At 45.7% G+C, this 72089-nt stretch overlaps 1 protein-coding gene and 1 long non-coding RNA gene across 2 annotated transcripts; one reads left to right on the forward strand and one right to left on the reverse strand.

Annotated features, from left to right (window-relative positions):
* Nucleotides 1-4794: 4794 nt before the first annotated feature.
* Nucleotides 4795-30422, reverse strand: LOC119967161. Its single transcript, XR_005460930.1, has 3 exons — nucleotides 30132-30422; nucleotides 8872-9634; nucleotides 4795-6220 (listed from the first exon to the last, which is right to left on the reverse strand). It is a non-coding gene; the product is annotated as an uncharacterized LOC119967161 (long non-coding RNA).
* A 36052-nt stretch (nucleotides 30423-66474) lies between these two features.
* Nucleotides 66475-70504, forward strand: tpbgb (trophoblast glycoprotein b). The gene has a single exon (XM_038799324.1). It carries the CDS (start codon nucleotides 66822-66824, stop codon nucleotides 67974-67976), a length of 1155 nt encoding a protein of 384 aa, XP_038655252.1. The 5' UTR covers nucleotides 66475-66821; the 3' UTR covers nucleotides 67977-70504.
* Nucleotides 70505-72089: the final 1585 nt, after the last annotated feature.

Genomic DNA, 72089 nt, shown 5'->3' on the forward strand with positions numbered 1-72089 from the left:
AAATCCCATCTGGCCCAGGGGACGTATCTATTTTGACATTTTCCAAAATTGCTAACACCTCCTCCTTTTGAACCTCAATTCCATCTAGCCTGGTCGACTGAACCTGAGTGTTCTCCTCGACAACATTGTCTTTCTCCAGTGTAAACACTGACGAAAAATATCCATTTAACGCTTCCCCTATCTCCTCTGATTCCACACACAACTTTCCACTACTATCCTTGATTGGCCCTAATCTTACTCGAGTCATTCTTTTGTTCCTGATATACCTATAGAAAGCCTTAGGGTTTTCCTTGATCCTATCCGCCAACGACTTTTCGTGTCCTCTCCTCGCTCTTCTTAATTCTCCCTTTAGGTCCTTCCTGGCTAACTTGTAACTCTCAAGTGCCCTAACTGAGCCTTCATGTCTCATCCTAACATAAGCCTTCTTCTTCCTCTTGACAAGTGCTTCAACTTCCTTAGTAAACCATGGTTCCCTTGCTCGACAACTTCCTCCCTGCCTGACAGGTACATACTTATCAAGGACACGCAGTAGCTGTTCCTTGAAAAAGCTCCACATTTCGATTGTACCCATCCCCTGCAGTTTCCTTCCCCATCCTATACATCCTAAATCTTGCCGAATAGCATCATAATTGCCTTTCCCCCAGCTATAATTCTTGCTTTGCCCATTGCTAAAGTAAACATAACCGAGTTGTGATCACTATCACCAAAGTGCTCACCTACATCTAAATCCAACACCTGGCCGGGTTCATTACCCAGTACCAAATCCAATGTGGCCTCGCCCCTTGTTGGCCTGTCTACATACTGTGTCAGAAAACCCTCCTGCGCACACTGCACAAAAACTGACCCATCTATAGTACTCGAACTATAGTATTTCCAGTCAATATTTGGAAAGTTAAAGTCCTCCATAACAACTACCCTGTTCCTCTCGCTCCTGTCGAGAATCATCTTTGCAATCCTTTCCTCTACATCTCTGGAACTATTCGGAGGTCTATAGACAACTCCCAACAGGGTGACCTCTCCTCTACTGTTCCTAACCTCGGCCCATACTACCTCAGTAGACGAGTCCTCAAGCGTCCTTTCTACCGCCGTAATACTTTCCTTGATTAACAATGCCACACCCCCTCCTCTTTTACCATCTTCTCTGTTCTTACAGAAACATCTAAATCCTGGAACCTGCAACAACCATTCCTGTCCCTGCTCTACCCATGTCTCCGAAATCGCCACAACATCGAGATCCCAGGTACCAACCCATGCTGCAAGCTCACCCACCTTATTCCGGATGCTCCTGGCGTTGAAGTAGACACACTTCAAACCAGCGTCCTGCTTGCCGGTGCCCTCTTTCGAACTTTTAACCCTATCCCTGACCTCACTACTCTCAACATCCTGTACACTGGGACTACAATTTAGGTTCCCATCCCCCTGCTGAATTAGTTTAAACCCCCAGGAGTGCAGGAGGCCATTCAGCCCATCGAATCTGGACTGACCCTTGGAAAGAGCACCCCACCCAGATCCAGAGCCCCACCCTATCTCCGTAACCCAGTAAACCCACCTAATACTTTGGACACTTATGGGGCAATTTAGGGTGGCCAATTCTTCTAACTTGCAGGGTTGGACAATAAATGGAGTCTTGGCAACATCAATCAAATGCCAAATTTAAAAAGCTGAAAACTGACCAAGGACCACATAGATACTTGAGATTTAGCAGAACAAGTTAGATTTGAGGACCTCGATATTAATTAAGGGCTAATGGATACTTTGCATTTGTTTTCATTCGTTGTAAACAAGGGAAATAAATCTGTGCTGAAGATAACCTTCAATGTGAGTAAGTTACGTATGTTTGAAGTACCTTTGAATGGTTATGGAGAGAGATGGAGTGAGATCTAGAAGTTAATGGAAATAAATCACTGAAGGTCCCAAAACCATGGGGAAAAGCTCAGGTTTCAGCTGGCATTTTTGGAACACTATAATAACCAAAAACAATATATTTCGGTCAAGCAAGCCACATCTGGAATAATGCAGCTAGTTTTGATGTTAACATTTTTAAAAAATTAAGTTTTAACAATAATGAATGGAATTCATTCTGTCCCGTTTGATAACTTACTTGCTGGATCAAGATGGGGAACACTCTCTATCAAATGAGTCAGATTAGATGCCAGGAAGTTATTTAGTTTTAATCATCTTCTTTAAACATATTATCAAAGTGTTGCAGTGAATATGTATTCTCTGCAGACTTCCAGAAGAGATCTGGGCACATTTATGAAAGGGATTTTCAAGTCCTAAAATGTAGCGCGCAGTGCTGAAGGCAAGATGAGAGATTTATAAACTGGCAATGGAGTTTATCCTTTGGCTTATCTTGGCCAATTTCAAAGCTCGTCTTTCACTGTCTATTGAACGCTGCATGTCTGTGGGCAGGATCAAAAAGAAGTATTTGTTTTCTTTGAAGGCTGCTCATAGGGACTCAGTCCAGTCAAGGACTTTTACTTAAATGTTGCAAGGCCATCACACAATAAAGCCTTTCAAGTTCCTCTCGAGTATCGTTTGATGCTTTCAAGATGTACTCATGTTTAGTTAGACACTAAAATATAAACGAAACATTTCAATGCACTTTGAATGTTATAAAACAGTAAGAAGTCTTACAACACCAGGTTACTGTGCTCACCCCAGTCCAACGCCGGCATCTCCACATAATGTTGTAAAACAAAAAAGGCTGAATTAGTATTGCTGCTAATCATTTTGATCAAGAAATGGAATTGAAAGACAGAAAAGTTTGCTAAACTTGTACGGAACCTTGGTTACACCACACTAGGAGTACAGTGAACAGTTTTCATCTCTAGATTATTAAGAGCATGAGAAACAGGAGAAGACGTAGGCAGATTTGCCAGAGTGATACCAGGACTACCATGGCTGTGCCTGGTGTGGTGGTCACCTGATGAGATCTTTCAGATGACATAGGTATTTAATAGTGTAGATGTAAAGAAGCCGTTTCCAGCGTAGATCAGAACTATGGGCCATAAAATAAGATAGTCGCTGATGAATCAATGAGCAATACAGGAGAAACATCTTTATCAACTGTGATGAGAATATGGAACGAGTTACCATGGAAAATTATATAAAATAGCATAGATGCATTTCAGAGGAAATTAGATAAACATGAGGGAGAAAGGAATGGAAGGAAATGCTGTTGGGTTAAATGAAGAAGGGTCGTGGAGCCTCATGTGAAGTATAAACACATGTACAGTATCACTGGGTTGAATGGTCTGTTTCTATACTATAAATTACTGTACATTTACCAGCGATTCCCTTTTAAAACAATAATCAGAGGTTCTGAGATGAGGCACCTCCTGATGCCACAGGCATAATTAGGGCTCTGAAGGTCTATTCAATTTTTGAATCATTTATGGTATGTCATAGTACTGGAGATTTAAAATAAATGAGACTTCAGCTGGTTTTATTTGGATCACAGAATCTTATATTCAGTTCAATACATCTGCTTACTCCAAAAGCTTGCATCATCCAGTTCTACGTCCCTATTTCAGCCCGTCAGACAATGGAAAGCAAAATTAAGTTATTTTAGGAACTGTCCAGAATTGTAGTCCTTCTTACAAGAGTTCTTTTTTGCTTGTTTTTCTACCTAAAATGATGAAAATGATAGCAATTATGAATGACCTCCTAACTATCTAAAAGATTTCTTAAAATAGCAAAACCAAAATTTGATATGGCAGTCAAGAGCAAAACATCAGTCTCAAATATTATAACTATATTTTCACTCAAGTTTTTTCCTCTTCCCCTCCAAAATGCAATGAACCATGCCCAAGTTCCCCAACACTTAAGGGCCTTTTATCAAGTGTAGTCCAAGGCACCTGAGCATTGGCAAGCTACTCCAGCATAGAACCAATCTTAGCCAAGCCTAATTTGTATCTACTCCAGAGTAGAACAATCTCAACCTGAAGCAGCCTCCACCACCAGCAGCTCTTTGACTGAGATAGCCAAATACCCTGGAACAGGGATTCAGCAAGATCATGAGATGCCATTATTTCAGACCTCTGATTATTGTTTTATTAAAGGAAGCACTGGTAAATGTAATAAAGTAATTTACAGAATATACAGTACAGAAAACTTGATGCGAGTTGTGACTGGAGAAATGACAAGATTCACAATCCAAATCTCTCAAATATTAAAAGGTATGGATAACGATATAAGCAGTCTACTTGAACTCCAATGTCTGAACTAGCAAAACAAGTACAAATATAATAAACCTTAGAGATCCCACATATTCTTCCTGATTTCTAACAGATATTTAAAATAGCTGGTCAATACTGGAAGCAAATGCTGCATATTTTTTTTAAGTTAGGTAAATAACAACCAGCAAAATTGATGGTTACAGAGATGTAAATTTATCCATTGAGCAGAACAATACTAAGGAAGCTCCCCGGTTTGATATTCAGTGTACTGAGTTATCAACAAGGGTGCTAGAATCAGCTTTGGTATCCAAGGGATTGTCATACATTAGAAAGCCAAGTGGGAAGGATAAAACTGGAGCCAATCCTTACCACTTTCATAAGCATTTATTTAGTGTTAGGCAATTTAAACATGCATCTCCTAGTCAAGAGCCATGGTTTCAGTCTATCTATTTATAGGAGCCCAAGACAGTCTTCAGTTATGCCCATCACATTTATATATAATAAATATATTTATTAAACAATCAAAATATAATTAACAGGGATAAGCGTACAAAATCAGCAATAAATATAAATTATAAAATTTGCACCGTTTGTATGAAATTTGTTCCTCTTGTATGGAAAAATAATCACCTTTGTAGATTATGTAAACTTTTGTAAATTTTAATATATTTTGTTATTCATCCCCACTTACATGGGTTGTATTATCACATTAGTTGTGGGAGATTGTTCTTGCTCCTTTGTAATTTATCTATATTGATGAAACAAATTATATTTGCATAACGCCTTTAAAGTAATGAAATATCCCAAGGTGCTTCACAGGGGCATTACAAAAGCAAGTGTGGCACTGAGCCATATAGGGAATACTTGGCCAGATGGCCAAAAGCTTTGTCAAACACAGATTTTAAGAAGACTGTTTAAAGGAGGAAAGCAAGTCTGTTAAGAGAGGAAAGCAAAGTAGTGAGGAGCAAAAGTGTTGGACACACTCCAAAGCTTCAAGCATAGGCAACTGACGGCATTGCCACCAATGGTGGATGAATTATAATTGGGATGCATAAAAAGAAAAGAGGAGCGCAGATAACCTGGGAGGGTTGTGGGGTTGGAGGAATTAGAGATAGGGAAGGGCAAGGCCTTGAAGAGATTTGAAAACAAGACTATGAATTTTAAAATCAAAGCATTGGCTGACCAGGAGCTGATGCAGGGGTGATGAAGACTTGCTGCAAGTTTAGACACCGGCAGCAGAGTTTTGGATGATGTCAAGTTTACCAGGTAGAGGGATGAGGAATAGAATGTGGAGTGCATAGGATAGTTGAGTCGAGAGGGTGAAGGCGTGAATGAGGGTTTCAGCAACATGTCAGCTGAGGAAAGGGTGAAGTCAAGTGACATTACAAAGTCTTAGTGACCATACGAACGTATGGTCAGAAACTCATCTTGGGGTCAAAGGTTGTGAATACACTACGTTAGTCTCAAAGTTACCGGGGAGAAGAGTCAAATCGGTAGCCTGGGAATGCAGTTTGGAAGGGATCCAAAAACAATGGCTTTAGTAAAAGGACATAAAAATATTAATCCATAAACAAAAGAGCACTTTGAATTGAAACTGCACTGATCTATTACAACAATGGCGTAATATTTTAAAACACATTAGTGAATTATAGCTTATAAAAACACATTGCAATCCATTTCAGAAGGCATTTGAAAATATGTCACACACGACTTTACGAACATTACACAAATGCAATTAAAAGAGAATGTAGTCAAGTGTCTAGATTGTATCCAGATCCAGTTGTAGGCTAATATGGGCTGCTTCATTTACACAGTAGTGGTGATTAAAGCTGGGCACTGTGGAATGGCTGGCATAGCGTTCCACTCCTTATAGCAAAAAAGGCACTAATGTTGGCTGAACATTGGGAGGAAGCCGAGCAGAAATATTATTTCCAATCACTTAAAGTTGCATGCCACTAAGTCCTGTGTTCCTATTTATCTTGTCCCTTCTTAGGCTTGGCAATAGTTAACAATGGAGGATGTTCTTGGGCATTCGTCTCCTTTGATAATAATCTTTATTAGTGTCATAAGTAGGCTTACATTAACATTGCAATGAAGTTACTGTGAAAATCCCCCTCCATCCTCCAACACCTGCTTGGATACACTGAGGGAGAATTCAGAATGTCCAATGCACCTAACAGCATTGTATGGTTATCGACTGCCAGTGTCAACTGGATGTGAACAGGCTAAAGATCATTAGAACAAAAAAGCAAATGGGAAGGTTTAATAAAAGTGAGCTTTTTGATAAGCAGAATTATTTCCACACTGATAAATCAGCAACACAGACTTTATTTGTCATTAGAACAGAAATTCAGTATGCATATTTAAGCATGTTGATCTCAAAGCACCTACTGTCTGTCCCAATGCAAAGAAGGCAAATCGGGTCTATGGAAATAGGCACAGGTATGGACAAAAATGCAGGCCCCACATTAACAGCCAGCCAGGAGGCTAGTATGCCTTATTTATCATTTTTTATGAAGAGCACAGGCTGGAGCCAAAGCAAAATGCCTAGGCTTTCCTACTCCAACCTTAGCCACAGTGCGGCTAAATGACTATCCTCACCTGGCTCCACTCTTCACCATCCAATCAAAACCTGACATATTGTACAATGGCTGCAGTTCTCCAAGGAATTATCCTGGCTGGCCCCCTCCTATTTCTCATCTGCATGCTTCTGCTCGACAAAATCTTCGAATCATAGAATCCCTACAGTGCAGAAGGCAGCCATTCGTCCCACTGAGTCTGCACTGACCCTTGGAAAGACCACCCGACCCAGGCCCAATCCCCATCCTATTCCTGCAACCCCACCCTAAGGGGCAATTTAGCATGGCCAAGCCACTTAACCTGCATGTCTTTGGACTGTGGGAGGAAACCGAGTTCCAGCACCTGGAGGAAACCAATGGAGACAGAGAGAGAATGTACAAACACCACACAGTCACCCAAGGTCAGAATCTACCTGGGTGCTGGCACTGTGAGGCAGCAGTACTGACCAATGTACACGCTGGCGACATTCGCTGCACCACCTCTCTGACTCCTCCACACCCGCTTACTTGCCCACACTTAGGACTGGATTAAAGCAATTTAATCCAATTAAACACTGGAAAAACATAAATCATTCTCTTCAGCTCCTACCATAAATCCCAGCTACCAATTCTATTCCCCCTATCATTATGTAGCGCACAAGGTTGAACGAGGATTTTTGCAGTTTCAGCGTTAGTTAATCCTGAATTGAGCTTCTGATTCTATTTCCTCTTCATCACAAAGACCAACGACTTCCATCACTACCATCACCTACTGTTGAAAAGAGGATGAGCTTTTATTATCACCAGACTTCACTATTCTAATGTTCGCTTGGTCTTACCATCTTCTACATACAAACTCATGCACTCAATCAAAACTCTGTTGTCTGTAGCCTAACCGATGGCATATTATTTCACCCATCATACCCACTGCTCACTGCCTAATTTTGGCTTCGACCAGCCAACACTTCAATTTTAAAATTCTCATCCTGGATGTTCAAAACAACCCATGGTTTTCTCCCTTACTGTCCCTATAACCTTATCGGCCCTAAAGGCCTTCGCGTACGCTACATTCTTCCATCTCTAAGATCTTGTGCATCAGTCACTCCCTCCACATCAGTGACATCTGTGCATTCAGCCAACTTGACCTTGAACTCAAATTTCCTCTAATTTACTCCAGCTCTTATCTCCTTTTTGCAGGCTCCTTTAAACCTTCCACTTTGACGAGCTCCAAAAAAAACCAATGTAACCCATCCTAATATATCCTTCATGGTTCAGTTTCAATTTTTCTCTGATTACTATCCTGTGAACATCTTCCTACATTAAAGATGCTATATCAATGCAAACTGTTATCCTGTCTAACATAGGAATCATGTTTGGTATGGATGGACTTTTTGTGACCAGAGATTTTTCTTAAATTAAAATTAATACAAATTAAAAGTTTAGCAAAAATGTGTGGAGGGATTTGTTTATGAGAAGATGTTAAGTAGGTTGGGCCTATACTCATAGGAATTTAGAAGGATAAGAGGCCACCTTACTGAGACATATAGGATTCACAGCAGGCTTGACAGGATAGATGCTGACAGGACGTTTTCTCTTGTGGGTGGGTCTAGGACCAGAGGGCATAATCTCAGTGTAAGGGGTCGGTCATTTAGGATAGAGAGGAGGAGGGGGAATTTCTTCTCTCAGAGGATAGTGAATCTGTAGAATTCTTTACCACAGAGAGCTATTGAGGTTGGATCACTAAGTATGTTCAAATCTGAGTTAGACAGGGGCAGCACGGTGGCGCAGTGGTTCACTGAGGAGGCGGGTTCGATCCCGGCTCCGGGTCACTGTCCATGTAGAGTTTGCACATTCGCCCAGTGTCTGCGTGGGTTTCACCCCCACAACACAAAAGATGTACAGGGTAGATGGATTGGCCACACTAAATTGCCCTTTAATTAGGGGAAAAATAATTTTGTACTCTAAATGTATGTTTTTAAAAGTCTGACATAGACAGGTTTTTAATAAGTAACGGCATCAAAGGTCCTGGGAATAAGGAGGGAAAGTGGAGTTGAGGATTATATCAGATCAACCATGATTTCGTTGAAGGTGGAGAAGACCTGATGGGCCGAATGGCCTACTTCTGTTCCTACCTCTTATGGGCCTGTAAAACAGGTTTCCATGGACAATATAAATGATGGCAGGCTGTCATTTGACTTGTCTGTATTGCTTGATTCCAGTTTTCTCCAGTTTTATCAATGTTGAAACAGAAAGTTATTTGGTAAATGTTGTTGCAGCTTCAACAACAGAAATGGGAAGGTTTTCCACTGCACTCCTGACTTCAACCTTGCAGATGCCTTTGAGGAGCCATGTTTCCGGTGATGCCGATTGAATTAATTTTCTCTTCAAAGTAGACCCAACAGATGTTAACGATGGGAACTGAACAATACAAATACCATTGAAATTCAGGAGAGGTACCCATTTAATAATAATCTTTACTGTCACAAGTAGACTTACATTAACACTGCAATGAAGTTACTGTGAAATTCCCCTAGTCTCCACACCCCGGTGCCTGCTCGGGTACACAGAGGTCCAATTCATCTAACAAATACGTCTTTCAGGTCTTGTGGGAGGAAACCGGAGTACCCAGAGGAAACCCATGCATACACAGGGAGAACATGCAGACTCCGCAGACAGTGACCCAAGCTGGGAATCGAACCTGAGACATCGGCGCTGTGAAACAACATCCACTGTGCTACATTGGTTATTAAAGATGGTCATTGTCAACCATTTCTCAGTCCCAAGTCTGGATGCTGTCCAAGTACTATTGCGGGTTGGCTTGAGTTTCTTCATTATTATAATAGAGGTAGTTGGTGCTATTAATTGCATCATCATCAGCACACAGGCACTGGTGATCTAATAGTAGAGGAAAAATTGTTTTGAGATTTAGAACCAAGACTGTGGGGGCTCCAGGTTAACATCATGAACTTGGTAGAACCAAAAGACTAAATAACTTGAAACTAAAATAAGACAATGCAACAGTTTTACTAAAATTGCAATAAAACAAAAATTTTATTTTTCTAAATTTAGGTTGTATCTGGAAATTACATTTTGAGCTGTATACGTGAGGCAGAACTACGGGTCTTAAGCCTGGTAATTATTTTATTTTACAGTGATGAAGATAATTGAATAATGGATTTGTATTACAGAAATTAAATTCAATGTGGCAAATGGCTTTTTGCTCCGCTTTGAGGGTACTATTCAGGAAGTATATTGACAAAGTGCATTTGCTCAAGTTCCTTTTGTTAAAATTAACCCGTGATAACTTGCACTACTTTGTTTAGGATTTTCAAACTACTCTCCACCCCTGTAGTTATTACCAGTTTCCAACCTCACATAATCATCAAAAGGAACAAAAGAATGATAGGCGAAACACGTTAAATGGTACCCAGAGAACTTACTCACACCCAGAAACTGGGTCCCTCGGTAGAGAAGTAGCAGTACGTTTGGGACCCAGACACCCAGTCTGCACTGGCATGTGGACACACCCCAAGACTCATGAACCAAGCTCCCAGCTGTGGGTGAACAGCTTGGACAGACAGCAAACAAAGCAACGATGAGGAAGGCAGGAGACAAAGGAAATCAATGGAAATTTTGTGCAGGACTGCATCTCCTCGCTATGAACAGGGGAATTAGCTCATAGGAAGGAGGGTCAAGTGCGGCAGAATGGAGGAGAGGGTGAGGAGGAGATAGTGGCACGGTACACAGTGATTAGCACTGTTGCTTCACAGCGCCAGGGGCCTGGGTTCGATTCCCGGCTTGGGTCACTGTCTGTGCAGAGTCTGCATGTTCTCCCCGTGTCTGCGTGGGTTTCCTCCGGGTGCTCCGGTTTCCTCCCACAAGTCCCAAAAGACGTGCTTGTTAGGTGAACTGAACATTCTCTCAGTGTACCTGAACAGGCGCAGGAGTGTGGAGACTAGGGGATTTTCACAGTAACTTCATTGCAGTGTTAATGTAAATCTACTTGTGACACTAATAAAGATTATTAGTAGGGACACGAGCAGAGCGGGTGTAGGAGGAAGTTAGATCCCTGGGAGGGGGGTGGGGGCACCACACTAGTGGGAAAGCTAGAGCTACGAGGCATGTTAGAGGGGGCCATTGAGCATCTCCCGGCAGAGAGAGAGAGCGCCTCTGGCAGGGGAGTGGGGGAGGCGCAGCAGCTGATTAGATCGACCCTTGGGGAGGGGGGGGGGGGGGGCAAGAAACCACCCTAGCGGGAAAGCTAGTGCCAGGAGACATAAGTTAGAGGGGGCCATAGAGCATCCCCCATCAGAGAGAGCGCGTGGGGGGGTGGGGGGTAACGTAGCGCCGAGGGGGGGGGGGGGGGGGTGGTTGGAAGGCAGAGGGGGTAGACAGAAGAGGGGAGATACAGGGGAGGGTGGTGGGGGGACAGCAAAAGGGGTGGGGGGGAAACAAAACAACAAGGGCGGGAAGAGAAGAGAAGAGACTGGTTTCAGCAGGTTATTGATCAACTCCATTCTGGAGGTCGACAGCCCTGACTGTCGAACTTCTGGCGAAGAGGCAAAAGGTGCAAATGGACTATCCTGGTGGATAGCAATGCACCAACTCTGGCAGACATGGGGTCACCAGCTGAGAAAGCAGGCAGCCACGAGGGAAGGAGCAGAGGTAAAGGATAGCAGAGACAGACTGGTAGCCGAATCAAAATAGGTTAAAGCAATTGAGGCCTTCTACCAGGGACTGCACACCTCCGAACCCCCTGATGGGTCAAAACAATTCAACGGACTAGATATGCCAGTCGTGGGGGACAGGCAGAGAGGGCTGGAAGTACCATTTGGACTGGGAGAGGTTATGGAAAGCATCAACTCCATGCAGGCGGGAGATGTAAGCAGACTTGCTAGCGAGGGCACCCTGCCTCCAATGACAAGTCACCATATCGCTGATACCAAAAAAAAGACAAAGACCTAACGGAATGCGGATCATACAGACCCATTTCGCTGCTCAATGCGGACGCAAAAAACTACTCACAGAAGTCCAAGTAGCTGGAGAACTTTGTACCAGGGGTGGCCACGGAGGACCAGGCTGCTAACTGCAAACATCAGGCGACTGCTGAACGTGATAATGATCCAATCCGGGGAGAAAACACCAGAGGTGATCGTCTCCATGGATGCAAAAAAGGCATTCAACAGATACAAGTGGAAATACCTCACAGAGGTACGAGAGAGGTTTGGGCTAAGGACAGAGTTCACCTCATGGGTGAAACACTTGTACAATACCCCCGACACAAGTGTGTGGACCAACACCACCAGCTCGGAATACTTCCAACTGCACAAAGGAACAAGGCAGGGATGCCCACTTCCCCAGCTCTTATTCGCCCTGGGAATCGAGCCGCTGGTGATCGCCTTGAGAGCAACAAGAAGCTGGAAGGGAATCCGAAGAGGAAACAAAGAGCACAGAGTCTGGCTCTATGTGGATGACCTGCTCCTCTACATCTCAGACCCGCGAAGCGTCATGGAAGGAATCATGAAGCTCCAAAGAGAGTTCAGAGCCTTCTCCAGTTACAAATGCAACCTGAGCAAAAGGGAAATATTCCCTGTGAACCCAAAATGGAGGGGAGCAGAACTGGAGTGACTGCCATTTAAACTAGCGCAAATCAAATTCTGCTTCCTGGGGATTCAGATTGCCCATGATTGGACACAGATCCACAAGTGGAACTGACCAGTCTGGCAGAGGAAGTAAATAAAGGATTTACAGAGAAAGGATGCGCTCCCGCTCTCCCTGGTGGGAATGGTACAGATAGTCAAGATGAACACACTGTCCAGGTTTTTCCTGTTCAAGTCCATACCGACCTACATCACCACGGTATTTTTCAACTCGGTAGTCAAGATGATTATGGCGTGTGTGTGTGTGGGTGTGTGTGTGTGGGGTGGGGTGGGGTGGGGTGGGGGGGGGGGGGGTAACCATTGGGCAGCCATGGCAGAAAGAGTAAGGGGATGGATGACGAAGCCAGACAAGGAACAGGTGAGGATGGAGGAGAGCTCTTTACAGGAACGACATTCCAGGCCCTCGCAGCACTCCCATCCCCGCCAACAAAACACTCAACAAGCCCAGTGGCGGTAGCTGCCCTAAGAACCTGGAACCTGATGAGGCAACACTTTTGGCTGTTCAAAATGTCCACCATAGCACCCCCATCTGCAGCACCCATAGGTTTGCACCAGCCATGCTTGACACCACCATTGAGATGTGGAGACAGGACAAGATGGGCAGCGGGTGGAGACGACATGCTCGGCAAGGATACGACAGCTTACCCAAGGATCACAAGTAGCGTAATGCTAGAGGCCGCATACAGTCTGGGAAAGGGTAACTGTGGGGATCTGTATGGATGTCTATTAGAAAGGACACGCTCCCCACTGGACAAAACATGGGGAAATTGGGAGGAAGAGCTTGGGACAAAAATAGGGTGGGGACTCTAGAGCAAAGCACTGAGCAGGGCCAACTCCACCTCATGCAGCTGACAGTGGTGCACAGAGCACATCTGTCAAGATCCCGAATGAGCAGGTTCTTCCCAGAGGTGGAGGGCAAATGTGAACGGTGCCAGGGAGGTCCAGCCAACCATGCCCCAGATGTCGGATTTTGGACAGTCCTCTTTGCGGCAATGTCCAAGGTGGTGGGGTAAGGGCGGAGGGCTGCCCACGAGTGGCAGCCAGAAATATTCATGGTGAAGAGGGCCAATGCCCTTGCCTTTGCTTCCCTAATCGCCTGCCGGAGAATCCTGCTCAGCTGGCAATCTCTTTTTTTTTTAAATTTAGATTACCCAATTATTTTTTCCAATTAAGGGGCAATTTAGCGTGGCCAATCCACCTACTCTGCACATTTTTGGGTTGTGGGGGCGAAACCCACGCAGACACGGGGAGAATGTGCAAACTCCACACAGACAGTGACCCAGAGCCGGGATCGAACCTGGGACCTCAGCGCCGTGAGGCGGTTGTGCTAACCACTAGGCCACCGTGCTGCCCTGGCAATGTCAGCACCACCCACTGCTTCAGGCTGGCTGGCAGACCTATCAGAAGTTCGCTATCCGAGGGTCCACAAAACGTGGAGGCCATTCACCCACTTGTTCCAGAACCTGTTCGAGGCCAAAAGGCAATGGGGGGAGGCACGGGAGCCAACGGGACCACAAGGGGTGGGGGCCAGAGAAAGAGGGGGGGGGGGGCTGGAGAATGGCCGATAGAGAGATCAGGGGGCCTAGAACAAGTCCACAAGAAACGGAACCCCCAAATAAAAATTGAAAACAGAATGGGGTGGGGAGGGGAAGACACGATACATATGATAATAGCAGATAACTGCCCATTGTAGAATAGGCGACCCAGGAAATGGCCCTGAATCATCAAATAGAGGCAGTGGGGGGTTGGAATCGGTCCAGAGGGAAATGACTTGTATATTGTAACCGATGCATATATCCTCACCAAATGTACAGTGCATAAAATGTAAAAACTTTAATTTGAAACATTTTTTTTTAAACTCCGGCAATCAAGCTGCTGCCAAACATAGCACTTTGCCATCCTTTAAACTCAACTGTAATTGTGGAGGTCGAATGGAGTCCCTGAAGCCCAGGGTTCCCGTACATTTTGCCTCGGCTTGCACCCTGGAGAGGATACTCTAGTTTCACTACAGATTATTAACACAACACAGGAGACAGCAGTTATGAGTGATAAGCCCAACTTGTTTGGACTGCACCGGCCCTTGGAAATCGCACCCCACTTAAGCCCACACCCGTAACCCAGTAACCCCACCTAACCTTTTTGGACATTAAGGGCAATTTAGCATGGCCAATCCACCTAATCTGCACATCTTTGGTCTGTGGGAGGAAACCGAAGAACCCTGGGGAAACCCACGCAGACACGGGGAGAACGTGCAGACAGTACCCGAGCCGGGAATTGAACCTGCGATCCTGGAACTGTGAAACAACTGTGCTAACCACTGTGCTAGTGGCAGGGGAAAGAATTCAGAGGGAAAGTGTGACAGATGTAGGCTTCACTACTCTTAAAGATAGAACTCGCACAAATGTTTCAGATTCTCTTCGGCCGCCTCGCAATTCAACCAGGGCCCCTTCACCTAAAGAGTGGCTGTGCTATAACCCTGTGCTCCAGTGCAGGCAAAAGACCAGTTCTGAGAGCAGATTGACCCTGCTGTCAGTCAAATCTCTACGTCAAAACATCTTCACCTACTAGAGTATTTCAATGCAACTGTGGGTGCAGACCATTAGATATGACCCCCCATAATATGGGACTGAACTGGTAATCCACAAACCTAGTGCAAAGCTCCAGAGTTCCATGTTCGAATTCAAATTTGACCATCGACCACGGTGGATTCAACGAAATAAGCCTCCTGCCTCAGGCAACATAGCCTTGAAAAGATAAACGAGAACAGATAGAAACTACTGGAGCTTTGCAGCTACGAGGTTTGAGTAACTAACAGAACAAACCAAGCAAGGTGTTCTGGAGTCAGCCAAAGTCAGGACATTGGCACCAGCTGAATCTAATCATCACCAGATCTGACTCCCTAAACAGCATTCTCAACGCACACCTACCACAGTGCTGACTATGTTTGCCCTTGAAGTTCTCTCATTCAAAGCAGAAATGCAGTCATCATATCAATGTCAACTATACTGGCTGCCCAGATGGCCCAATATCACATGCTCAACATATGAAATGAAATGAAATGAAAACCACTTATTGTCACGAGTAGGCTTCAAATGAAATTACTGTGAAAAGCCCCTAGTCGCCACATTCCGGCACCTGTTCGTGGAAACTGGTACGGGAATTGAACCGTGCTGCTGGCCTGCCTTGGTCTGCTTTCAAAGCCAGCGATTTAGCCCAGAGCAATAGGAAACAAGAGCGGAAAAATGCTAATTGGCTCAAGGTTAACATCATTGTGATGGAACCTATCATTGTGCTAAGCAGTCCACGCTCAATAATTAAAAGAAAGATCCAGGCAACAAAACTCTGAATGCACTCAGAGCAATTTGAAGTAAAGTACAACCGACTGCTAGATGGTGTGTCAATGACGACTGGTTACAACTTGGCCAGAATATCCAGGTGCCCTTCAACAGAGGGAATGTCAGGGGCATTTATGAAGGGATTAAAATGGCAACAGGTCCATCGGCAAAGAAAATGGCTCCATTGATAACAAAGGCAGGGGAAGTCATCACTGACTGCAATGAACAGTTGAAGAGGTGGATGGGACACAACTTGAGTCCTGCTCCAGGGAGGACACCATCACTGAGGAAGTTCCAGTTACCGAGGAAGTTCCAGTCAGCATAAAAAGGCTGACCGTCAGGACAGAGCTGGATATCAAACCCACTGCGGAGGAACTTAGCAAAGTTATTGACTCGTGGGTAAAGATCGAGGTGCTGATGCTGCCTGAACTGATTAACAAGAGAAACTGATACTCCTGCAGCATCTGCATAAACATCTCGATTTCTGCTGGAGCGAGGGGGCATGATGCAAAGATTGTGAACATATACAAGGACAAGGGTGATCACAGTGATTGCAACATCTGTGGAGTTCATTTTAGAAGGGAGAACAAAAGAGCAGAGTATTATTTAAACGGAAAAAAACTGCAAAAAGCTGAAATGCCAAAGTAACTTTGGGGGTACCTTTGTACAAAAAACAGAAAGCTAGTACACAGGTACAGCAGGTAATAAGGAAGGCTCTTGGAATGTTGGCCCTTATTTCAAGGGGGTTGGAGTTTAAGAGGAGGGAAGTTGTTGCAACTGTATAAGGTACTGGTGCAACCAAATCTGGAGTACAGTGAGCAGTTTTGGTCCCATTATTTAAGGAAATATATTATTTCATTGGAGGCGGTTCCAGGAAGGCTCACGAGGATGATCCCAGTATGGGAGCGTCTTATGAGCAAAGATCAAACAGGTTGGATTGTCCTCATTGGAATTTAGAGGAATGAGAGATGATCTCATTGAAACAGGTAGGATTCTTAAGGGGTTTGGCAGAGTAAATGCTGAGAGGATGTTTCCCCTTATGGGAGAGTCTAGGACCAGAGAGCATAGTCTCAGAAAAAAGGGGTGCCAATTTAAGAGAGATGAGGAGGAATTTCTTTTCTCAAGAGACTTGAGTCTTTGGACCTCCTTGCCACATAGAGCTGTGGGGGCAGTGTTCTTGTGCATAATTAAGGCTGACATAGATAGATTCTTGATCAGTAATGAAATCAGGGTTATGGTGAAAGGGCAGGAAAGTGGATGTGGAAAATGTTGGATCAGCCATCATCCTATTGAATGGCAGAGCAGGCTCAAGGGTGCGAATGATCTACTCCTATTCCTATTCCTTATGGTTCTATTATCTATCGAGGCATCGCCCTTCTGAGCTTCGTGTGAAAAGCTTTCACTGTGTTGCCCTTTTCAGATTGCAGATCCTAGCTGAATGCATCAAACTCAAATGCCAGTGTGGTTTCAGAACTGGGAGGTCTAGAGGGCTGGTTTAGCTCAGTGGGCTAGACAGCTGGTTTGTAATGCAGAACAAGGCAAACAGTGCGGGTTCAATTCCCGTACTAGCTGAGAATTCTCTCCCTCCGTGTACCCGAACAGGCGACGAGTGGGCGACATGGGGCTTTTCAAAGTAACTTCACTGCAGTGTTAATATAAGCCTACTTGTGACAATAAAAAGATTATATTATTATATTATAACTACAATTGAAATGATGTTCTCAGTCCAGCAGCTGAAAGAGAAATGGCGTGAACAAAGCAGACCACTATAGCAGCCTTCAATGGATCGCACCAAGGCATTTGACCGTGTGAATTGAGGTGGTCTATTTGAACTGCTGAAGAAAACTGGCTGCCCACTGAAGCTGCTCAATGTGATCTCCTCTTTCCATCGGTAAAGTCAGCGAAGATGAAGTTTGAGATCTGGAGTGGGGTCAAACTGGGTGTGTCCTGACACGGACAACATATTCTTCTCTTTGCTGCTGTCATTTGCCTTCAGATCATCTATAGAGGGCGTCTTGTTTTGCATCAAAACTGACAAAGTTGACCAAACATGCTCGCCTGAGATCCAAGTCAACAGTGCAACAAATCCTCAGAGAGTTTATTCTCAGCTGACAAGGCCGCACTAACATTCCATACTGAAGAACAAATGCAGCAGCAATTGGACAGACTCTCACCCCTGTCAAGTGTTTGGTATGACCACTGGCATCAGGAAGACAAATGTCATTGTCCAGGATATTGTCATACTGTTATCCATCAGCATCGACAATGTGACACTGGAGGTTGTTGCTTGCTTCACATATCTAAGCTCCACAACCACGAGCAATCTGTCACTTGATGCTGCAATTAACACAAGCAAAGCAAAAGCTGCAGTTATATCCAAGCTCAGTAGGAGATTATGGACAGCAGAAACATGACTAAGAACATAAACAATGGGTTTTTCAAGCCTGTATCCTCAGTGCATTCCTCTACAATGGTGGGACCTGGACAAGATATTCTAGCAGGACCAAAGGCCCAACTGTTTCCAGCTAAACATCTTCACTGTCTCAAACTTATCTTTGGCAATGCTTGGCAGGGCAAGGTCACAAACTCAGAGCTCTTGGAGCATGCTAATTTTATCAGCTATGCTAATCCTATTCATTGCTAAGCCATAGGTATCTGCAGTCTCAGCTACATTCATCAGATAGGTGATGGCCGAACATCCAAGACCTTCTGTACGATGAATTGGCCACTGGATCATGACCTCCTGGATGCCCATACTGCCGCTACAAGGGCACCTGTAGCAAGGTATAAACATGGCAGATATTTGGAAGACACTCGCTGACAGACGTGACTCCCGAATGCTCACTGGAAGAGCATTGGTAGAGGCACGCAGAAGCTGAACTGGCTGAGAAGAAGGCCCAGAGGGTATGAACCTTTTAAGTACCTATTGCGAGAAACCGATATGGTGTGGTGTGCTGTTTCATACAATCCGTCAGTCGACCTACATACCTGGCATCGCACCGGCACCGAAATGTATATACATCGTGCTTTCCACAAACAGGATGCTGTCGTCAAGTCACAAACGGGTTTCTGCCTACCATATAAGTGAGTAATGTGGTACCTGTATGATGCTCGATACATGGGCTGTACATCCCATCCCCTACTTGCAAAGCTCAGAACATAATGTCTAACGTTAGATGTGATTCCACGGTTTGCTGAGCAATCCAGAGTGTGCCAAGAATGACTCAAACAAACAATTTAAGATCATCAGTTAGGCTCATAACATAGCTCACGTATGCTGACAAGAAACTACATATATTCATGTGGAGAGACCCGTTCTCTGCAGGTAAAAGGAATATGTCCAGACATTGCTTCTTTCTTGAATAAAAAGGTGGACAATAATTCGCTGGTACATTCACCATTGTAACATCTCAACCAATGAAGGTCAACTCGTCAATCAATCATCATCTCTTTTCTCATGCAGTATCAATTGTTGTTCCCTTGACTTTTGCATCTTTCATGATCATAGAATCGTCGAGTCTCTAAAATGCAGGAGGCCCTTCAGCCCATCGCATCTGCATAGACCTGAAGGAGTACTCCATGCAGGTCCACTACCCCGCCCCATCCCCTGCACATCTTTGGACAGTGGGAGGAAACTGAAGCACCCGGTGGAAACCAATGTAGACATGGGGAGAACGTACAAACTCCACAGAGACAGTCACCCAAGGCCAGACTCAAACTCAGGTCCCTGGTGTAGTGATTCAGCAGTGCCAACCACTGTGCCACCATGCCGACCTGAATGCAAGAGGAAAAGCTTCGACAACATGTCTTTTTCAGCAATATATGTACTTTCAACACAGTCGATCATTGCAGTCTACAATGATAATCTATCATTTCCTCAACACTCAACAAAGTCAAAAATTTAATTACACATGATGGTGCCTTCCTGTACACATGTTAGAATGCTGCTTAACAAATAGATTATACAGATATCCTAATCAATTCTATTATTCTCAATACTGAACTAACACAACAGGATTTGTAGTTACTTGGTATTAGAGCTACTTACCAGAAAGTGTCAGAATAGCTTACTGTAATACTATATATTAAAACAAAACTGGTGCACAAACTAAAATAAAACTATAAGTATGTTGATATTTGACAATATACATATAGGTTTTAATTGGAGATCATTTCTATGCTAACTATAATAGATTTTCACAAGATTCCAAACAGTTCTACCCAATTATGCTGGGATCCAGATCAATAGCCACTGGCTATCCTCTGGTAGCTCGTACAAGTGGCCATTTTGCATGTGTTAGACCAGAGAGTCTGCGTTAGACCAGAGAGCTCTGGTAGGCCATTTGACTATAGACCTCATCAATGAGTATTACCCTTATCAGAAATTCAAAATGTTACACAAGAATTTCAGCATACAGCAATCAAGACTCCATTTGTGATGTACTTGCCCTACCTAGCCAGGTATTTCAAACCAACTATAGTGCCACTACCAACCGCGTGATCTTGGTTTCGGACAATGGTCAGCACAACATCGAGGGCCGAAGGGCCTGTTCTGTGCTGTTCTATGCTATACTGGCATAAATCCACTAATGCACAATAAATCAGGGAGCTTCTGATCTTAACAGTTCAGTGCTAAAATGGGTAGTAAATTTACCCAGTCAATTAATTCCCAATTGGTAGGATGCTGCTTTTATGAAGCATAATAAAATTTTGTTTAAATTGAAGCCCACGGAGCTTGTAGAGATTTACCCAGCAACCAAATTTATTCACATTGATAAACTCATTGTGAAAACTGCTGCACTTGTTTACAGCAAAAATGTAAAAAATATATGAAAGAACGCAATAAAGCCTGAGAAAATTATATATAACTTCCATGAAAAGAATATAAGAAAAAGCGCTCTTGGTACAACCAAGGGCAATTCCAAAATTCAATGAGTACCTCAATCCAAATGAAACTATTCTCTAAATCCATGCTTGTAGGTAGTCTCTAAATAATGAACTTCTAAAGTGGGGCTTGGTGGCCATTCTGTCCATTTCTGTTAAAGCTGATGGAAGGAGACACCAAGCAACACCTATCCACTAGGAACCTGATATTTCTTTTTTCATAGAATTTTCATAGAATTTACAGTGCAGAAGGAGGCCATTCAGCCCATCGAGTCTGCACCGGCTCTTGGAAAGAGAACCCTACCCAAGGTCAACACCTCCACCCTATCCCAATAACCCCACCCAACACTAAGGGCAATTTTGGACACTTAAGGGCAATTTATCATGACCAATCCACCTAACCTGCACATCTTTGGACTGTAGGAGGAAACCAGAGCACCCGGAGGAAACCCACGCACACACGGGGAGGATGTGCAGACTCCGCACAGACAGTGACCCAAGCCAGAATTGAACCTGGGACCCTGGAGCTGTGAAGCGATTGTGCTATCCACAATGCTACCGTGCTGCCCTGCTAGATGATAATAATTCATGTTTCACAGAATCACTCAGCTCATGAGTTTGTGATAGCCTTGATCTAGGAATGGACCCAAAAGCTAAATGACAGAGGATGGGTGAGAGTAGCTGTTCTTGGCATCCAGACAGCATTTAATCAGCGTTCAATGGAGTATGACAACAAAAGGCCCTAGCAAAACTAAGGTCAATAAGTATCAAGAGGATAATCCTGCAGATTAGAATCATACTCAATGCAAATTTAAAATAACATTTTCAAAGTGACTCAAACTATCATACTCACCATAATTTTCTTTATTGCAGCAATCACCTAATTCCAGCGTCGCAACATGGTTCAACTGGTCAGTAATAGTCAGCATGGATTTGTTAAAGAAAGGTCTTGCCTCTCAAATTTGATTGAATTGCTTGAGGAAGTGACAAGAAGGGTTGATGAAGGTAGTGCAGTGAATGTGATGTGTATGGATTTTAGCAAGGCATTTGACAAAGTCCCACATGGCAGACTGGTCAAGAAAGTGAAAGCCCACGGGATACTGGGCAATGTGGCAAACTGGATAGAAAGTTAGCTCTTTGTAACAGGAAACAAAAGGTAATGGTCGATAGCCGCCCTTGCAATTGGAAAGCTGTTTCAAGTGGTGTTCCACAGGGCTCGCTGTTGGAACACTTACTGTTTGTGTTATATTAACAATTGGGAGCATAATTGGGAAATTTGCAGACAACACAAAGATTGGCCAAATGGTGGACAAAATGTAGAGGATAGCTATAACCTCCAAAACTATATAGATGGATTGGTGGAATGGGCGATAAAGTGGCAGATGGAATTTAACACAGAAGTGTGAGGTCATGCATTGAGGGAGGTCGAATAGTTATAGGGTGTATACAATAAATGGGAATATACTAACAGGGGTAGATGAAGTGAGAGATCTTGGCGTACAAGTGCACAGGTCCCTAAAGGCAGCAGTTCAAGTAGACAAGGTTGTTAGGAAAGCATATGGCATGCTCTCCTTCAAATTTGAGAGGCAAGACCTTTCGTTAACAAATCCATGCTGACTATTTCTGACCAGTTGAACCATGTTGTGACGCTGGAATTAGGTGATTGCTGCAATAAAGAAAATTATGGTGAGTATGATAGTTTGAGTCACTTGAAAATGTTATTTTAAATTTGCATTGAGTATGATTCTAATCTGCAGGATTATCCTCTTGATACTTATTGACCTTAGTTTTGCTAGGGCCTTTTGTTGTCATACGAGGCAGATATGTAGTGGTATTGTTGCTGGACTTGTAATTAGAGACTCAGACTAATACTCTGGGGACCTGAGTTCAAATCCCACCATAGCAGATGTGACATTTTAATTCAATAAAATCTGGATTTAGAAGTCTAATAATCACCATGAAACCATTGTCAACTGGGTGATAATTACAAGTCCAGCAACAATACCACTACATATCTGCCTCTATATAAGACATGAGGAAGAGAGATGCACGAGAGATTGGAGTCAGCGAATGAAGAGTTCAAGTGATATTGTATGGAAGGAGAGGCATTTACGGACAGAAACACATTTTAATATAAAACTTTTGGTGAATTGAAAGCCATTGTATATCCATGAGGGTGATGGGCCTCTTTTCTAGCCCTGGTAACATTCGTGTAAACCTCCTCTGCACTCTCCAGAGCAATAACGTCCTTCCTGCAATTCTCTCTTCCTCATGTCTTACATAGAGGCAGATATGTAGTGGTATTGTTGCTGGACTTGTAATTAGAGACTCAGACTAATGCTCTGGGGACCCGAGTTCAAATCCCACCATAGCAGATGGTGACATTTTAATTCAATAAAATCTGGACTTAGAAGTCTAATAATCACCATGAAACCATCGTCAACTGGGTGATATGTGACTCCATATTCACAGCAATGTGGTTGACTCTGTAATGCCCTCAATGCTGGCCCTGCCATATCCCATGAACGAATTAAAACAAACTGACAGTTGCACTTTCTGTCACAGCGATTCCACAATTATTTTCTATCCCTAAAAATCTATGTTTCCCTATATTGGTCTCTTCCTTGAAATTCACAACCTTGACCAAACTTTGAGTCACCTTGTTTACCTCTGAGTCACCTCTTCGGCTCATGTCTCTAAAACACCCTGGGGATGGTTTTCTATGATAAATAGCACCATATAATTGCAAGTTGCTGTTGCTTACCATTTAAATGCAGTTTTATTCTCATGAACAATTGGGAAACATTCTCAAGCTTTATCTGCATTTAAAACCACTAAGGCCTTGCGTAATCAAGAAGGCCATATTTCCTCACAACAGATGATCTGTTAAAATAAAGCCTTTGCATGTTGTAAGATTAAATAAAATTGCAATTTTGGGTTTAAAAACACATTAATAAATGCATGACAAAAAATAAAATTCACACGCAAACAGGAGTCATTCTTCTAAATGTAAAAACTTTGAAATTATAAGAAAAGGCCTGGATTTTCCTCTTCATTGTATTGGTTTTCATAACTTACCTGACATGGTTGCAAAGGATTGCAAAACTATGTACAATTTGTATTTGGAGCTCCCCTGACCTTTTCATTAGTTTTAACTACATTAATGTCAGGGCCTGATTACAGTGCAAACAGGCCATGCTCCCAGGGGGAATTCATTCTCTTTGAGAGTTTCCACAATTGCACATGTTTTCTAATAATCCTTATTAGTGTCACAAGTACATAAGAACATAAGAACTAGGAGAAGGAGTAGGCCATCTGGCCCCTCGAGCCTGCTCCACCATTCAGTGAGATCATGGCTGATGTTTTGTGGACTCAGCTCCACTTTCCGGCCCGAACACCATAACCCTTAATCCCTTTATTCTTCAAAAAACTATCTTTACCTTAAAAACATTTAATGAAGGAGACTCAACTGCTTCACTGGGCAAGGAATTCCATAGATTCACAACCCTTTGGGTGAAGAGGTTCCTCCTAAACTCAGTCCTAAATCTACTTCCCCTTATTTTGAGGCTATGCCCCCTAGTTCTGCTTTCACCCGCTAGTGGAAACAACCTGCCCACATCTATCCTATCTATTCCCTTCATAATTTTATATGTTTCTGTAAGATCCCCCTCATCCTTTAAATTCCAACGAGTACAGTCCCAGTCTACTCAGCCTCTCTTCGTAATCCAATCCCTTCAGCTCTGGGATTAACCTAGTGAATCTCCTCTGCACACCCTCCAGTGTCAGTATGTCCTTTCTCAAGTAAGGAGACCAAAACTGAACACAATACTCCAGGTGTGGCCTCACTAACACCTTATACAATTGCAGCATAACCTCCCTAGTCTTAAACTCCATCCCTCTATCAATCAATGGACAACATTCCATTTGCCTTCTTAATCACCTGTTGCACCTATAAACCACGGCAGCACGGTGGTTAGCATAAATGCTTCACAGCTCCAGGGTCCCAGGTTCGATTCCCGGCTGGGTCACTGTCTGTGCGGAGTTTGCACGTCCTCCCCGTGTGTGCGTGGGTTTCCTCCGGGTGCTCCGGTTTCCTCCCACAGTCCAAAGATGTGCGGGTTAGGTGGATTGGCCATGCTAAATTGCCCGTAGTGTCCTAAAAAGTAAGGTGGGGGGGGGGGTTGTTGGATTACGGGTATAGGGTGGATACGTGGGTTTGAGTAGGGTGATCATTGCTCGGCACAACATCGAGGGCCGAAGGGCCTGTTCTGTGCTGTACTGTTCTATGTTCATGCACCAGCAGCGTGCTTTAATATTTTATTATTTAAATAATAATCCCGTTTGCTGTTATTCCTACCAAAATGAATAACCTCACATCTGTCAACATTGTATTCCATCTGCCAGACCCTAGCCCATTCACTTAACCTATCCAAATCCCTCTGCAGAATTCCAGTATCCTCTGCACTTTTCGCTTTACCACTCATCTGGCTTAAGTAGGCTTATGTTAACACTGCAGTGAAGTTACTGAGAAAATCCCCAAGTCGCCACACTCCAGCGCTTGTTCGGATACACTGAGGGAGAATTCAGAATGTCCAATTCACCTAACAAGCACATATTTCGGGACTTGTGGCAGGAAACTGGAGAGCCCGGAGGAAACCCAGGCAGACACGGAAAGAACCCTCACAGGCACAGAGAGAATATGCAGACTCTGCACTGTGACACAAGCAGAGAATCGAATCCAGGTTCCTGGTGCTGTGAAACAACAGTGCTAACCACTGTGCAGGTATCAGAAGGTTGCAAAAATTAATCTGCAACTTTCAGACGCAAGGACAGAGTGTTCTGAGTGTTTTTGAATGAATCAAAAAATACACTAAGGCTATCGGTATTTTTATTGAATTTGTTCATGGGACATGGGAACCGCTCGCTAAGCTAACATTTATTGCCCATCCCTAATGGCCCTTGAGAAGGTGGTGGTGTGCTGCCTTTGTGCACCACTGTAGTCCATGTGTTGTGGACTCACCTGCAGTGCTGTTAGAAAGGGAGCTCTAGAGTTTGGACCAAAGATCATGGGACAGTGAAAGATCTAATTAGAAAGTATTAGTAATTTTTTTAAATTCAGGCTACTCACAGGTGGCGAATTGACATGGTAACTTGTGCCAGACACATTTTCACTGACACTCAGTTTGGGTTCCACCAGGGCTGCTCAGCTCCTGGTCTCATTACAGCCTTAGTTCAAACGTGGATAAAAGAACTCAACTCCAGAGCTGAAATGTGAATGACTGCCCTTGACACCAAGGAACGCATTTGACTGAGTATGGCATCCAGGAGCCCTAGTAAAACTGGAGTTGATGGGAATTGGGGAAAATTCTCCACTGCTTGTGAGCCATACCTGGCATAAATGAAGATGGTTGTGGTTATTGGAGGTCAGTGATCTCAGTTCCAGTACATCAGGAGTTCCTCAGGGGACTGACCCAAGCCCAACCTTCTTTAGCTGCTTCAACAATTACTTTCCTTCAATTGTAAGGTCAGAAAGTAGGGATGTTCACTGATGATTGCACATGTTCAGCACTATTTGGGACTCCTCAGGTACTGAAGGTTTCTGCTGACAAATGCATTCTTAAGAGTACCCAATGCTTTTTTCCAATTAAGGGGCAATTTAGCATGGCCAATCCCCCTACTCTGCACATCTTTGGGCTGTGGGGGTGAGACCTACACAAACACGGGGAGAATGTGCAAACTCCACACGGACAGTGACCCGGGGCCGGGATTGAACCCCGGGTCCTCTGCACCATGAGCCAACAGTGCTAACCACTGCGCCACCATGCTGCCCAAATGCATTCTTACCACACAAGTGCCAGGCAATTACCACCCACAGCGAGAGAATCTAACCATCGCCCCGTGACATTCAATGGCATTATCATCACTGAATCCCCCACGGTCAACATCCTGGGGGTTACCATAGACCAGAAACTGAACTGGATTAATCATATAAATACTGCAGCTACAAGAGCAGATCGCAGACTAAGAATCCAGCAGCGAGTAACTCACCTCCCGACTCCCCAAAGCCTGTCCATAAACTAAAAGTCACAAGTCAGAAGTGCGATTGAATACTCTCCCCTTGCTTAGATGAGTGCAGCACCAAAAACACTCAAGCAGCTGGCTTGATTGGCACCGCATTCATAAACATTCACCCACTCCACCATCGATGCACAATGGCAAGTGTCTACAATGTACAAAATGCACTGCAGCAATTCACCAAGGGTCCTTAGACAGGATCTTCCAAACCCACAATGACCATCTAGAAGGACAAAGAGAGGAAATACATGGGAACACCACCTCCAAGCCACTCACCATCCTGACTTGGAAATATATCTGTTTCTTCACTGTTGCTGGGTTAAAATCCTGGAACTCTCATACTAACAGCCTGTGGGTGTACCTACACGGATGTAGCAGTTGAAGAAGGCATTGCATCACCACATACTCAAGAGCAATTAAATGCCGGGCTAGCCAGTGAAGCCCACATGCCGTGAATTATTTTTAAATCAAACTTTACCAGGTTACAATAATTAAAGATATCAAGGATTTACTTAAAATATTTTTAAAATGCTGCCCAATTCTACTAAAGCAAAAAATAACAGCACTACTTAAAGTGGGCAGAAATTTTGGACCAATTTGTACCTGAATGGCCAGCTGTACCAAACAGAAACTCTATTTCCAACTGCTTAAGAAATAGTAACCTGTTCAGAAGAAGACACACCAAAAGGGCCATACCAAAATTATACAGCATTATACAAATTGCAAATACAAAAACACACTGCAAACAGCAAGCAGAAGTGGGAAACTTAAAACCTGGGGATGTCAGAGCAACCAAACTAATATCTAAAGGAAGAGATCAGAAGATGCAAGATTGCTTAGACTAAAGAGATATTGTTCAAGTATTTAAGTTTCTTAAGAATTGAACTATGATGTGTTCCAGGTTGCCCTAAATTCCAGAACCAAAGGACACAGACTGTGCTTAAAAAGGGAAGAGACATAAAGTGGGTAATTGGGTCCAGAAGATGGACTGCTGAACACAGTCCAGTCCTATACTTTCTACAAACTCAACCCATCTAAGACAAAGCAGCCCACTTGAACAGTACCACCAATGATTACTTAAACATTCACTCCCTCCACTAACACACAGTGACAGCAATGGAAACCACATGCAAGATGCACTACAGTAACTTATCGAGGCTCCTTCCAAACCCATGATTTGGATTTGTTTAATCACATGTAGAGGTACAGTGAAAAGTATTGTTCTGCGTACTGTTCAGACAGATCATTCCATACATGAGAAAAATACATGGGACAAACATAAATACACAATGTAAATAAGCAGACACAGGCATCGGGTGAAGTACTATTCAGTAGAGAAGATGTGCGGAGAGATCAGATCAGTCCATAAGAGGGTCGTTTAGGAGTCTGGTAACAGCGGGGAAAAAGCTGTTTTTGAATTTGTTAGTGTGTGTTCTCAGACTTTTGAATCTCCCGCCCGATGGAAGAAGTTGGAAGAGAGAATAAGCCAGGTGGGAGGGGTCTTTGATTATGCTGCCCACTTTCCCAAGGCTGCGGGAGATGTAGACAGAGTCAATGGTTTGTGTGATGGACTGGGCTGTGTTCACATCTCTCTGTAGTTTCTTGGTCTTGGGCCAAGCAGTTGCCATACCAGGCTGTGATGCAACCAGACAGGATGCTTTCTATGGTGCATCTGTAAAAGTTAGGAAGAGTCAATGTGGCATGCTGAACTTCCTTACTTTCCTAAGAAAGTATAGGCGATATTATGCGTTCTTGGTCGGGGCGTGGAGCAGAACAGACTGTTGGTGATGTGCACTCCTTGGGCTTGAAGCATCTCCACCTCGGCCCCATTGATGCAGATGGGGTGCACACGCTACCCGTGCTTCCTGAAGTCAATGACCAGCTCTTTAGTTTTCTGACATTGATGTAATTGATTGTCGTCATTACACCACTCCACTAGATTCTCTATCTCCCTCCTGTATTCTGACTCATCACTGTTCAAGATCCGATCACTGCGGTTATGTCATCAGCAAACTTGTAGATGGCGGTGGAGCCAAAGTTTGCCACACAGGCGCGTGTGTACAGGAAGTATAGTGGGGATAAGTACACAACTTTGTCGTCTGATTGTCGTCTATGGGTCAGAAAGTCGAGGATCAAGTTGCAGAGTGAGGAGCCAAGTCCTAGGTTTTGGAGCCTTGATATGAGCTTGGCTGGGATTATGGTCTTGAACCCTGCCACGACAAGGATGGCAGATGCATGGGAACACCACTGCCTACAAGTTCCCCTCCAAGTCACGTACCATCCGGGTTTGGAACTATATTGCTGTTCCTACACTCTCACTGGATCAAATTCCTGCAACTCCCTCACAACACTGTGGGTCTGCCTAGATCTGATCGATGGCAGTAGTTCAAGGTGACTCACCACCACCTTCTCAAGGGCAGTTCAACACGCAAATCCCAACACTCCCCTCCAATGTTTTTGATCTGTAATTCAAGTTTAGAACATAGAATTTACAATGCAGGAGGCCATTCGGCCCATCGAACCCACACCAGCCCCTGGAAAGAGCACCCCACTCAAGCCCACAACACCACCCCATACCCGCAACCCAGCAACCCCACCCAAACCCTTTGGACACTAAGGGCAATTAAGCATGGCCAATCCACCTAACCTGCACACCTTTGGACTGTGGGAGGAAAACCACGCAGACACGAGGAGAACGTGCAGACTCCACGCAGGCAGTGACCCAAGCGGGGAATCGAACCTGGGACCCTGGAGCTGTGAAGCGACAATGCTCACCACTGTGCCACCATGCCGCCCACGGTTGGTCAATCTGCAGATATTTGCACTGTTTTGGGCAAGGGAGCAGGGGGAGAAAGAGTTGGAAAGAATCATCTATTAATTTTTATTGTTGATGACTATCCACTGGTCCCTAACTGAACGTGGATGGGGTAGAAAAGAACGTTAGAACAGAATCGAATTCAATCATGATAGTAATTAATATTCGAAAAGCCTTTCCAACAGTCATGCACGAAGGAGACCAAAGTACTGGAGAAGCATTGCCAGGAAAAATCTTCAGGAGGTAATGAAAACCTTTTAGAATAACATTACCTAAACTGCTTATGGAAACAACGGGGTTATTATACAACCAAAGGCTGCAAGCGTGTGTGGCCCGCTCAGTGCAATCTCATTTCACTGTGGCTCAGGCCGTTCACCTTTAGCTTTGCCCTTGCTCACAAACTCACAGTCAGAGGTTTCATGTGTCCTGTGGGGGTCCCTGACAGCAGACGTGGCATTTAAAAAAAAATAATCAACCAACTTTCCCCTTACAGAGCCAGAGCAGCTGGGCTGGAGGCGAGCCCGACCCGCCCGCCTGCCCGGGCCAGATCACCCAGGGGCCGGGAGTAAACACCGAGTGGGTTACGGGGTGTGTGCCTCCCACTGCTCGGGGCTGCTCCTTACCTCTCGCTAGTTGAAACTGGCGCTGTAGAGGGCGGTGGTGGCGGTGGGCTGAGCTGGGAATGAACTGCAGAACACCATGATCACAAACTCTGCTCCGTCTCCTCTCTCTGCTCCGACTGAACCAACCGTCCGCAGCAATCCCCACCCTCAACCGTCGCCTGCTCCCATTGGCTCCTTCTCTCAGCATTCCCAGTGCTGATTGGATGTGCGCTGCCCCTCGTCTCCCCCGGGTGCACAGGTGGACAATGAGTCATGGTCAGTCTGTTTGGTCAGCTCTGACTGCACTGCAAACCTCAGCTCCCTTCTCTCTCCACAGATGCAGTCAGAGCGGTTGACCTTGTCCAGCATTTTCTAATTCTGTTTCAGATTCCAGCATCCGCAGTAATTTGCATGGTCAGTCTGGTTGAATGGATCTGAATGTCTTGTCTGTTTGAATGCCTAAGTCTGTCAGATGTCTAAGTCTGTCTGTTTGGATGTCCATTTGTTTGAAGGTCTACCTGGTTGAACGTCTAGGTGTGTTTGAATGTGCAAGTCTGTTTGAATGTTGAATTTATCTGAATGTCTGTCTGTTTGACTGTATCAATGTCTGTTTGACTGTCTCTGAATGTCTGTTTGACTATCTGAATGTCTGGTGAGTGTATCTGAATGTCTGTTTGAGTGTATCTGAATGTCTGCTTGACTGTATCTGAATGTCTGTTTGAATCTATGTCTGTTTGAATCTATGTCTGTTTGAATCTATATCTGTTTGAATTGCTGTTTAAATGTCTATCTGTTTAAATGTCTAAGTCTGTCTGATGTCTAAGTCTGTCTGTTTGAATGTATCTGAATGTGATCTGTTTGAATGTCTGTCTGTTTGAATGTCTACGTCTGCCTGTTTGAATGTCTTAAGTCTGCCTGTTTGAATGTCTTAAGTCTGCCTGTTTGAATGTCTTAAGTCTGCCTGTTCGAATGTATCTGAATGTCTGTCTATTTGACTGTCTAAGTCTGCCTGCTTGAATTTATCTGACTGTCTATCTGTTTGAATGTCTGTCTGTTTGAATGTCTATCTGTTTGAATGTATCTGACTAGCTATCTGTCTGAATGTCTAAGTCTATCTGTTTAATTTATCTCTGACTGTCTATCTGTTTAAAAGTCTAAGTCTGTCCGTTTGAACGTCCACCTGTTTGAACGTCCACCTGTTTGAACGTCCACCTGTTTGAACGTCCACCTGTTTGAGCGTCCACCTGTTTGAACGTCCACCTGTTTGAGCGTCCACCTGTTTGAACGTCTACCTGTTTGAACGTCTACCTGTTTGAACGTCTACCTGTTTGAACGTCTACCTGTTTGAACGTCTACCTGTTTGAACGTCTTCCTGTTTGAATGTCTAGGTCTGTTTGAACGTCTACCTGTTTGAATGTCTAGGTCTGTTTGAATGTCTAAGTCCATTTGTTTGAATGCATTTGAATGTCTATCTGTTTGAATGTGCTAGTCTGTCTGTTTGAATGTATCTGAATGTTTATCTGTTTGAATGTCTACCTGCTTGAATGTCTTCCTGCTCGAACGGCCACTTGTTTGAACGTCTACTTGTTTGAACATCTACTTGTTTGAATGTCTACCTGTTTGAATGTTTACCTGTTTGAATGTCTAGGTTGTTTGAATGTCTAGGTCTGTTTGGATGTCTAAGTCTGTCTCTTTGAATGTATCTGAATGTCTGTCTGTTTGAACGTCTGTCTGTTTGAACGTCTACTTGTTTGAACGTCTACTTGTTTGAACGTCTACTTGTTCAAATGTCTACCTGTTTGAATGTTTACCTGTTTGAATGTCTAAGCTTGTTTGAATGTGTTAGTCTGTCTTTTGAATGTATTTGAATGTCTGTCTGTTTGAATGTGTAAGTCTGTCTGTTTGAATGTAGAACATAGAACAGTACAGCACAGAACAGGCCCTTCGGCCCTCGATGTTGTGCTGAGCAATGATCACCCTACTCAAACCCACGTATCCACCCTATACCCGGAACCCAACAACCCCCTCTTTAACCTTACTTTTTAGGACACCACGGGCAATTTAGCATGGCCAATCCACCTAACCCGCACATTTTTGGACTGTGGGAGGAAACCGGAGCACCCGGAGGAAACCCACGCACACACGGGGAGGACGTGCAGACTCCACACAGACAGTGACCCAGCCGGGAATCGAACCTGGGACCCTGGAGCTGTGAAGCATTTATGCTAACCACTATGCTACCGTGCTGCCCTGTCTATCTGTTTGAATGTCTATCTGTTTGAATGTCTATAAGTTTCTCTGTTTGAATGTCAGTGTCTGAATATCTAAGTCTGTCTGTTTGAATGTCATGATGTGGAGATGCCAGCTTTGGACTGGAGTGGGCACAGTAAGAAGTCTTACAACACCAGGTTAAAGTCCAACATGTTTATTTGGAATCACTAGCTTTCGGAGCACAGCTCCTTCATCAGGTGAGTGAATGTCTACCTACTTGAATGTCTACCTGTTTGAACATCTAGGTTTGTTTGAATGTCCAGGACTGTTTGAATGTCGAAGCCCCTTTGTTTGAATGTATTTGAAGGAACTGCCCTCCGAAACCTAGTGATTCCAAATAAATCTGTTGGACTTTAACCTGGTGTTGTAAGACTTCTCACTGTTTGAATATATGTCTGTTTGAATGTCTGTCTGCGTGAACATCTGTCTGCATGAATGTTTCTCTGTTTGGAAGTTTGATATATTTGGAAGTCTGTCTGGGTGTTTGAATGTCTGTCTAATGAATATCTGAGTATCTTTTGTCTGACTGTCGGTATGCTTGTTTGAGCATTATGTTGATTGTCTGAGTATCTGCTTGACTGTTTGACTGCCCAACTGACTGCCTGACTGCATTTGACTGTCTGCCTGACTGTTTCCTACCTCTGACTGACCGTTTGAATGTCTGTTTGTTTGAAAGTCTGTTATAATTGAAAGTCTGTTTGAGTGTTTGAATATCATGTCCGTTTGAATGTCTGTCTGATGACTGAGTATCTGTTTGTCTGACTGTTTGTACATATGTTTGACTATTGAAGTACCTGCTTGGCTGTCTGCCTATCTGACTGGCTGTCTGTTTGACTGACTGCCTGACAGTTTCCTGTCTGTCTGATTGACTATTTGTCTGTTTGACTGTTGACTTTGTCTATCTTTATTTGACTGTCTGGTTGACTGTCTCTGATTGATTGTCTTCTATCTGATTGATTGTGTCTCTCTCGCTGTCCAACTGTTTGACGTCTGACTGTGTTTGAGAATACATTCTTGCTGGTTCTGCATCGCCTGATGTATACTGACATCAGCAGACTCCATACCTTTTCTCTTTGCAGCAACAAAAAAATATAATGAGAATTGAGGCAGAAACATCACTGGAAAGAAGATTTTCAATTGTGGTCTTATAAATTTTAATTGTGGTATTGCATCGGGAGCAATGGTAGATTCTTGGATGGGTCTCGCGCACAGACACAGACTTCAGGCGAAGCATTGCCACCGATGCGACAGTGCATAATGTTTAATGTTTAACAAAAATTTTCAACTTGCTTGTTTTGAAGTGAGTGGGGTCTGGGCTGCAGGCACTTGCGAAGCTACATTAGCTGCAGAGAATGGAGAGTCTAACGACTCTGCATGGATAAAAAATTTGAAATACTCAGGAAAAAAGGGAAATATTTCCTGGTTGCTTGTTGAAGGGACTGTTTGTGCCATACTTTGCAACACAGTTGGAAGGGAGGAAGACCCTAAGAACCAGGATCCAAAAATGGTGGAGAAAACGGGCACCGTTGATGCACTTGATGAGGATTATGAAACATGGAATTCATATAAAGAAAGATTTTGTAAAAGCTCAAAGAGATCCAAGAAGGTGATTAAAAGGGAAGTTTATTTATAACCAAAAGAAAAGGCCGCAACGGGGCATACAGCACATAGGTCCCAACCAAAACTACCGATCATCAGGTCCCAATCCAGGCCAGCTTTTAAGGGTTTTTTCTATGAACCCCAGCTGATGGGCCTTCGTCTATCAGAGGTGAACTTCTATTCCACGACCCCCACAGGGAGCTCAGTCGGGTCATCCCCGTGGGTCTCGTGAGGGTTATTATGGATTCCAATTGTTTTTGATACCTAATCAGACACCAGAGAACCTAAATGTCACAACATTTCTTAGCTCAGTTAGCCATAAAATGTTTATGCTGCTACAGAATCTTGTTCACCCAGCAAAACCAGGTCGCAAGTCCTTCAGTGAGTTAATGAGTAATTAACGTTTTCAAGGGACATTTCTCTCCTGAACCATTATTGATTGCAGAAAGTTTCCCTTTCTACCACCGTGGCCAGGAAGAAGGTGAAAACATTTTACAGTTTATAGCGTCTTCAACAAGATTAGCTAGACATTGTGAATTTGGTACAACACTTGATGATGCTCTTTGTGGTTTGGAGTTACACAGTGAAGCAATTCAGATGAAGCTGTTTACTATCGATGATTTCACTCTGAAAGTTGCTGTGAAAGTTGCCACATCGATGGAGTTTGCTTCAAGAGAAGCTTCGCAGTCAGGGGCTGGAGTGAAGATCCACAAAATGGATACCTCAAGGAACAGGGCTGCAAAGGTGCAACCATGTCACCGTTGTACACAGATTGGACACTCAGCGGAGAAACGTTGGAGTAAATCAAACATATGCAGGAGCTGTGGTAAGAAGGCCACATTCCCAAAGCGTGTTTGGCTTAGAAAACTTCTTCTATACCAAGAAGGTGCAAGAAGAATGATGCAAATAAACAATCTAGCCATGGGGCAGAACGGTGGCGCAGTGGGTTAGCCCTGATGCCTCATGGCGCCAAGGTCCCAGGTTCGATCCCGGCTCTGGGTCACTGTCCGTGTGGAGTTTGCACATTCTCCCCGTGTTTGCGTGGGTTTCGCCCCCACAACCCAAAGATGTGGAGCCTAGGTGGATTGGCCATGCTAAATTGCCCCTTAATTGGAAAAAATGAATTGGTACTTTAAATTTGTTTAAAAAAACAATCTAGCCTTCTCTACAAATTAGTGAATGAAACTCAGATCACTCAAAAAAAAAGACCAAAACTGTGCTCCAGAAAGAGCTAAAGCAAGGTATTCTTTCAAGGGGAGATCACAATGTTTTTGGGCATATCCAAAACTTGAAGGTCATGAAATTAAAATGGAAGTGGAGACATGGGCACAGCAGTATTGCTAATACCTGAGACAATTTATCATTGAAAGCTGATGCATCTTCCTTTAAAACCGTCAAATGTGATTCTAAGGATGTACACTGAAGAAGTTGTACCGTTAATAGGATACATTATGGTGAAAGTAGAAGCAAATGAGCAGACGGTGAAGGTACCTCTTCACGTAGTATGTGAAAGCATTCCTGCCCTATTTGGCAGAGCATGGTTGGCGAAGATTAGGCATAACTAGGAAACAGTCAATCGATTAGTGGATTCAAAGAACAAAGAAAAGTATAGCACAGGAACAGGCCCTTCGGCCCTCAAAGCCTGCACCGACCATGCTGCCCGTCTGAACTAAAATCTTCTACACTTCCGGGGTCCATATCCCTCTATTCCCATCCTATTCATGTATTTGTCAAGCTGCCCCTTACACATCACTATCGTCTCTGCTTCCACCATCTCCTCCGGCAGAGAGTTCCAGGCACCCACTACCCTCTGTGTAAAAAACTTGCCTTGTACATCTCCTCTAAACCTTGTCCCTCACACCATAAACCTATGCCCCCTAATAATTGACCCCTCTACCCTGGGAAAAAGTCTCTGACTATCCACTCTGTCTATGCCCCTCATAATGTTGTAGACCTCTATCAGCTCGCCCCTAAACCTCCTTTGTTCCAGTGAGAACAAACCAAATTTATTCAACCTCTTCTCACAGCTAATACCCTCCATACCAGGCAACATCCTGGTAATTCTCTTCTGCACCGTCTAAAGCTTCTACATCCTTCTGGTAGTGCGGCAACCAGAATTGAACCCTATACTCCAAGTATGGCCTAACTAAGGTTCTATACAGCTGCAACATGACTTGCCAATTTTAATACTCAATGCCCCGGCCAACGAAGGCAAGCATGCCATATGCCTTCTTGACTACCTTCTCCACCTGTGTTGCCCCTTTCAGTGACCTGTGGACCTGTACACCTAGATTAATCTGACTGTCAATACTCTTAAGGGTTCTACCATTCACTGTATATTCCCTACCTGTACGAGACCTTCCAAAATGCATCACCTCACATTTATCCGGATTAAACTCCATCTGCCATCTCTCTGCCCAAGTCTCCAAACAATTTCAATCCTGCTGCATCTTCTGACAGTCTTCATCGCTATCTGCAATTCCACCAACTTTGTGTGATCTGCAAACGTACTAATCAGACCATTTACATTTTCCTCCAAATCATTTATATATGCTACGAACAGCAAAAGTCCCAGCACTGAACCCTGCGGAACACCACTGGTCACAGCCCGCCAATCAGAAAGGCACCCTTCCACAGGCTTCGTCTGTTCCCAGCCTTCTAGCCCTGATAAATGTCTCCTTTTTCTTTTTGGCGAGGCCTACAATATCTCTCGTTATCCAAGGTTCCTGAAATTTGCCATATTTAACCTTCTTCCTCACAGGAACATGCCGGTCCTGAATTCCTTTCAACTGACATTTGAAAGTGTAACTTGCCACACGTACGAGAACACGTTCAAAGAATCACTAGGTGCTATGACTGGAGTTGAAGAACACCTAAAGTGAACCAGACAGCACACCCAAAAGTCTCAAAGCTAGAGCCGTATCATACACCATCAAGCCTAAAGTTGAAAAAGAGTTAGAAAGATAAGTAAGAACAGGAATCATCGAACCTGCGCTACATGTGACAGGGCAACACCAATTGTTCCTGTATTAAAACTGGATGGCTCAGTGAGAATTTGTGGAGATTTTAAAACTACTGTTAACACAGTTTTGTGTGCAGTTCATTATCTACTGCCGCAGATTGAAGAACTGTTTTCTGGACTTTCCAGAGGACAGATATTTAGTAAAATTGACCTTTCACAAGCACACTTGCAGATGAATGGGGCTGCCGAATCGCAGCCACTGATCATCACAGTGCTGCACAAAGGTCTGTTTTGTTGCAGAAGACTTTCTTTTTGAAAGATCCAAGGATTAAATTCGAAGTTGATTGAATGGAGTGCAATGTTATTTAGATGGCATATTCATCACTGGTTGAAGTGAACAGGAGCAATTTACAAATCTGGAAGCTACTCTGAAGCAGTTACAGAGCCACAGACTGAGTGTTAAGAAGGAAAAATGTGACTTTTTCTAGTCATCGATAAATTACCTTGGTGACATTATTGACAAAGACGGTTTACACAAAGAACCAAAGTGTCAGCAATCTTAGTAGTACCATGTCCTCAAAATATGACACAATTGAGGTCATCTTTAGGATTGATCAATTTTCATGGTAAATTTGTGCCAAATTTAGCAAAACGATTGAAGCCTTTACCCATGTTGCTACATTTCAAACCGGCATGGCACTGGTCAGAAGAATGTATAAATGCGTACGATGAAGTGAAAGAATCTTTGCTGAAGTCAGAGCTGTTGGTTCATTATAATCCGAGAATTAAGTTGTGATGCCTCACCCTATGGGATTGGTGCAGTCATGTTGCAAATTATACCTTCAGGAGAGGAACAACTGATAGCATTTGGGTTTGCTACATGCACTCTTACGAGCGTAGAAATGAATTACGCTAATTGAGAAATAGAAGCTTTGAGCATAATTTGCGGTGTAAGAAAGTTCCGCCATTTCATTTATATGTGTGATTTTAACCTTTTGACGGATCATCGACCCGTGACTATAATCTTGGGGTCATATAAATTTATCTTCTTTGGCAACTAGTAGATTGTAAAGATGGTCATTGTTATTGTCGGTACACACTTACAATATCCAGTGTCACAAGTCAGAGCAGCATACAAATGTCACGCTTTATCACGCTTGCCATTCAAGTCAAGCATGACCTTGAAGAACATTTTGTCAATATTTTGTGACTTCAACTCAAGTTCAAAGATATACAAGAACTGATCCAGTGATGGGGAAGATGATGGACTGTGTCCAAAAATAAACACTGTCAGACATTCATAAGATAAATCCAGACCTTCAGCCCTACATCACACGAAAACTTGACTAGAATGAGGGCAGCACAGTGGCTAGCACTGTTTCCTCATGGCGCCGAGGTCCCAGGTTCGATTCCAGCTCTGGGTAACTGTCCGTGTGGAGTTTGCATATTCTCCCCATGTTTGTGGAGCATGGGGGGGGGGGGGGGGGGGGGGGGGGAATAGACCGTCCCGGGGGAGAACTGGAATGTTGGAAGGAAGGAGTGTTGTAGAATGCTGGCTACAACATGCAACAACAGAAACAAGTACACAAAGAATGGCCATCTTGGATGGCCCCTAAACAAAGGGAAACCTCGAAGTGCAGAGGGGGATCCACAAGGTAAGTATGATTGAACCCACAGGAAGGGGGGAACAGAAGCCTCCCATCAGGATAGTCACCTGGAATGTCAGGGGTCTTAACGGCCCAGTGAAAAGCTCCAGAGTCTTCACTCATCTGAAAAGTCCGAGCTCCATTGTTATCTTCCTCCAAGAGACACACCTAAGGGAGAAGGACCAACTGCATGTAGGAAAGAGCTGGGTGGGACAGACTTACTAATCATGCTACTGGATAAAGGCGAGAGGGTTGGCCATACTCCTCAACAAGAGGACAGGCTTCATGGCGACAAAGAGGGTCACAGACCCAGGGGGACAGTATGCCATAGTTAGTGGTGTCCTGGAAGGGGCACCAGTGGTCCTTTTAAACATGTATGCTCCCAACTGGGGTGAAGCAGAATTCATAAAGAAAGCCATGGCAAAAATCCCCCACATACACTCGTACCCACTCCTCATGGAGTTGGGGCCCTTTAACTACAGAGGACCCATGGACAAACAGGTCCTGCCCCGAATCAGGGAAACTATCAAACATGATGAGAGAGTTGAACAACTTCATGGAGCAGATGGGGACAGTGGACCCCTGGAGGTTCACGCATCCAGGAGAGGAGTTTTCCTTCTCCCAGATACACAGAGTCTACACCAGGATCGACTTCTTCATAATGGGGAAAATGGTGCTTCCACGGATAGTAGGAGTGGGTACTCTGCAATCGAGATCTCCCACCACCCTCCACACTATGTGGATGTGAGGTTGGAGATGGGCCAGCACAACAACACCCCCCCCCCCCCACCCATTCCCCCATAGAGGCTGGAAAGGCTGACAAGGCATTCTGTGAACAGATATCACAAGCCATAGACAGGTACGTTACCAACAACCAGAATGGAGAGGTCTCACCGTCTATGTTCTGGGAGGCACTGAAGGCAGTGAAAGGGTGGAACTTATTGCATACAAGGTGAAATGAAATGAAAATCGCTTATTGTCACGTGTAGGCTTCAATGAAGTTTCTGTGAAAAGCCCCTAGTCACCACATTCCGGCGCCTGTCCGGGAGGCTGGTACGGGAAACGAACCGTGCTGCTGGTCTGCTTGGTCTTCTTTAAAAGCCAGCAATTTAGCCGAGTGAGCTAAACCAGTGTAAAGATAGGAAGGAGAGGGCGGCTAGGCAACAGCTGATCGAATCCATACTTGAGGTATGACTGAAACTCCTGGAGGAGAGGAAAAAGCCAAAAATGGCCATCAGCCTGCCCTCCATGAGAAAGTAGTGCACCAGCTCCGTCAGACATGGAGGACCTTTTTCGAGCTGCCTGCTGGCTTACCAGCGAAGAAAGCACGCAACGTTGTGGGAAATAGCCCAGGTAAAAGACAGGAGTGGCATGCTAGTCGCAGTGCCAGAACAGGTCAATGAAGCCTTTGCAACCTTCTACCAGGTGTTGTATAGCTCTGAGTCCTTAGAGGGCGACTCGAAGATGAAACAGTTCTTCGATGAACTGGGCATGCTGGTCTTGGGGGAAGATGGGGGACAGGGTCTGGAAACACTATTAGAACTGAGGAAAGTTATGGAGCGCATTAACTCCATGCAGGTGGGGAAGGCGCTGGGGCCTGACAGATTTTCGGTGAACGTCTTTAAAATATTTGAGCCAGGACTGGCCCCGCAGCTGCGGGAGGCGTTCCCAGACGCACTAGCAGGGGGTACCCTGCTGCCAACGCTGGCTCAAATCTGAATATCGCTGATCCCAAAAAAAGACAAAGACCCATCAAAGTGTGGGTCCTACAGACCCATCTCACTCCTTTATACTGATGTTAAAATCCTGGCGAAGACGGCTGGAGAACATGCCAGAAGTAATCGCGGAAGATCAGATGAGCTTTGTCAAGGGCAGGCAGCTAACAGCGAACATCAGGTGGCTGTTGAACTTGATCATGACCCCATTGGGAGAGAAAACACCAGAAGTGATCACCTCCCTGGATGCAGAAAAGGCCTTTGACAGTGGGAAGAGTCTGAGGATTAGGAAGAAGGTTCTGTAAAGAAGGAAGATGTGGGAGGCCTGGCCCTCCCGAACCTCCAGTTCTACCACTGGGTGGCCACCACAGAAAGAGTACGGGGATGGGGCAAGGCACCGGGAGCAGAGTGGGTGAGGAGGGAGGAAAGTTGTGCAGGGTCATCCCTCCGAGCGTTCGCCACAACCACACATAAACCACTGTTTTGGTCAAATCTGGCAATGTATAGTCTGCAAGAGAGGTATTCTTGTCAAGGGGGGTTATTGATTCAGTTGTTGGTTGGGACTTATTCTTTTGTTGATATGTGTTGGTCTTGTTTGGCTCTGTGAATTTTTGATATAAAATGGGAAAAGCATAATAAAAATATCTTTTTTAAAAATGTTCAAATTGAAGAGTGAGTTGGGCAGTGTTAATCTTGTGCAAAACTAAGAAATATTACAACCATAACATCCATGGGACTGGCCGACACATCTGTGGCAAAGGATGCACATGATTATGCTGGTCCACCGGAGTGTCACATGTTTTTGATGGTTGTGGACAACGACAACTGAACAGACCATTGAGAAACTAGATGAAGTATTCACAAGATTCGGAACACCGGAGCAGATTGCCAGTGATAATGGTATGCAGTTTACTTTAAATGTGTTTGAGGTCTACTTTAAAAGGAAATGGTTTTTCAAAGTGTGGGTCACGGCCTGTGGGTGGGTCACGGGCGGGTGTTGGGAGGGTTGCGGAGCGATCGGTCGTGCAATTCCCGACCGATGGGTGGTCCCAATTGGGGAAGAAATGCCAAACAGCTGGCATTTTTATTGTGAATGGCAGACGCTGCCGCCTTTAAAATGAGAAGCAATTGAGGATGTGTGAAGTCTTCTGCCAGAAGTGGAAGCAGTGAACTGGTCACGCGCTCGGCGCGCACACTGGATGTCAAGCGCCTATCACAGAGGAGAGATGTCATAATATACACACAGGTATATGATGGTGCATAGACAGACACTGACTGACACACTGGATTCTTGGGGAATACGATGATTCAGCTCAAAGCCCGCGCAAACACTCTGCTCACATCACTACACATCATGTGATGCAGAACCAGCAGGATGTATTCTCAGTTACATACCACCTCTCCCTCTTTACTTCATTAGTGCAACGCCAACAATTAATATTTATACAACAGATCCCTGATATGATATTTCTATACGTTATATACAATTCAATAAAATAGTCTCTGTGGTGAACATTTATTCCTTTTCGGTTAAATTTGGCGTTCTTGAAGTCGGCTACTTACAACTTCAGAAATGTCCTCATTCCTTTCTGTAAATGGTACTTCTTGAGCAGTTACTTCAGTATCTGTCACTATAGGCATTGATAAGTCCTCAGAAACAGAATCTGAACTCGTCACTGTCTCTGGTCTCCATTCCAGCGTAGCTCTCCAGATTTTCTAAAGGTATAACGTCTTGAGAAGTTTCTGCAAACTCACTTCGTGCAGCAAGTGACTGATCAGCATGATGTCACAAAACTCTTTCATTCTTTGTCTGTATGATATTGGACCTATCTTTGCTCAGATCAGAGCTGGTACCTTTCATTGGTGATGTAATTCCTAGCTAACATTCTCTCTCCCTGGTTAAATAGTTGTCTTTTAGAGATTTTCTCTCTCCTAGCAATTTGTGTTTGTTGCTTGACAATCTCTGAAGTATCAGGTGGAGTCAACAAATCAAACTGTGTTCATAGTTTTCTCTTAAACAGCAGCTTTGCCAGTGAACTTTGCATGGCAGCATTTACGCTGTTCCAGTAAGACATTAGGAATTTGTTTACTCTTCTTGATAATGTCCCCTGGTCCCTTTGATGCTTTAGTAGAATGCTGTATGGTAGCACAGTGGTTAGCACTGTTGTTTCACAGCGCCAGGGTCTCAGGTTTGATTTCTGCTTGGGTCACTGTGCAGAGCCTGCACGGTCTCTCCACGTCTGCATGGGCTTCCTCCGGGTGCTCGTTTCCTCCCATAATTCTCAAAAGACGTGCTTGTTAGGTGAATTGAACATTCTGAATTTTCCCTCTGTGTACCCGAACAGGCGCTGGAAAGTGGCGACTAGGGGATTTTCACAGTAACTTCATTGCAGTGTTAATGTAAGCCTACTTATGACAATAAAGATTATTATTATAACGATTGCACAAAACCTTTGGCCAATCCATTCGTTGCTGGATGATATGGAGTTGACTTGATTTGGTGCATACCAGTATTTGTCAAACTTTTTTTCTTGGGCCACTTTTGTCAACTGACCAATGTTCAGGGTCCACACTGGCTGACTTTTGCAACACAGTCTATGTTTGCTTACCTTTAATGCGAATGAGGGGCCTGCTTGGTCCTCACAATCAACTTTGTGAAAATGAAAAATCCAGCCTTGTACATGTAGATCGTCATGAAGGGCAATGGCAACAAAATGCTTCTTTTACTCAGCATTGAATACTCCTGGGAAATGGTACTGCAGAATGCTGTCAGCCTCATGGGCTTTTGGCGTGTTTTCAATAAGCTGTCACAGTTCAGGTACACAGTTTCAGTTGAAGTCAGCTGTAAGTTAATAACTGAATCTGGGGTCTTAACCTTACGTCAAATTTCCTCTTTGTAGGCTGTTAACCAGAGGCCCTGGAGCTCTGAAAAGAGCTAACACCATCACTGCTCTATCCTTCCCTGGACTCCCCTTGGCAGCTCACTCCATCAGATTCAGTTGTGAGATCATGTTCAGTAGGTACACTGCCTATCTGTGTCTCTGGCCATCTCTTACTTGTAAGAAAGAGATTCATCTTCCAGTCCTCTTTCCGTACTTGCCAGCAGCTAGAAAATGGAAGAAGCTCTTCCATAAGGCTCCCCCTTTTGAAAAAGAAAATGTGTATCTGGCAATAAATAGTGTAGTATGTGAATGTGCCTGACTATATACAGAATATGTGAGCATATTTACATGACCAGGATCCTGGCTATATACAAAAATCCGAACGTATTTACATGCGAAGGTGTCTAGTGCAGATGGAGTGCATGTAACAAAACATGGAAAATAAATAACAGTACGTACAAACGAGCAAACGAAGAACCAAGGTAACGAAACAATCAGTTCATAAATTCAGTCTCTGTGGTGGGCGACGAATTCTGGTTGACCGCCTCAAGGGTGGGTCGGGGGCCACCTGCTCTGGAATGGGCGGGGCTGTATCAGCCGCAGAGGATGGCAACGGAAGAGGTAGATCGGCGAGATCTTGGAAGGGTGTGTCCTGAGGGCGAGGCAGGGTATCACGATCTGGTGGCGAGTGTGGAAGCAGCCGCAGTGCCCGCCTATTACGCCGAAGAAAAGAGCCATCCTGCATACGAACCAGAAATGATCTGGGGGCCACTTACTTGATCACCACAGCAGTGGCAGACCAGCCACCTTCAGGCAGCTGAACACGAACCTGGTCATCAGGAACAAGAGCAGGCAGATCCGTGGCGCGGGCGTCATATGCCGACTTGTGTTGGGCCCAAGACAGTTGCATTCTTTGCAGGACCGGAAAGTTGTCCAGGTCTGGGATGTGTATTACAGGCACCGTTGTCCGTAATGTGCGGTTCATTAACAATTGTGCTGGGGACAGGCCAGTGGACAAATGAGTCGACCGGTAGGCTATTAGTGCGAGGTAAAAGTCTGAACCCGCAACAGCCGCTTTGCACAGGAGTCGTTTGACAATGTGTACCCCCTTTTCTGCTTTGCCATTTGACTGGGGGTAGTGGGGACTCGAGGTGACGTGCGTGAAATTATACCGCCGGGCAAACTTGGTCCACTCCTGACTGGCAAAACACGGGCCATTATCGGTCATAACCGTGAGTGGAATGCCATGACGAGCAAAGGTCTCCTTGCACGCACAGATAACCGCTGCCGATGTGAAGTCATGCAGCCTAACCACTTCTGGATAGTTAGAGAAGTAATCCACAATGAGGACATAGTCCCGGCCTAGTGCGTGGAAGAGATCAATGCCAACCTTGGTCCATGGGGACGACACCAGTTCATGTGGCTGCAAGGTCTCCTTTGGCTGAGCTGGCTGGAACCGTTGGCATGTTGGGCAGTTTAGAATAGTGTTGGCGATGTCCTGGTTGATGCCAGGCCAGTACACTGCCTCACGGGCCCACCGGCGGCACTTCTCCACCTCCAGGTGGCCCTCACGTCGCCTATCAAGGACGAGTTCCCGCATGCTTTGCGGAATGACAATCCTGTCCAACTTCAACAGAATTCCATCTACCACTGCCAGATCATCTTTAATGTTGTAGAATTGCGGGCATTGGCCTTTGACCCATGGCACATGACTCATTGGAGCAAAGGATCCTTGGCTGTTTCACGACGAATCTGGATGACTCGTTCGTCAGTGGCGGGCAGGTTAGATGCGCAGAACTCAATATGAGCATCAATTTGGCAAACAAAGCCGGACTGCTCACATGGCGTAGCAACAGAATGGGAGAGTGCATCGGCCATGATGAGCTCCTTGCCCATGGTGTAGACCAGTTCGAAGTCATACCATCTGAGTTTAAGGAGGATGCGCTGCAGGCGAGGCGTCATATCATTGAGGTCCGTCTGTATAATGTGGACCAGTGGCCTGTGGTCCGTTTCGACTGTAAATTTGGGGAGTCCATATACGTAGTCATGGAATTTGACAATTCCCATAAGGAGGCCCAGGCACTCTTTCTCAATTTGAGCATAGCGTTGCTCAGTGGGAGTCATTGCGCGCGATGCGTATGCGACTGGAGCCCATGAGGAGGAGTCGTCGCGTTGGAGGAGCACTGCCCCAATGCCAGACTGGCTCGCATCTGTGGAGATCTTTGTCTCCTTGGCAGGGACGAAGAGTGCCAGTACTGGGGCCTTGGTGAGTTTCGCCCTGAGCTCACGCCACTCTTGCTCGTGAGCGGGGAGCCATCGGAAGTCGGTGGTTTTCTTCACTAGATTGCGGAGAGCTGTGGTGTGAGATGCGAGGTTGGGGATAAACTTTCCCAGGAAGTTGACCATCCCCAGGAAGTGGAGGACCGCCTTCTTGTCCTCCGGTGTCTTCACGGCATTGATCGCCGACACCGTGGGCGAAATTCTCCTATCGGGAGACTAAGTCCCGACGCCGGAGTGAAAACCGGAGTGTTTCACTCCGGCGTGGGAGGCCGCTCCTCACCCCCTATTCTCCCACCCCCGGGGCCGTGTTAATTACGTGGCCGGGCCACGTGCGCAGGTTGGCCAGCGCCAACCCGCGCATAGGCAATTGCCGTCCTCCCCGCGGCCGCCCTGCAAGAAATGTCGGATGGATCTTGCGGGGCAGCGGAGTAAAGGAGTTCCTCCTTCAGAGAGACCGGCCCGACGATCGGTGGGCACCGATTGCGGCCCAGACCCCTTTTGAGGCCCGCCCCCCGGTGCTGGATCCCCCATTCCCCCCCCCCACCCCCACAGGACAACCCCCCCCTCCGAGCATTCCCGCGCTGTTCCCGCTGGCAGCGACCAGGTGTGGATGGCGCCAGAGGGGGTGGGGAGACCGGCGCGGCGCGATTCCCGCCCCCGCCGAATATCCGGTGCCGGAGAATTCGGCGGCCGGCAGGGGCAGTATTCACGCCGCCCCCCGGCGATTCTCCGACCCCCCGCCAGGATCAGAACATTAGTAATGGAGGATTTCAGATCTGAAGAATAATCATAGAATTTACAGTGCAGAAGGAAGCCATTCAGCCCATTGAGTCTGCACCGGCCCTTGGAAAGAGCACTCCACCAAAGCCCACACCCCCACCCTCTCCCTGTAACCAGTAACCCCACATGTTTGGACACTAAGGGCAATTTAGCATGGCCAATCCACCTAACCTGCACGTCTTTGGACTGTGGGAGGAAACCGGAGGAAACCCATGCAGACACGGGGAGAACGTGCAGACTCCGCACAGACAGTGACCCAGCGTGGAATCGAACCTGGGACCCTGGCGCTGTGAAGCCACAGTGCTATCCACTTGTGCTACCGTGCTGCCCAATGTGCAGAAAACATTGATAGGAGTTGTTGACAGGCCACCAAACAGTAGTGGTAGTTTGGAACAACGAATCAGGTGATTAGACCATGCAGTATGGGTAATATCGTAATCATGGGTGACCTCAATGTGCATATAGACTGGGGATATCTAATGACGACTCATGCTGTTGAGGATGAGTTCTTGGTGTGTGTTAGGGATGGTTTTCTAGAGAAGTATGTTGAAGAACTGATGGAGAACAAACTATTTTTGATCTAGTATTATGTTGTGAAAAAGGCTGGGGTGGCACAGCAGTTAGCACTGCTGCCTCATGGCGCCGAGGACCCGGGTTCAATCCTGGCCCTAGGTTACTGTCCGTGTGGAGTTTGCACATTCTCCCAGTGTCTGCGTGGGTTTCACCCCCACAACACAAAAAAATGTGCAGGTTAGGTGGATTGGCCACGCTAAATTTCCCCTTAATTGGAAAAAAATAATTGAGTGCTCTAAATTTATTTTTAAAAATGTAATGAAAAAGGGCTGACTGATAACCTTGTTCTTTTAGGGATAGGTTTAGGGATGAGTGATTAAAGGTATTATCGTGCAAAGGCAAGGAATTGTCTTTAAAGGTTTATTATATAGCTTACAGCAACTATGCATTCCTTCAAGGCTAACAAGTGAAGTTAAGGTTCCTATAAGATTACAAGAAAAGACCTGTAAAGCTGCCAGAAAAAGTAGTAAACCTGAGGATTGGGAGATTTTTAGAATACATTAAAGGAGGACCAGGAAATTAAAAGAAGGGAAATGGAGTATGAATGTAAACTAGCAAAGAACATAAACACAGACTGTAAAAGATTTTATAGATACGTAAAAATGAAATGGCCTCCTCTTGCTTCTATGCTCCTATGTTTCTCAGCTAAGTGAGTGGACAAAGATCTGATAAATGGAGTAAAAGGATGACATTTGTGATGGCTAGGGAGGTGCGGGACCCAGGGACCGGATTGCGATGGTCAGCACGGTTTTGGAAGGGGCGCCAGCAATGCTAGGAAATGTTTATGCACCTAATTGAGATGACAGGGAGTTTGTTAAGCAGATGTTGGCAGGCATCCCAGACCTGAACTCACATAAATTAATAATGGGGCAATATCAACTGTGTGTTCAGTCCTCGGTTGGACCGATCGAGCTCAAGGACACTAGTTAGGTCAGGAATGGACATGGGGTTTTTAGGGAAACAATTGGACCTTGGAGGTTTAGGCACCTTGGAGGGAGAGAGTTTTCCTATTTCTCCCATGTGCATAGGGTGTACTCCCGTATAGATATTTTTGTGGTGGGAAATTTAATTCTCCTGGGGATAGTTGGGATGGAATATGGGGTGGTCATAGTTTCGGACCATGTGTCGCATTTTATGGATGTGGGGTTCAGCATGGGCCAGGCACAGCAAACCTCGTGGAGGATGGATTCAGCATTACTGGCAGATGACAAGTTTTGTGGAAAGGTGACTGGTAATTGGGGAGTACAAAGAGTTCAATCGGAATGGGGAGACGGTGAAGGTGGGAGGAGGTGGTTTCGGACAAGGTCCATAGAGATATAGTGAACCTCCCTTGCCATCACAAATGTCATCCTTTCACTAAATACAGTAGAATAGCAACCCCTCTTGACTTGGAACTGAATCCCAAATGTACCATCTGACCACCCACCCATTTCTTAACCACTACCTCTGCCTTCAAACTTTTCAAATGCGCAAACACCCCAGATCACTTCACCGGCCCCTTTAACCCATGCATATAATAATAACCTTTATTATTGTCACAAGTAGGCTTACATTAACACTGCAATGAAGTTACTGTGAAAACCTCCTAGTCACCACACTCGCCGCCTGTTCGGGTACACAGAGGGAGAATTCAGAATGTCCAATTCACCTAACAGCATGACTTTCAGGACTTGTGGGTGGAAACCGGAGCACCCGGAGGATACCCACACAGACACAGAGAGAACGTGCAGACTGCACAGACAGTGACCCAAGCCGGGAATTGAACCTGGGATCCTGGTGCTGTCATAGAGTTATAGATGTTTACAGCATGGAAACTGGCTCACCGGCCCAGTTGGTCCATGCAGCCCAGTTTCTATCACTAAGCTAGTCCCACTTGGTTGCATTCGGCCCATATCCCTCTATACCCACCCTGCCCATATAACTGTTGAAGTGCTTTTTAAAGGAAAAAATTGTACCCGCCTCTACCACTGCCTCTGGCAGCCCATTCCAGATGCTCACCACCCTCTGTGTGAAGAGATTTTCCCTTTGGTCTCTTTTGTATCTCTCTCTTCTCGCCTTAAACCTGTGCCCTCTAGTTCTCGACTCCTCTACCTTTGGGAAAATATGTTGACTACCTGCCTTATCGATGCTCCTCATTATTTTATAGACCTTTATAAGATCACCCCGAAGCTTCCCAAGCTCCAGGGAAAGAAGTCCCAGCCTCTCCTTATAACTCGGACGATCAAGTCCTGGTAGCATCCTCGTAAATCTCTTCTGCACTCTTTCTAGAAAGTGTATCCTTCCTATAATAGGGTGACCAGAACTGAACACAGTATTCCTTATGTGGTCTTACCAAAGTCTTGTACAACTTCAACAAGACGTCCCAACTATGAAGCAACAGTGCTAACCACTGTGCTACTGTGCCACCCTCGTCACTATTTTCACCGGAGGTTTCTGACTACCCCCTCCCACCCCTATTTGAATCCACCATCCCAATCCATCACACAACCATCTCTGCCCCATTTTCCTTTCTTGTCCGAGTCTATCCAAAATTGCCGTCCGCTACCCTCTGCCCTGCCTTTGCCCAATAAACTATCTGCAACACTTCCGTCACCTGCTCCCTCCCCTCCTTCCTCCCCTCCCCCCGCCACAAAACTTCCATTCCCCCACAACAAACCTCACTGCACCCTGCCCCTGGCTACTCATCAGAGCACCCCCCCCCCCCCCCCCCCCCCGACACTGCTTCCGTTCACCAGCAGACTGAAGACGGAAACAAAGGCCCACCATCATATCGCCCAAACCTCCCCTCCCCACACAATGTCTACCCAGCTCCACACTTTGGAGGGGTCCCAATCCTAACCCACCCCCCCCCCCCCCCCCCGCCTAGACCATCACCCTCCCCCAACCAACAGGAGAGAGTCACCCAAGACTCTGACCGATCCTCCCTCAACCACAGTAAAATACTAACAAGGCCAGCATGTGACATCAGATTGTGAAAACTGAACAAAACATTGGTAAACATTATACAGACATCTCAGAAACCAAAACACCAAGAACATTCCCCCAAATAACCCTCCTCCAAACCATGCTCCTTAATAACACTGTGTGCCTGTTCGGGCGTCATAAAATAATATTCCTTCCCCATAATAGTCATCCAAGGTTTGGCCGGGTACAGCACACTAAACTGGACCTTATTTTGAAAAGTACTGCCTTGACCCAATGTGGTAGTCACCACTGTTGTATTATATTGTATGTATGGGATTTTCGGTAAGGCCCCTGTACTACAGGTACGTGGGTAGATCCCTGCCTGCTGGCTCCGCCCAGTAGGCGGAGTATAAATGTGTGTGTTCCCCATTCAGCAACCATTACATTCTACTCTCGTCTCGTAATTGATAGTGAATCAATTTATTACACAGAGATTTTTCAGAGATGGACCTCCGCATCAAGCTGGATCACCTGCAGCTGCATCCTTAAGCAGACAACGCCAAAAAAGACTTTGAACATTGGCTAGCCTGTTTTGAAGCTTACATCGGGTCTGCGCCAGACCCAATCCCAGAAGCACAGAAGCTCCAGATTCTGTACACGCGGCTGAGCTCCAACGTTTTTCCCTTCGTCCAGGATGTGCCTACCTACACAGAGACCATGGCGCTACTGAAGGAGAATTCCGCTCAGCGGACCAACAAGATCGACGCCAAGCAACTCCTGTCCACGCGGCACCAACCTCCCGGTGAGTCTGTGGAAGATTTCTGGCGTTCCCTGCTCGCCCTGGTGAGAGACTGTGACTGCCAGGCCATTTCGGCCACTGAACATTAGAACCTACTAACAAGAGACGCGTTCGTTACGGGCATAGGGTCTGACTACATCCACCAGCGCCTCTTAGAAGGGGCCACGCTTGACCTCGCGGCGACCAAGAACCTAGCGCTCTCGCTCACGGTCGCCTCACACAACGTACAGGCTTATGCCCCCGACTGCACGGCCCACCCTCCCTGTGGATCATGGACCCCATCAGCAGCCGCCCTCAGCCAACCCCACGCCTGCACCGTGCGGCAGCCGACCAACTCCGCTACTTCTGCAGACAGACAAAACACCCCCGGCAGCGCTGCCCGGTGTGGAGCATGCTCTGCAAGGCCTGTGGCAAGAAGGGACATTTTGCTGCAGTGTGTCAGGCCCGCTCAATCGCCGTTATTGTCCCGGCACTCCCCACATGCGGCCAGTGGGCGCCGCCATCTTCCCATCTTCAGACCACGTGCGGCCCTTGGTCCACTCACAACACGTGCGGCCTGTGGGCGCCGCCAGCTTGCTTGCCTCAGAACCAATGGGCGCCACCATCTTGCCTGCCCCAGGACACGTACGGCCTGAGAGCACTCCCATCTTGCCTGCCTCAGGACACGTGCGGCCCATGGGCGCCGCCATCTTACCTGCATCAGGACCCCTGCCCATCAGGCACGTCATCGGGCCGCTCATCGCCTGCAACCGCCGTCGACTGATGTACCATCAATTGGACGCGAGGCACGATGAAGGTCCAAAGTTAGGCTTTAATCAGCTAGATGTTAGCCCGGTGGTCGACTACAGAGAAAGGCCGACCGCCAGGAACTCTGGGTACTTATACCCCGCCTCAGAGGCGGGGTCTACTTGCCTCTCGACCAATTGGTGAGCAGTCACGTGACTAGTCCCAGCCAATCAGATGAGAGGCACATGACCAGCCAGAGCCAATGGGAAACCAGTGCTCTGCACCAATGGCAGTGCTCCCATTCATACCACCACAACGACCAGCCGCGTCTAGCCTCGGTCACGATCGACCAGTCTCGACCACACAACGTCGCGACCGGTTCGACAAAGGTGAAGGTCGACAGGCACGAGATATCCTGCCTTCCTGACTCCGGGAGCACTGAGAGCTTCATCCACCCCGATACAGTAAGGCGCTGCTCCATCGCGGTACACCCCGCTAATCAAAGAATCTCCCTGGCCTCCGGATCCCACTCCGTGGCGATTCGGGGGGTACTGTATCGCCACCCTCACTGTCCAGTGCATAGAGTTCAGTGGCTTCCGGCTCTACGTCCTCCCCAACCTCTGCGCTGCATTGCTACTCGGCCTGGACTTCCAGTGCAACCTCCGGAGCCTAACCCTGAAATTTGGCGGGCTCCTATCACCCCTTACTGTTTGCGGCCTCGCGACCCTTAAGGTCGACCCGCCTTCCCTTTTTGCAAACCTCACCCCGGATTGAAAACCCGTCGCCTCCAGGATCAGGCGGTACAGCGCCCAGGACAGGACCTTCATCAGGTCTGAGGGCCAGCGGCTGCTGCGGGAAGGTATTATCGAGGCCAGCAACAACCCTTGCAGAGCCCAAGTGATAGTGGTGAAAACCAGGGATTGAAACAGGATGGTCGTTGACTACAGTCAGACCATCAACTGGTACATGCAGCTCAACGCGTACCCCCTCCCACACATATCTGATATGGTCAATCAGGTTGCACAATACCGGGTCTTCTCGACACTGGGCCTGTAATCTGCCTACCACCAGCTCCCCATCCATAAGGCGGACCACCCATACACTGCGTTTGAAGCAGACGGCCGCCTTTACCATTTCCTTAGGGTTCCCTTCGGCGTCACCAACTGGGTCTCGGTCTTCCAACAGGAGATAGACCGAATGGTTGACCAGTACGGACTGCGGGCCACTTTCCCGTACCTGGACAACATCACCATCTGCGGCCACGACCAGCAGGACCACGACGCTAACCTTTCCGCACCGCCACTCTCCTCAACCTATCTTACAAGGAGAAGTGTGTGTTCAGCACGAACCAATTAGCCATCCTCGGCTATATGGTTCAGAACGGAGTTCTAGGCCCCGACCCCGACCGCATGCGCCTCCTCACGGAACTCCCCCTCCCCCACTGCCCCCCAGGCCCTCAAACGATGCCTGGGGTATTTTTCGTATTACGCCCAGTGGGTCCCAAACTATGCTGACAAGGCCTGTCCACTCATTCAATCCATCGCTTTCCCACTGACGGCCGAGGCTCACCAGGCCTTCAACCATATCAAGGCCGACATCGCCAAGTCCGCGATGCACGCGGTCGACGAGACGCTCCCCTTTCAAGTCGAGAGCGATGCATCAGACGTCGCTCTGGCCGCCACCCTCAACCAATCAGGCAGGCCCATGGCATTCTTCTCCCGCACCCTCCATGCCTCTGAAATTCGGCACGCCTCCGTCGAAAAGGAGGCCCAAACGATCGTTAAAGCTATGCGACATTGGAGGCATTACCTGGCCGGCAGGAGATTCACTCTCCTCACTGACCAACGGTCGGTTGCCTTCATGTTTAACAACACACACCGGGGTAAGATCAAAAATAATAAAATCTTGAAGTGGAGGATCGAGCTCTCCACCGACAATTATGAGATTTTGTATCGGCCCGGTAAGCACAACGAGCCCCCCGATGCCCTGTCCCGAGGTACATGCGCCAGCGCACAAGTGGACCGACTCCGGTCCCTGCATGCCAATCTCTGACACCCAGGAGTCACCCACTCTTACCACTTCATTAAGGCCCGTAATCTGCCCAACTCCATCGAGGAAGTCAGGGCTATCACCAGGGACTGCCAGGTCTGCGCGAAGTGTAAACCGCACTTCAACCGGCTCGACCGTGCACGCCTGGTGAAGGCCTCCTGTCCCTTTGAACGCCTCGGCGTGGACTTTAAAGGGCCCTACCTTTCCACCAACTGCAACACGTACTTTCCTAATGTGGTCGACGAGTATTCCCGATTCCCCTTCGCCGTCCCATGCCCCGATATGACGTCTGCCACCGTCATCAAAGCCCTCAGCGCCATCTTCACTCTGTTCGGTTTCCCAGCCTACGTTCACAGCGATCGGGGATCCTCATTTATGTGCAATGAGCTGCGCCAGTTCCTGCTCAACAGGGGCATTGCCTCGAGCAGGACGACCCGCTATAACTCCAGGGGAGAGGGCAGGAGGAGAGGGAGAATGGGACGGTCTGGAGGGCCATCCAGCTGGCCCTACGGTCCAGAAACCACCTAGCCTCCCGCTGGCAGGAGGTCCTCCCCGACACACTTCACTCCATTCGGTCGCTCCTGTGCACCGCGACTAATGAAACCCCCCATGAACATCTCTTTGCCTTCCCCAGGAAGTCCACCTCCGGGGTTTCACTCGCAACGTGGCTGGCAGCTCCAGGATCCTTTATCCTCCATAAACACGTGCAACTCCACAAGGCGGACCCATTGGTTGAGAGGGTGCAGCTACTCCACGCATACCCGCAGTACGCCTACGTAGTGTACCCCGACGGCCGCCAAGACACAGTCTCCCTCAGGGACCTGGCACCAGCTGGGTCCCCACGCACACACACACACACCCCCCCCCCCGCCCCAGCACCACACTCCCTTCCCCCGGCGCACCCCGCCGCAGCCCCCGCTCCAGGACAATCCGTCCTCCCCTTGCTCCCACCCGGGGATGAAGAGGATTTCGACACGCTCCCGGAGTCACCGAAGACCAAGCCGATGCCTGAGTCGCCACCAGCACTGGGGCACTATCAACGACAGATCAAGGCACCTGATCGTCTAAATTTGTAACCTTCTCTGTAATTTTAAAACCAACCTGTATGTATATAGTTTTCCACCACCTCCGCTGGACTCATTTTTAACAGGGGGTGAATGTGGCAGTCACCACTGTTGTATTATATTGGTGATATGGGTGTTATGGTAAGGCCCCTGTACTACAGGTACCGGGGTAGATCCCTGCCTGCAGGCTCTGACCAGTAGGTGGAGTATAAATGCGTGTGCTCTCCGAACAGCAGCCATTTTGTCAGCTGCTGTAGGAGGCCACACATCTCTGTGTAATAAAGCCTCAATTACATTCTACTCTCGTCTCGTCGTAATTGATAGAGCACCACCCAATTAAAGCCAGCCTGCCACTTGCCAGGTCAGCACCAATGTCTTGCCATATTCGGATCCGCTGGCCCACCTTAAGATCTGCTCCTTCACCTGGAGTTGGTTCATTCTCACTATCGCCGCCCTCAGTGGCTTCCCTGATCTCGGCCTCTGCTTTAACAATCAATGTGCCCGGTCCACCTCCGGGGCCTTCTCACAGACCCTCTCGTCCACCTGCTTCGCCAACATCTTCAAGACATAGGGCATGGAACTCATTCCCTCCACCCCCTTCGACAGGCCTACAATTCGTAGATTCTGCTACCCAGACCAATCCTCCTGGTTTTCCACCTTTATTTTCAGATCCTTGTAGATCGCTCCCAGCATTGCCACCTCTGCCTGCAACTCCACAGTTCGATCACTGTGGTCTGTGACTGCCTTTCCACCTCTTGGATCATCATACCTTGCGAGTCCAAGCGCTTCTCCACTTGCTCTATGGCTCTGCGAAAAGGGGCTACCGCTCCTTCAATCGCCTTAAACATAATAATAATGTTTATTGTCACAAATAAGCTTACATTAAGACTGCAATGAAGTTACTGTGAAAAGCACCTACATGCCACATTCCGGCACCTGTTCGGATACACAGCGAGAATTCAGAATGTCCAAATTCCCTAACAAGCGTGCCTTTCGGGACTTGTGGGAGGAAACCGGAGCACCTGGAGGAAAACCCACACAGACACAGGGAGAACATGCAGACTCCACACAGACAGTGAGCCAGGCCGGGAATCGAACGTCGAGGGAAACTCTCGTGGATCGTGGTGAGAAAGGCCGGAGAATGGCCTAGTGCTAGCCCCTCAACAGTACCGGAATCTGTGAGTGGTTCACGCCAATTTTCCTGTCATGAAAGTCCACACATGCGCCACTGGCGTCAACACTTAGTCTCAGAAATGGAGTATCCAGCCCCTATGCTAAATGGTACAGTTGGTAAAGAAGAGAGAGAGACATCTGAGGATGTCTGTGCACAAATCTTCGCAGGTGACAGCACAGGCTAACAAAGCCGTGAATAAAGCCTATGGGATCCTGGGTCTTATAAATCGAGGCCTTGAGTATAGAAGTCAGGAAGTTATGCTAAACCTATATAAAAAAACTAGTTCCTCCCCCCACATTGGCAGTATTGTGCCGAATTCTGACACCACACTCAAGAAACATTTGAAGGGTTTCTAAAGAATGAAAAGAGATTTACGAGAATGGTTCCAGAGATGAACAATTATAGTTATGCAACTTGTTTGGAGAATCTGGGATTGTTCTCTTTCGAGCACAGAAGGCCAAGAGGAAATTTAACATTAACAAGAGTGTTTGAAATCATGGAGCATTTAGATAAAGTAAGTTCAGAGAAACATGTTTCATTGGCTGAAGGGTTAACAGGTAAGGGCATAGACTTAAGGTGGATTGGCAAAAGACCCAGAGGGGAGATGAGAAAAAATGTATTTTTAACCCAACAAGCAGTTCGTGTTTGGATTGCTCCATCTAATTTAACTATGGATGCTGATTTGATAGAAACCTTCAAAACGGAATTGGATAATTCAACAAAGATATTGTAGAAATATGGGGAAAGAGCAAGGAATGGGACTAACAAAATTGTACATTGTGTCCCTGTAGAGACAGATAACTTTTAAAAAGAGATGTATTTCCTGGTGACCAACGGAAAGAGAGGAGGACAACATTGCATGTTTTAAAACTTTTACCGGAGCAATAAAAAGCCAAAAATAAACATAGATCAAACATTAACAGGCAACCACTACATCCAACTCATAAAGAGGTAACCTTCCCATTAACTCACCAACACAACTTAGAACATAGAACATAGAACAGTACAGCACAGAACAGGCCCTTCGGCCCTCAATGTTGTGCCGAGCCATGATCGCCCTACTCAAACCCACGTATCCACCCTATACCCGTAACCCAACAACCCCCCCCTTAACCTTACTTTTATTAGGACACTACAGGCAATTTAGCATGGCCAATCCACCTAACCCGCACATCTTTGGACTGTGGGAGGAAACCGGAGCACCCGGAGGAAACCCACGCACACAGGGGGAGGACGTGAAGACTCCACACAGACAGTGACCCAGCCGGGAACCGAACCTGGGACCCTGGAGCTGTGAAGCATTTATGCTAACCACCATGCTACCCTGCTGCCTTTGGAAGATACAACTGAATTGTATCTTCCAAATACTTGTGCTGTGCACTGCACATCCAGCAGATGCATGTCACATTGCCGAAACAGTCCCACAGTCACGTCCAGCTGTTTGTCAGGTTCACTTCTCCCCTCTACGCCAAGTTGAAACTGCCACTGTCCTTCAACAATCATTCCACTCAGTCCGGGTTTCCCTGGGTATGATTACCGCTAGCAAGCTACACCTCATTGACTCTCCATTCCTTAAATCTCCAAGAGCACCTGTCTGTTCTTTTCCCTGTCCATTTGAACAGAAACTGAACCCTTACCCTTGGTCAGCAGCAAAAAACAGACCACCTGCTTCCCCACCGCAGTAACTTCTTTGTCTCCCTCCATCTCAAACAGCAGCTGTCCTTTTTCCTCTTATAGTGGAAAGATGTTAATACTGGTAACTGACACGTCAGTAGACTGCTGTTTGAGTTTATCTCCCCATAACCGGACCGCCTGAGCATTTCTTCAAACTGAGATGTTTATTATGACTTCACCATCCCCTTTTCAGAAAATTCTGTTTCATCTTAAGTTAAAGGGACATTTTAAAACGTAACTGTAAAGCTCAGCGTCCATGGCACTTTGAAAGAGCCGACACACATTCAATATGTCTAATAGCCTTCTGTGCTGTACCATTCTATGATTGTATGTAAGTGAGAGTGTAGAGCGATGCACACACCTGGACACGGGTTTTGAATTTGTTTATTTGATGATAGGAAAGCAAGAGACATTAGTAAGAGCAGGGGTGACATGGGAATGGGAGTGAAAGATTAGTTTTACAAAATCACTATCCAACTTCTCCAGATCCCCTTGCAGGGCTACGATTTGGTATAACTCAGCATTTATTGTAGAACAGAGATGGCTTTAGATGAACTAAGAGGTTGGTGAGGACAGTATTGAAGAAATAGCACCTGAAAGTGGCAAAAGTACAGATGAGACTTTGACAACATTGGAGGTTAGATCAAGGCGGACGTGGGTGATGGAGAAATGGGTGGTCTTTGCAATGGATAGAATTTGATTTTGAAACACAGCACAAAGTCAAAAGGTACACACAGATTTCAGTGGTCTCCTATTTCTCTATTTCATCCCCAACACTTGTTGCAGATCTTAGTAACCCTCCATCACTGCAAAAATAGAAAGAGTAATTCACTCTTTCTATAAGGATGATCGATACTTTAAGGTAAATCTCTATGTGAGAATAAAAGATCTCTAAGTTAGTGGTGGGCTCTGATCAGAGATAGATACTCCCAGGCCTGTCACAGAACAAACTACTCAGGGAGTGAACCACTTTGCTTTAGTTTTTCCCAATCCGTTATATCCTAGCAAAGTGGAATCAATTTTCACTTTGAACCTGAATGTATTCTAAACTTTTATCTGGATTGCCTTGAGCTATCATTTAAATTCAAGCAGAGTTAAATGTTTCTCAACTGATGGATAAATCTGTTTTTCTGCAAGTTGGTTAGTATTTCCCATTATTTTGCTTGAAACGTGTCTGATTTGATGTGGCTAAATATGAGAAGCCATGAAACTTGGTGCAGTTCACAGACTAGCTCAAATTAAAGGCCATCTTATCTTGAGAATCAAAAGATATCAAGTTATTTCTATTGATACGAAAGAGCAAAACAATCTAGTTGAGAGAAAGAGACAAATTAGTGAGGGAAGGCAGACTTTTGAGAGATAGAAATGGCATGACTCCAGAAAGGTTAAGAAATATATTAGCTCGAGAAAGGCCTATGCACGTAGCAGGTATACGCAAGAGTTAAATTGCTGACAATAGCAGGAAGGTTAGTGCTACCAGGGGAGGACAAATATCATCAGAAAGCCAAACTAGTGCGACAACAGTTGGAAATTCATCATGCTGACATTCTGAAGGAGACGAGACCAGCAACCTTCTTACAGTGACTCTGAAGGATAGGTTGTGTAATACCCATACATCTTTGCCAAAACTGCCAGTTATCAATTATAAACTGAACTAACTAAACTTTTCACATATCTGAATTGTCATGATATGCACTCATGCACATAAGGAGAGCCAAGAGTGCACTTTCGTAGGGTCCATGCAGACTCAATGGGCCAAATGGCCTCCTTCTGCACTGTAGGGATGCTTTGATTCTATATTTCCTGAGCATTGTTGGAGCTACATTTATCCAGGCAAATGTAACGCATTCTACCCTGACCTGTGCCTTGTAGATTGTGGACAGGCTTTGAAGGAGATAGAAGATCAGTAACTTGCTTCAGAATTCGCACCTACTCTTGTAACCGCAGTATTTAAATGGCTGGTCCAATTAAGTTTCTCATCAATGGTGATCTTCAGGATGTTAATGGTGGCAAATTAAGTAATGATAAACCTATTTAACGTCAAAGGGAGGTAATTAGATTTTCACTTGTTGGAGATGGTCACTGTCTAGCACTTGTGTCGCACAAATGTTGCCACTTTATCAGCCCAAGTCAGAATGTTGTCCTGATCTTGCTTCATGCAGGTAGGGACTGCTTCATTTTCTGAGGAGGTGTGAATTGTACCGATCACTGTAGAATCATCAAACATCCCCACTTTTGTTCTTGTGATGAAGTTATTGATCAAGCAGCTGAAGACGGTTGAGCTATCCACCTTACCTTATTTCTTTAAAAAACAAATGCTCCCCCCACCCCTCCCAGATTGGCTTCACACAGACACAAACACAGGAAGAATGTGAATTGAAAAAACACTGCCCCACACTCCGGGCTTCTCTGTAATGCTGAATCAGACTTGACTGTCTCTCTTTCTCCCTGTGGCCAGTATCTCTCTTGTCAGTACTTTAAATCAGAGAGATGTTCTCCCAACAGCGAGAAGTGAGGGGAATCCTGTAATGATGTCCGAGGACTGAGAAAATTGACTTCCAATAACAATAGTCATCTTTCTTTTATGCTATATATGACTCCAGCTAATGGAGAGTTTCCCTCTGATTCCCTTCGTCTTCATTATTACTAGTCCTCCTTAATGCCACACTGTCAAATGTTGCATTTATATTAAACACAACCATTCTCACCTCTAAAATACAACTTTAAAAAAAAGTGTTCATGGGTTGTTGGCATCACTGGCTGGGCCAGCATTTATTGCCCATCCCTGAGGGCATTTAAGAGTCAACCACATTTCTGGGGATCTGGAGTCGCATGCAGGCCAGATCAGGTGGGAACATCAGATTTCCTTCCCTAAAGGGCTAGAGTGAACGAGATAGCATTTTACGACAATTGACAATGGTCACTTTTAGGCTTTTCACTATCTGTCGTGGCAGGATTTGAACTTGGGTCCCCGGAGTATGACTCTGGTTCTCTGGATTAGTAATCCAGCGACAATACCATTACACCACTGCCTCCCCATTTGTTTGGACCAATGCTGTAATGACATCTAACGTTGAATGGTTCTGAACTCAATTTAAGCATTGTTGAACAAGTTATTGACAAGTAAATGCTGCTTGATAACACTGTTGAAGACACCTTCCATCACTTTGTAGATGATTGAGAGTAGACTGGATTTATCTTCCTTTTTAGGGGACAAGGCGTACCTGGGCAATGTTTCAATTTGTCAGGTAGATGCCTGTTTTGTAGCTGAGATGGAACAGCTTGGCTGGAAAAACAGTTAGTTCTTGAGCACAAATCTTCAGCACTATAGCTGGAATGCTGTCAGGACTCATAGCCTTTGATGTATTCAGAGCACTCAACTGTCCCTTGAGGGAATCAAATTGGCTGAAGACTGGTTATTGTGATGCTGGGGACCTGAGAAAAATTCCAGGATGGATTATTCACTCAGCATTTCTGACTCAAACATCTCTATCAAATCTCCTCTCAACCTTCTTCTCTCAAACAATTCATGTTGCATTGTTTTATTACAAATGATGGTGGAAATAAGAGGACAGGTAGACAGAACTATGGATTGTTCGGAAAACAAAGTTGTTTATATGGGATTTTATATGTATTGGTAAACATTAGAAATAAAGTATAGTTTTAGATGAGTTTAATTTAATGCTTCAGTGTAAGAAAAGGTAAAACCTATAGTTAGATTCATGCTGGACAAAGGTGTTTGTATGTATTGGGGTGTGTTGAATTCAAACTGTGCTTCTATTGTGCTTAGAGAGGGTTACTGCATGAGGAGTAAATAAATGTTGGCAGAAGTAGCAACCTTTGCTTAGCAACTGGAAGCCCTTTTAATGTCGAAAGGCTTTTAGGTTTAGTTTTCAGCTGCATTTGTTGGCAATTGAAGGGCACTGGGGATTGAACATCTCTCAACACAGCTAGGGGAACCTGAACAGAACAAGGGAGTTGCAAAGAGGAAAACTTCCCAAAGAACCAGATGCAGTACAGATAACCAAGGAGTTATGGCAGGGAGAATGTCTTCTGAAGACTGAAGTTAAGAGAACAGAGACCAAGGTATATTTCAGGAGAATTCAAGGGAAAAGTAAACAAAGCGTTCAGAGTTAAAGAGATGGTTGCAATAAGAACATAAGAACATAAGAACTAGGAGCAGGAGTAGGCCATCTGGCCCCTCGAGCCTGCTCCGCCATTCAATGAGATCATGGCTGATCTTTTGTGGACTCAGCTCCACTTTCCGGCCCGAACACCATAACCCTTAATCCTTTATTCTTCAAAAAACTATCTATCTTTACCTTAAAAACATTTAATGAAGGAGCCTCAACTGCTTCACTGGGCAAGGAATTCTATAGATTCACAACCCTTTGGGTGAAGAAGTTCCTCCTAAACTCAGTCCTAAATCTACTTCCCCTTATTTTGAGGCTATGTCCCCTAGTTCTGCTTTCACCCGCCAGTGGAAACAACCTGCCCGCATCTATCCTATCTATTCCCTTCATAATTTTAAATGTTTCTATAAGATCCCCCCTCATCCTTCTAAATTCCAACGAGTACAGTCCCAGTCTACTCAACTTCTCCTCATAATCCAACCCCTTCAGCTCTGGGATTAACCTAGTGAATCTCCTCTGCACCCCCTCCAGTGCCAGTATGTCCTTTCTCAAGTAAGGAGACCAAAATTGAACACAATACTCCAGAATTAAAGTGGGAAAGCAGACTTCAGAGGTGAATAAAATGTTTGATGCCATTTTAATAGAACCTTGGAGTCGGGAGTTACAGAAATTATAAACAATTGTACAGCAAGTCATAAGAAAGATATCCTGAAGGAGAGGCATAAAACCTGGATACTGGATTTGTTGTTAAAAGTAGAGCGGAAGCTTGATTTGCAAGTCATTTGGGAAACCTGGATTGGATTTGTAATGCAGAACCCTGATGGAAAGTGCTCTTGTGAAAGACGGAACACTAAATCACTAAATCAAGATTTTTAAAAATATATATAAATTTAGAGTACCCAATTCATTTTTTCCAATTAAGGGGCAATTTAGCGTGGCCAATCCACCTACCCTGCACATCTTTGGGTTGTGGGGGCGAAACCCACGCAGACACGGGGAGAATGTGCAAACTCCACATGGACAGTGACCCAGAGCCGGGATTGAACCTGGGACCTCGGCGCCATGTGGCAGTAGTGCTAACCCACTGCGCCACCGTGCTGCCCCCTAAATCAAGATTGACTGAGTTAGTAGTTAGAAAGCGTGGATTCATTAGATGGAAAAGACTTGGATCGAGGACAGTCAGAACAGATTTGTTGAAAATAAGTTGTGTTTGACAAATTTAATGAAGTTATTTGAAGAAGTGGATGGTTGGATAGATAGAGAGTAGATGTAGTGTTTATGGGTTTTCAGATGTTAGTGCTGGAACATGGAGTGTTTTGATATTGGCAGTGATTGAAGTAAAAAGCATTGCACAAGTTAGGCGAAGATCAAGTGAAACTCTGAAGCAGAAGAAGATTCAGCGCTATGGGAAGAGAGTCAGTGGGATTTGATTTGTATGGACCTTCTAAAGTGCGATACATTTTTATGTATATCGGGGGCGTCACGGTAACACGGTTGGTAGCACTATTGCTTTACAGCGCCAGGGTCCCAGGTTCGATTCACAGTTTGGGTCACTGTCTGTGTGGAGTCTGCATGTTCTCCCTGTGTCTGCGTGGGTTTCCTCCCACAAGTCCCGAAAGTCGTGCCAGGTGAATTGGACATTCTGAATTCTCCCTCAGTGCACCCGAACAGGTGCCGGAATGTGGCAACTAGGGGCTTTCCACAGTAACATCATTGCAGTGTTAATGTAAGCCTACTTGTGACAATAAAGATTCTTATTATATGTGAGTGAAAAATATTTGCACCTGAAAACTGGTAGTGGAAAGGATGCTATGCCACCTCATGGTCCTCAGTGTTAAGCAGTTTAATATAATATGTGGGAAAGTTCATTGTAAATCATTTAGAAGCGGGTGGTCTGGAAAGTGGCCTCTTATCTTATCTTGCCTGGCCAGAAATTAAACATTTTCAGATGTTGAATGGCTGTGTGTGGGATATCAAGATTGAGACATACTTATTTATTCACCTCATTTCACTATCCCACAGCATCCCTACTCGGCGACGTGTGATTTATTCCAGAGGATTTCCCTTCTCAGTTGACCTTCTAAAGCAACACTCCCATAGTTTAATCTGAAGGTCATAGAACCAAAGAATGAAACACCACAGAACAAGACCATTCAGTCCATTACATCTATGCCAGCCTTTGAAAGAGCTACCCAATTACATTACCCCATGGGCTTGTAATTTTCCTCCATTTAAATATTTATCTAATTCACTTCTATAATACTATTAAATCTGTGCCTGTTCATGAAGTGCATTCCAAATCACAACACACTGTGTTATTTCTTATGTTGCTTCTATTTATTATGAGTGTCACCTTGAATCTGTATCCTCTGGTTACTGATAACTCGCTTCTCCTTACTGAACACCTCTATCAAACCTCCTCTTCACCATTGCTACCATAGCTTTTGCAGTCTGCACATAACTGAAGTTCCTCATTCCTGGTCCTGTCCGTGCAAGTAACTTCTGCGCTCTCTCTTTTGTCCTACATTATGTGGTGCCCACAATTGAACACACTACTCCATCATGGAATCCCTACAGTGTAGAAGGAGGCCATTCGGCTCATCGAGTCTGCACCCATCCTCTGAAAGAGCATCTTTCTTATGCCCATCCCCCCACCCTGTCCCTGCAAACCCATCAAACCCTGCACATCTTTGGACTGCTGGAGGAAATCGGAGCAGCCAGAGGAAACCCACAAAGACACGGGGAAAACGCCATCCAAGGCCTAACCTGCATTGATTGAAGGTTGAGCATATTCCCCTTGCGTTTGTACTCCATTTATTATGAGTGTCACCTCTGTTTATAGAGCCCAAACCTTCTCAAATTATCTTTCACCTTCACGGGTATGCGTGCAGCCACCCTTCCCAAGTCTCTGTGTTTCTGCACTGTTTTTCAAATTGTACCATTCAGCTTATATTGCCTGTCCTTATTCACGGAGCGATCAAAATGTATCATTTCACATCTCCCTGGGTAAAATGTCATGCCATGTGTGGGTCCATTTTACCAATCTGTCTATTCCTATCGTCCTCCTTGTTAACCACATTTCTGAGCTGCATGTTATCTGCAAACTTTGTAATTTTGCCCTTCATAAATTCAAGTCGAATCATTAATATATAACAAAAGTGATCCTTATACTGACCCCGACCCCCCTGACATGTACTGTACATTTACCTCCAATTTGAAAATCAAACATTCACCATCAACCCTGCTCTCTCTGTCCTTTAGCCAATTCGCAATCCGTGCTGTCAGCCTCGCAAGGGCTTCCATTGTTGCTAACAAGCCTGTTACACATTCCCAGAGCAGCAGAAATCTTCCTGCCGGGCGACGGTTTTTTTTTCTCTTCTTTTCAAAATATAATTTGCTTCGGGCCTTGGGCAATGCGAAAATGAAACTGGAGCGATGTCTAAAATATTGCAGGAATGTGCTCCCCTCCCTCCAGCACCAACTGGCGAGCTCTTGTTCAGAGGGATTTGTCACAATAGCAGCACAGTCCCAATATTTTAACCAGACCCTGCCTGGGAACCACACCTGGCTCAGCTGTCAGCGCAGTAAGCTGGGTGCAAATGGCCAGCTCTGGCTGCCGCCTGCCACTTTGGCGGGAGTCTGGAAAATCCAGCTGTTGAGGCCAAACACACGTTCGAAAGTTGTTGCCGAAGTTCCTCTGCCCATTCAGCATCGCCATCTGCAGCTCACCCCTTTCACATTTCCCAGGGACCTGCATTTAAAACAAAGGAAATTATTTGTGGGAGGGGACAGATAACATACCCGAAAAAGCTAATAATAATTAAACTTGCTATTAGCTTGCTGGACAATTGGGGGGTGGGGGGGGGGGGGGGTAAATGAACTTGCGTTGAGGCAAATTAAATTTCAATGCAGAACCTTTTTTTCCAAATGTAGTCAGGTCGGTGTTTTAACCGCGCGAAATTATTCTTTCCAATCGCTCCCATCCAAATGTACACTTCATCGGCGCCTTGCCGAACAATTCTCCCCTGCAGCCCGGTAACAGTGCCTGGTCCAGTCACCGCCCCGATCGGCCCTTCAGCTGTTACACACACTCTGCAAGCGATAGTCCACCAGTTCGACACGAGAGCGCATCAGTAAATGTTGACAGGACTGCCGGGGAAGATTGTCCCCTCACACTTTGAGGTGTTTGTGGCTAATGACCCTGATCCAGTGTGGGGTTCGGAAAACGAAAACCAAACGGGTCTTGAAGGGACAACTTGAAGGACTGGGGCAGAAACAGAGAGACGTGGGGAGGGTGCGAGCAGACAGACCTTTGAACAAACCCCACGCGGAGAAAGGTGAATGTTTGACTTGGTGATGGGGTCGGAAAGAACCCGCCAAACAGCCGAAGCCGCTCAAACCATTGGATTGGAAATGTCCAGTGGTTTCTCTGTCAAAGAGAAGTGTCTGTTTATAATCGCTTTTATTATATAACCTACACCCATTTCGGTTAGCCAAATGCCCGAAGAAAATATAATACACGAATGAATATTATTTGTAACAATGTCATGTTCATAAAGCAGAGGGTTGTGAGATATCATGATTATTTATCAGCTCCTCGTTACTATGTTAACCCAACTCAGTGGACCAATTGGAGGGCGGGTATTTCCCGACTGTAGGCTGTTTTTAAAAAATCAGTTTTCTTTCCTTTTTTGTGCTGTTTAATAAAGGTCCCCCCCCCCCCCCGGCTGTTTAAAAGGCGGAAGGAGGAGGGGGTGCCTGGCGATTCCAGTGGATGGTGACCCCCCCCCCCCCCACGTTCATTTGTATTAAATGAAGCATTTGGCGAACTGATTAAACTCTTTTTTCCCCCCATCCCTGCTGATCAACGCAAGAGAAATGTGCCCTCTGCTTCCGGCCCCAAAGCCCATGGGAAGAGGAGGTGGTGTCAGTCAGCAGCAGCCCCTGCCTGCTTCCAGTAGTCCTGCCCACACCCTGGGTGCGTTCGGGAGCTGGGAAGGGGGCCACAGTCCAGACACTCACTTCCTCTCTGGATCCCAGCGCCTGCCGGAGAAACACTTTGAAAGTGTGTGTGTGTGTGGAAAGTTAGAGGCACTGGGAGGGGGGGGGGGGGGGGCTGTGGGCGGGCTCTCTGGCACGCCGATTGGATTTTAGTTTCCTGTGTTGTGATATATTCCTCTGCGAGATCTGAAACAATCTGAGAGCGAGGAAAAGTGTAAGGCGAGCCCCTCCATCCTCCTCACCACCACCCGGAAGCGCTGCAAACAACCAGGAGGAGAGTGAAACTTGAAGCAGGGCGGTGATTCTCACAGAGCCCAGAGAGAGAGAGTGGAGGCGCCAAGTTGATTTGCAGAGAGAGAGGGATTGATGGATTGAGTGAGAGCGAACTGAAGGGAGGATCCGGACTGCCAGTCGCTCCCGTTTGTTTGCTGTTGCTTCCCCCCAGCCCTCTCCCCGTGGAGAGAGGAGGTTGGCTGAACATGTGTGGCTGCTGCGGGCTGCCGCTAACTTTGTGCCGCTGCCCCGGGCTGGGGGGCCGGGCTGTGCTGGGTGCAATCTCGCTGGCACTGCTCCTGGCCTCGGGCCGGGCTCTGAGCTCCTGCCCCAGCTCCTGCGAGTGCTCGGAGCCGGCCAAGACGGTGAAGTGTGTGAACCGGGAGCTGAGCAGCATCCCAAGCGGCATCCCGGCCAGCGTGAGGACTCTCTTCATCACCGGCAACAACATCTCCAGGCTGGAGCGCGGCGCTTTCGGCCAGTCCCTCCAGCAGCTGCTCACCCTCAGCCTGAGCGGCAACAGGATCCGGGCGGTGGACTCGCTGGTCTTCGCCTCCCTGCCCAAGCTGCAGCAACTGGACCTCAGCAACAACCGCATCTCCAGGCTGCAGGCGGCAGCTTTCGGCGCTGCCCCGCTCAGCCTGCGGGAGCTCAACCTGAGCCGGGCTCTGCTGAACGGCTCGGTGGTGGAGCAGCTCTCCGAGTCCCTGCAGAGCGGCAGCCTGAGCAACCTGCGCCAACTGCAGCTGGCCGAGAACGACCTCTTCTACCTGCCGGCCCGCACCTTCTCCCGCCTGCCCAGCCTGCAGCACCTGGAGCTCAGGAACAACTCCATCGTGGAGCTCAGGGAGACTTTCCGCAACCTTACCCTGCGGACTCTGGACCTCAGCTCCAACGCGCTCAAGCGGCTGGGCAACAGCACCCTGAGTGAGCTGGCCTCCCAGCCCAACATCAGCATCAAACTCCGGGACAACCCGTTCGACTGCGACTGCGGCATCGAGGAATTGCTAACGTGGCTGCAAAGCACCCAGAAAGTGGTGGACAGAGAGAGTCTGCTGTGCGCCTCGCCCGAGAGCCTGAGGAATAAGCCCATCCTCCAGCTCAAACACTCCGATCTGAAGTGCACCGTGCAGGGAGACATGGAGAGCGTGCTGCAAACTTCTTACGTCTTCCTCGGGATCGTCCTGGCCCTGATCGGGGTGATTTTCATGTTTGTCCTGTACCTGAACAGAAAAGGCATCAAAAAGTGGCTTTATAATGTCAGGGATGCCTGTCGAGACCATATGGAAGGCTATCACTACAGATACGAGATTAACTCGGACCCCAGATTGACAAACCTTAGCTCGAATTCGGATGCGTAAGAGAAAGTTGACTTGTTTGAGACTTAAAGACGGTCTGTTTTGGATTTTATTTTACTATTCATTCTTTGTAATAGCTATGCATGGTGACCCATCCACTTGGACCGACCGGCTTAAACGCTGCCTGCCCCATTCCCCCGACAGTGGAAACCGAACAGTGACAAAAAAAAAGGTTTGATTCTCAATGAGAAGTGCTCTATGTGCAGTGGTGTGTGTGTGTGTGATCCCTCTCTCCCCCTGTTCGTGACCCGCTGGGTGGTGGTGCCAAAATAGAGAGCGCATTTGGAAAGGATTGAAGCCCTTTCTCTCTTTCCCCAAACCTTGCTGTAATAATAGGAGCACTTCTTAAAACTCACTGGGGATTTAAGCCCTTCAGTGTACTATAGCGGGGAGAGGGGATTAATTGCTACAGTAACCATTTTGCCATTCCATAAGCTGAAATGAAACAAAATAACGATCCAAGCAATGCAACAAACGCTGTAGCGAAACATGGGGCTTTTTCACCAACTGGAAGTTTTGTTATCGGTCCCCAGGCGGTGCAGGATCACAAAGCAACCCACTGGTTCAATGCATTCTTCTCACTTCCAATAACTTCAATCAGATTCCAGCCACTGAATGGGAAAGGCGCTTATAACCCGGGGGGGGGGGGGGGGGGGGGGGTTGTAAATAAGTCGAACTACCTTCCATGAACTTAGCAAGGTCAAGTAACACCTGGACACAGCAGTTTATGTTTGTTTTCTCTGCTCGCTTGTTGGTCTCACGGGTCACATTGGGTTCTGAGGAGAATGAGATGAACGCTGGCCGGCAGCCTGTCTGCCTCTGTGAAACCCTGGGCTTTGGAAACATCTGGATCCACAAAGATCAAGGATCCTCTCCACCCCCTCCCCATTTTTTGTATTTTGAAAGGATAGAAGACTGCACGGAGATTGCCTCTTATTGATGTTGCCGCAGGCTTCCCTCCGAGTGGCACAACATCTGAGCACTGTGAAGTGCCGCCTTGACAACCGATTCTTTGCCGGGTGCACATTTGCGAGGTGGAGACAGCAACATCACATTTCTTTTTTTTGCAAGTCCGCCGCTTTGGAATATTTCAAAACTCTTAGCTGGTATGAACTTAATTTCTGGACTGAAACAATGATTAAGGCTATATTAAAAATATGGGTCCATCAAATTTGGGAGTTTGAATTGAAGAGATGTCATTGCAGCAAGCTCCATGCACACAGACAACACTGCGGAAAGCAATCGTGCAATGTGGAACTGTAAATATCAATCATTGCACTGACAACCCGGCATTATTTAGCAAACTAGTAGGTTAGATTCCCCAATCCTGTAGTAAAGTGTAATATCCTTTGAATGCTGAGCACCACTTGATAATAGTGCATGAGTGTCCTGGGACTTTTCGGGAGGGGTTGTTGCACTGGGGTTATGCTAGAAAATTGCGGGCCAGAGAATGAGTCCAACTCATTTGTCATTTGTTCAGCTTCTCAGCATGAGTGAGCCTTGCAGCATCACAGAGTCCTAACATTTGTCTGCCTTTCATGTGCAGTGATTTCCATCTGAACAGAATAGGTGACAGTAGGAACACTTCACTCTCTGCAGTTCTTTTTCCCTCACAATACATGCATGTCAGATGTGAGGCATTCACACGTGAGAACATCTTTCCTTGGTGCTTGTGCTGTGGAATAGTTTGAAAATTCTTCTCTCGCTAATTTAGGTATGATTGGAAGATCAACTTTACACAAGGCCGGTGGAAGGTTTAATGGGGTTATCTTGATAGAGCAAAATAGAGAAGCGAAATATGCGGAGAGTTAATGTTTATAATCTCCAAATTTATTAACACGTGGATTTAAACCATTTGAATATTTTATCAATAATTTGGCAGAACGACTTGTAACAGGCTTGTACCTATTGGCATCTAGGAACATGCCCATTTGCTTCGGAGCATTGATGAATGCTAACTAACAGTCTTCCTTCAGTCTCAAACAGCAGGAAGTTTGTTAAATACTGTGACCGCAATAACACTCCAGGCTGTAGAATTTGTACAGCCTGATGTTCCAGAGAAACTGGATTGCGGCAGTTACTAAAACCTCAGTCTTGCCTTTGATTCTTGGTGGGAGAAGAAATCGGACAAGTCTAACAAAATATGGCAAGAGTTCACTCACAGAATCTTGGTCAATAAGGTGGCGGAAACCTTCTTAGGTCCTGACCAGTTGCTTCTTTTTGTAACAAAATGCAACCAAAAACCGTGACTTTTAGAAATCAGCTCGTCTCTTTCATGTTCACAGGCATTCCTCTTTTTAATAGTTCCAAAATCTACTTGACCAAAGTTGACCATTTGAATTTCTAGAGCACAGTGGGAAACATAAATTTCCACTGTTCTCAAGCAACCAATTTGATCTGAATATTTTCTTTGAAAAATACACATTTAAATAAAATTAAGTTACAAAACCAAACTCAGGCGTGGATTAAGTATCTATAGATATTTTAAAGTGAAAAGTGGCAGCTTGTTTCTTGTACTTCACAAAAAAAAATGAGACGTTTTGTCTGGTCACTTGTAACGATATAAAGAGGATAGTAGTATGCTCCCTTCCTAATCTAGTGTTCTTATGGAATTTCTGTTTCCAATGTTATTTTTGTTGGTGTCAGGTGCTAACAATTGCTCTGATTGTCATTTTCTAAAATTTCTCTCAATTGCACTCTGATCATTTTCTCCAAGGAATGATGCACAGGTGTGATATTTTATTGACTGAACAAAAAAAAAGCACAGATAGAAATCTAGGTTAATGCCATCTGGAGTGCATTTTGTTCCGATCTATATATAGGTTTGCACCAGTGAAGCGATGGCGTGAAATGTGCTGAATACAGCTTTTTTGCCGTGCCACATACTCAACTAATGCCATCACTCTTATGAGTACTGGAGGCATAAAGAAGGCCATGAGTGGGAGGCTGGGGGGATGGAGGGCAGTGCACCTATTTATTAGATTAAATCATCAAAGGATAACTGTCAGTTAAAGAATCATTGCATGCAAAAGAAGCAGTTAAATGGAAGTTGGAAAAAAAAAGAGGAAGTAGTATTCTTAGAGCCCTGAAGAATGTAAGCATATTCAAGCTGTATGTTTTCTGCTTAACAGTGGCTTTGTTAACTTTTATTAAGAAAATAAATAATATTGTAGCTACTTTTTGGTCTTAATTGAATGTGGCCTTGATTACTAACATTGATTACTTTCATAATGTTTGTGCGTGTTGAGTGTGTGTGGCAGACATGGTGCTGGATATAGTTATTGATACCTCCGTGTTCTGTGACTGTTAACAGCATCTTCCTCACAGTGAAGACATTCATTGCAAGCTATTCATTTCCATAAACAAAACAAAACCACAACAGTGAAGAACAGATAGGATTTGTTTTGATTAATTGAAGAAAAAGTCATTTACCATCAAAACAGTAATGCCCAGTCATACTGGATGATCTGATTTCATTTGACTTCTCTGTCACTCTCATGTTCAGTTACAGCAGCAGTCCTCAACTGGGCTCAGCAAGCTCTGCAGTGTTCACTGCATCTGTCACAGGCAGATGTACCCTTCTGGTGGCAAAGTTATCAAAATCAGAACTAGGTTGACTGCAAAGATGACAAAGCTACGACTGAAAGCACATTGGTAACTCAACAACAACAATACCCATCTATATAGCGCCTTTAACACAAAATATCTCAAGGTACTTGAGATAACTCCTAAGCAGAAGAGATGACCAAAATCAGAAACAAAAAGAGAGGTTTTGAAGGTTTTTAAAGATAGAAGAAAAACAGCAAAACAATGAGATTTAGGGAAAGAGTCCGAACCAGTAGTTGGAGTGTCTATTCCAGTTGTGAAATGGAGAAGGAGGAACCAGAGTGGTAGAGAATGTGCAGGAAGTAAGACTTGTAGAACATGAGCTAAGATAAGTCAGGATGATGCGGCGCAGCTCGATGGGATGAGGCTATGGCAGAAGGATTTGTAACAGAAGACAAAGATTTTGCATTGTGTATTGGGGACACAAGCCAGTGCTAGCCCGGTGACAGGGATGATGGGTGAACAGGACTTAATTCAGGACAGGGTGTAACCAGTGGTGTTTTGGATTAG

The sequence above is a fragment of the Scyliorhinus canicula genome, chromosome 6 (genome assembly GCF_902713615.1).
Source record: "Scyliorhinus canicula chromosome 6, sScyCan1.1, whole genome shotgun sequence".
NCBI lineage: Eukaryota > Metazoa > Chordata > Chondrichthyes > Carcharhiniformes > Scyliorhinidae > Scyliorhinus > Scyliorhinus canicula.

Excerpts from the sequence above, each read along its gene's own strand:
- tpbgb (XM_038799324.1), top strand. The coding sequence starts at position 66,822 with ATGTGTGGCTGCTGCGGGCTGCCGCTAACTTTGTGCCGCTGCCCCGGG.